This window comes from Macaca nemestrina, chromosome 4 (genome assembly GCF_043159975.1).
Source record: "Macaca nemestrina isolate mMacNem1 chromosome 4, mMacNem.hap1, whole genome shotgun sequence".
In the NCBI taxonomy this organism is placed as follows: domain Eukaryota; kingdom Metazoa; phylum Chordata; class Mammalia; order Primates; family Cercopithecidae; genus Macaca; species Macaca nemestrina.
In genome coordinates this window covers 123,635,890-123,707,978 of record NC_092128.1, presented here as the reverse complement: position 1 = coordinate 123,707,978, position 72,089 = coordinate 123,635,890, and the positions used below count along the sequence as shown (strand labels likewise).

General features: G+C 36.9%; 1 protein-coding gene and 1 pseudogene across 1 annotated transcript; one reads left to right on the top strand and one right to left on the bottom strand.

Annotated features, from left to right (window-relative positions):
- Positions 1-29,927: 29,927 nt before the first annotated feature.
- LOC139362631 (uncharacterized) lies at positions 29,928-67,773 on the bottom strand. The gene is made up of 5 exons (XM_071094142.1): positions 67,337-67,773; positions 38,147-38,221; positions 37,934-38,028; positions 31,573-31,705; positions 29,928-30,051 (listed from the first exon to the last, which is right to left on the bottom strand). Exons 1-5 carry the CDS (start codon positions 67,771-67,773, stop codon positions 29,928-29,930), a joined length of 864 nt encoding a protein of 287 aa, XP_070950243.1.
- Positions 34,167-34,347, top strand: LOC112428723 (U2 spliceosomal RNA; annotated as a pseudogene).
- Positions 67,774-72,089: the final 4,316 nt, after the last annotated feature.

The following is a 72,089-nucleotide window of genomic DNA, read 5'->3' as shown; positions in this document are numbered from 1 at the left end:
TTACTAGAGAAGACAACATTAAAATTTAGGAAATACAAAGAAGCCCTGTGAGATGCTCACAAGATGTCTTCAAGGTACAAATAAGCATTTTTTTTTTCAAAGAAGATATAAAAATGACAAACCATTATATTAAGTTTCTCAATATCATTAATTTTGATTTGAGATGGGTACTAGATTCTCCAAGGTCAAAACGAAAGAAAGACATGTGAAAGGTAGCTAGAGAGAAGGGACAATTTACCTACGAAGCAAACCCCATCGAGCAAAGGGCAGACCTTTCAGCCCAAAGAGATTTGTTGGGCTGGAGTACAGATCAAAAGAAATTACCCAGAATGCACATAGAGGTGTAAGGAGACGATGAATTAGAGAAATAAAGTCCAGTAAACATCTACACAGATCTACAGAAAGAAGGAAGAAAGAAAGTTATGAGAGTAAGCGTTTCAATATATAATGGCTAAGAAAATTCTAGAATGTATGATAGACTGGCCTTGTAGATACAGGGAACACAACATATGCCATTAGAATAAATGAAATATTTGTGTGAAACTAAGAAACAGTGAAATGAAGTGAGAAAGGGTGAGAGAGACTATTTTTAAGGTAGAGAGAAAAATTGCAAAAAATAAGTATGTGAGAGTGTAATCATTAAAAGTTAGAAAGAAGACAGTAAGAAAATATCTTAATTGTATGTTAATGGAAAATAACTTTCAATTAAGAAATGTGTACCAAAGTGTTTTAAAAATAATGACAGGATAAAGATGACTCAATTAAAAATTTAACTGAAAATATTTACTTTCAAAATAATCTCACTAAAGAACTTCAGAAAATATTTTAAGAAGTAACAAAATTCCAGACAAAAGTGTGAAATGGAGGAAGAAATGAAAAATAAAATAATAAACATGTGGCCAAGATAAAGAATTATTGGGCCAAGTGAGATTGCTCATGCTTGCAATCCCAGCAATTTGCTAGGCCAAGGAGGGAGGATTGTTTGAAACCAGGTCTTTGAGACTATCCACTGAAACAAAGCGAGACCTCATCTCTACAAAACTGAAATAAAATCAAATTAAAACTTATTCACGTGAAGTAGAGTGTGCCTGTAGTTTTGGCTACTTGGGAGCCTAAGGCAAGAAGACTGTTTGGTCACAGACTTTCCAGGCTGCAGTGAGCTATGATTAAGCCCCTGCTCTGCAGCCTGGGTGACAGTAAAAAAAAATCTCTAATTAAAAAAATAAATAAACAATTAAAAAGAAAATAAAAATAAATATTCATTTATTGAACAATACATTTAAATCCTAAATCTATAAATTAGGATAAAGATAAAATACAGAGCAATGAGATACTAAACTGTAATGTATACCTTATATAACACTATGCTAATTTTAATCTTTTAATAGAGAAATTAACATTTTAGATTAACCACTAAAATAGCATTCTAAGCTGGTAGGAGGTAAAAATGGAATAAGGTGCAAAACATCTATTAGTATAAAGGGTAGGAAAGAAACAATGAAGCAGAAAGAGAAGAAGGAAGAAAACAAAGTATAATTCCTAAATATATTCAAGAAAAGCAAGAAAGTAGGAAAATAGCTTAAAGCAAACAATAAATAAAACAAAATAAAATGAGATTCAAGTCAAGGCAGCAGATTAGAAGCAGCTCTTGAGCCACTCTCAGGACTAGGAAGCGAGGTGGATAGTGAACACTGGCCCTGAGTGATGACTGTGAGCCAATCACCTAAGAAACACTGCAGGATCCATCAAGGCAGGAAGGGACGCAGAGGACAGAGAAGAGCAAAGCTGGGCAGCAGCCCATCTAGGATCAGTGCAGAGCCAGGAGAAGCTCCCAACACAGGAAAACAGTGAGTGAGTAACAGCCCTCAGGGGATTCACGCTTCCCACAAGGACCTGTGCAAGCCTGTAAACGGGAGGAACGTCCTGAACTCCCCGGGGCTTCTAAACTGATACAGAGAGCGCCCAGAGTTTTTGAAGAGAGAGTATGTAAATTTATGGGGAACTCCACAGGCCTTGGACCTCAGAACAGCCTGACGCCACTTTCACAGACACAATAAGGACAAAGGCACAGGGCCCAGGAGCAGTAAATTTTTCTACTCCCTTCACCACACAAGGCTCAACTGTGCCTGTGGGCAGGCACAGCCCTGTGTTCCCCCGGGAAACAACCAGACAGCATAGCCAGTGATTCCACCCACCCTGCAACCTGTAGCCATGTGGAGCACATCTGCGGAGACGTCCAGCACAACAGTCACACTTCTGCCTGAACTCTGTGGGTATGGGCAGTTCTGTATTCCCCTAGGAAACACCTGCACAGTGGATCGGGTGACCCCACTCACATACGCTCCTCCTAGGTGAGCAAGACACACCAGTGGAGAATTCCAACACTGTGGACTCGCCTCTACCTGAACTCTGTGGGAGGGTGCAGCTTTATGTTGCCCTGGGTAGCACTGAGATGACAGAGCAGGTGACTCCACCCACCACCACTGCTGCTAGCCCAGTTGGATTTGCAAGTTTGGGCATTGCCTAAGCAGGGGGTAGCCCTCACTCTTGAAACACTGAGAGGTATGAGATGCCCAGGTTTGCAGACTGGTTGAGGAATAGAGTGTGCCTCCCTCTACAGGGCTGTCCCAGGAAGCATAGGCTGGTCTACCAACTGTGGACTCTGCCTGCGGGAGTTGCATGAACCAGAACATTTAACAAAGAAAACATGGGTGTGGTGCTCATGACTGGGGGAGACACATCTAAGGCTCAGGAGCAGTTTAACATGAGGGTCGTCTCTCTCTTCCCCACCCACGGAGCACTACTGCCAACTGTGCCAAAACATAAAACAGTCTGTGGCTAAGAGCCTATCTGCCGGCCAACACTGTTAAGCACTACCTACTGGATCACAATCCAGAATACAACACCGAAATATTTTGCCAGTATAAAGTGCATGTGAAGACAAAAGCAAAGTCTCATGCCACAAATCAAGATTCTGTACTGAGTCCGGGCTCTCTAAAAACACTCAGAAATGAGGCCAACTGACTATATTCAACTTATGTCAGTTAAAGGAACACCAGTCTTCACATATAAGAAAGAATGAATGCAAGAACTTTGGCAACTCAAAAAACCAGTATGCCCCCTTACCTACAAATGAGCACACCAGTCTCCCAGAAATGCTTCTTAGCCAGATTGAGACGACTGAAATAATGGACATAGAATTCAGGATCTCAATGGCAAGGAAGCTCATCAGGATTGAGAATAAAATGGAAACCCAATCCAAGAGATCCAAGGAATCTAGTATAATCATCCAGGAACTGCAAGACAAAATAGCCATTTTAAGAGAGAACCAAACTGAACTTCTGGAAATCAGGAAATTATTTCGAGAATTCCACAATGTAATAGGAAACATCAACAGCAGAATAGAACAAGCTAAAGAAAGAATCTAAGAGTTTGAAGACCTGTTCTTCAAATCAAATCCATCAGACAAAAATAAAAAAAATTTTAAAAAGGGATTTTTTTTTAATGAGCAAAACCTCCAGGAAATATGGGATTATCAAAAGAGATGAAATATGTGACCCATGGGCATTCCTGAAAGAGAAGGAGAGAAAGTAAGCAATTCAGAAAACATCTGACGATATAGTCCATGAAAATTTCTCCAGTCTTGCTAGAGAGGAGGACGTACGAATTCAAGAAACAGAGAGAAGTCCTGTGAGATACTACACAAGATGACCATTCCCAATGCACATAGTCATCAGATTCACCAAAGTCACCACAAAAGATAAATCCTGAAGGAAGCTAGAGAGAAAGCTCAGGTCACTTACAAATGGGACCTTATCAGGCTAGCAGATAACTCTCAGCAGAAACCTTACAGGCCAAAAGAAATTGGGGGCCTATATTCAACATTCTTAAACAAAAGAAATTCCAACAACAAATTTCATATCCAGCCAGACTAAGGTTAGTAAGCAGAGGGGAAATAAGATCCTTTTCAGACAAGCACATGCTAAGGGAATTCGTTACCACCAGACCTGACCTGCAAGAAGTTCTTAAGGGTGTGCAAAATAAGGAAAGGAAAGACCATTCCAGCCACCACAAAAACACACTTAACTACATCAAGCATTGACATTATAAAGCAGCCACAAAAACAAATCTGCAAAATAACCAGCTAACAACACAATGACTGGATCAAATCTGTATTATTAATATCAATCTTTTATGGAAAATATTAGCTGTTTATGTAAATATCAACCTTTTATGTAAAATTAACCTTTTATGTAACATTTTAATTGAGGCTAAAGCTCCAATTAAAAGATACGGAGTGGCAAGATGGAGAAAGCAGAAAGACACAACTGTACGCTGTCCAGAGACCCATCTCAAATAGAATTGCATTTGCAAATGCAATAGCATAGGCTAAAAGTAGAAGGATGGAGAAAAATTTACCAAGGAATTGAAAAACAGATAAAAGCAGGGTTAGCTATTCCAATTTTCAGACAAAAACGGACTTTAAACCAACAAAGATAACAAATGATAAAGAAGGGCATCATATAATGGTAAAGGGATCAATACAACAAGAAGACCTAAGGATCATAAATATATACGCACCCACCACAGGCACACTCATATTAATAAAGCCAGTTCTTAGAGATTTAGAAAAAAGAGATTTAGATAACCCTAAACGGGAAACTTCAACACCCCACTCACAGTATCAGAAAGATTATCAAGGCAGAAAACTAACAAAAATATTTGGGACCTGAACTCAACACTTGACCAAATGGACCTAACAGACATCTACAGAATTTCCTACTCCCCAAAGCAGAATATGTATTCTTCTCATTTGCACATAGCACATACTCTAAAATTGACCACAACACTGTCCATAAAGCAATCCTCAGCAATTAAGAAAAAAACTGAAATCATACCAACCACACTTTTGGGACCACAGCACAATAAAAATAAAAGTAAGTAATAATAAACTCATTCAAAAACCATACAATTACATGGAAATTAAACACCCTGTTTCTGAATGACTTTTGGGTAAGAAACGAAATTAAGGTAGAAATCAAGAAATTCTTTGAAACTAATGAGAACAAAGTGACAACATGCCAGAATCTTTGAGACATAGCTAAAGCAGTGTTAAGAGGGAATTTTATAGCACTAAACACTCACATCAAAAAGTTAGAGTAATCTAAAATTAACAACCTAATATCACACCTAAAAGGACTATAAGAACGAGCAAATCAATTCCAAAGCTGGTAGACAACAAAAAATAAACAAAATCAGAGCTGAACTGAACGAAGTCGAGAGGGAAAAAAACCATACAAAAGATGGGTGAATCCAGGAGTTTGTCCTTTGAAGGAATAAATAAGATTAAAAGAATAAATAAGATTTTATGAGTCTAGACACTAGCTAGACTAATAAAAAAGAGAGATCCACATAAACATAATCAGAAATGAAAAATGGGACATTACCACTGACCCAATAGAAATACAAAAATCTCTCAGAGACTAACATGAGCATCTCTATGCACACAAACCAGAAAACCTAGAATTAAAGGATAAATTTCTGTAAGTATATATCCTGTCTAGGAAGAAATACAATCCCTAAACAGACCAATAATAATTCCTAAAATTGAATCAGTAATAAAAAGCCCACTAACCAGAAAAAGCCTATGACCAGATAGATTTACAGCCAAATTCTCCCAGATATATAAAGAAGAGCTGGTGTGATTTCTACTGAAACTATTCCAAAAAAATTGAGAAGGAGAGACTCCTCCCTAATTCATTCTATGAGGACAGCATCATTCTAACACTAAAACCTGGCAGAGACACAACCAAAAAAGAAAAGAAAAAAAAATTTCAGGCCAATAACTGATAAACCTAGATTCAAAAATCCTCAGCAAAATAATAGCAAACTGTGTCTAGCATCACACTAAAATGCAAATTCGCCACAATCAAGTAGACTTTATTCCTGGAGGCAAGGTTAGTTCAACATACACAAATTAATAAATTTAATTCATCACATAAACATAACTCAAAACAAAACTATATGATGATATCATCAATAAATATAGAAAAAGCTTTTTATAAAATTCAACATCCTTTCATGTTAAAGACTGTCAACTCACTAGGCATGGAGGGGAAGATATTTCAAATTAATAAAAGCCATCAGTGATGAACCCACAGCCAACATCATACTGAATGGGCAAAAGCTGGAAGCATTCTGCTTGAGAACCAGAACAAGACACATGTCCACTCTCAGCACTTCTATTCATCATAGCATTGAAAGTCTTAGCCAGGGCAATCAGGCAAGGGAAAGAAATAGAAGACATCCAAGTAGGAAGAAAGGGAGTCAAACTATTTTCTCTGTTTGCATATAAGGTGATTCTATAACTAGAAAATCCCATAGTTTTCTAGGGTTTTCACAGTTTTCAGGAAACCTCATAGTTTTCTCTGGCCAAAACCTGCTAGATCTAATAAGCAACATCAGCAAAGTTTCAATATAAAAAATCAGTGTAGAAATATCTGTAGCATTATTGTACATCCACAATCTTCAAGCTGAGAGCTAAATGAAGAGCATAAACCTTTTCACAACAGCCAAAAATATACTAAAATACCAGGGGATACAGCTAAGCAGGGATGTGAAAGATCTCTACAATGAGAATTACAAAACACTACTCAAAGAAATCATAGGTAATACAGAAAAATGGAAAAACATTCATGCTCATGGACAGGAAGAATCAATATCGTTAACGTGACCATACTGCCCAAAGCAATTTACAAATTCAATGCTATTCCTATCAAACTACCAATGTTAACCTTCACAGAATCAGAAAAAAAAAAAAACAACAAAATTATTTTAAAATTAGTATGGAACAAAAAAAGAACACAAATAGTCAAGGCAATCCTAATCAAAAAAAAAAAAAAAAAAAAAAAAAAAGAATAAGGCTGGAGGCATCACGTTACCCAGTTTTAAACTATACTATAAGGCTACAGTAACCAAAACAACATGGTACTGGTCAAAAAAAAAAAAAAAAAAACACACATAAATCAATGGAACAGAATAAAGAGCCTAGAAATCATGCTGCACATCTACAACCATCTGATCTTCAACAAAGTTGACAAAAACAAGCAATGGGGAAAGGACTTTCTATTCAGTAAATTGTGCTGAAATAATTTGCTAGCCATATGCAGAAGATTAAAGCTGTACCCCTTCCTTACACCATGTACAAAAATCAACTCCAGATGGACTAAAGACTTATCTGTAAGACCTAAAACTATAAATACTGTGGACAAGAACCTAGGCAATACTATTTAGAACATTGCCCCTTGCAAAGATTTTATGATGAAGATACCAAAAGCAATTGCAGCAAAAGCAAAAATTTACAAATGAGACTTAATTCAACTAAAGAGCTTCTGCGCAGAAGCATAAAGTATCAACAGAATAAGCAGACAACCTACAGAATGGGAGAAAATATTCGCAAACTATGCATCTGACACAAGTCTAATATCTACAATTTATAAGAAGTTTAAACAAAGTAACAAGCAAAATCAAACAACCCCATTAAAAATTTGGCAAAGAACACAGATACTTTGCGAAAGAAGACATATATTGACCTATAAGCATATGAACAAATGCTCAATATCACCAATCATCAGAGAAATGGCAATCAAAACTACAATGAGATGCCATCTCACACTAGTCAGAATGGCTATTATTAAAAAGTCAAAAAATAACAAATGCAGGTCATGTTGCAGAGCAAAATGAATGCCTACACACTGCTGGTGGGAATGAAAATTTGTTCAGTCATTGTGGAAAGCAGCTTGGCAAACTCTCAGAGAACTTAGAACAGGACTAACATTCAACCCAGCAATCACATTACTAGGTATGTACCCAAAGGAATATAAATCGTTCTGTCATAAAGACAAATGAATGTGTGTCATCATTACAGCACTATTCACAACCACCAGGTCATGGAATCAAGCTAAATGCCCATCAGTGGTAGACTGGATAAAGAAAATGGGGTACACATACATCATAGAATAGTATGCAGCCATAAGAATGAATGAGTTCATGTTCTTTGCAGAAACATGGATGGAGATGAAGGCCTTTATACCAAGCAAACTGATGCAGGTATAGAAACAAAATACTGTGTTTTCTCACTTATAAGTGAGAGCTAGAGCTAGATGTTGAGTACGCAAAGAGGAGAAAAACAGACACTGGAGCCTCCTTGAGTGTGGAGGCTGGGAGGAGGGTGAGGATCAAAACACTACCTATCAGGTACTGTGCTTATTACCTGGGTGACAAAATAATTTGTGCACCAAACCCCCATGACATTCAATTTATCTATATAACCAACCTGCATATGTACCCCTGAACCTAAAATTGAAGTTAAAAAAAATTAAAAAGTTAGTATGTTTTTGTGTGCTTATTATCTATTTGCATTTTTTTTGGTGTGATCTTTTGTCCAGTTTTTATTAGGTGCATTGTTTTCTTATTGAGTGTTATGAGTTTTCCATGTATCTAAGAAACAAGTCTTTTATCTGAATCATGTTCTGTAGATATATTCTCCCAGTTTGTGCCTTGAATTTAATTATCTTAATGGTGTCTCCACCAACCACAATTTTTTAATGTAAATATAGTCTAATTTATCAGCTTTTTCTTTCATCGGTCATGATCTTAGTATTGCATCCAAAAATTCATTATCAAACATACATTCACATAAGCCTTTTCTTTTAGAATTGTAAAGCATTTAGATTCCATATTTAAAATTATGATCCATTTAGAGAAAACTTATTTGTGAAAGATGAAATGTCTGGGTTTGCTTTTTGTTTATTTGCAGATGGACTTCCAAATATATGCACCATTTGTTAAAAAAAAAAACCAACAACAAAAAACAAACAAACAAAAACCTAAGCTTTCTACACTGGACTGATTCTTTAATAATAAATAAATTGACTCTATTTGTATGGCTCAATTTCTACGCTATCTGTTCTACTAACCTATATGTCCGTTATTTTACCAATACTATGCTATTTTGATTACTATAGCCGTACCATACATATTGAAATCAGGTAATTTATATCATTCTATCATCCTACTTTGTTATTCTTCTTCAGTATTGTATTGGCTATTTTCTCTTCACAGGAAATTTAGAATCAATTTGTCAAATAATTGATAACAATATTATGTCTTAAAATCAGTGAACATATACTATCTGCCTACTTATTTAGACTTTTGATTTTTTTATCAGAGTTCTTAGTTTTCACATATAGATTCTATGCATGTTTTTAGACATACATATGTTTTTTTATATTTTCCAATTTACTTTTGCATAGTAATGCTTTATCGTTTGATGAAGCTGTGCTCATTTTTTAGTTCTAGGAGATTTTGGATATTTTTTGTAATTTTTTTAACTTACAAATTTATGTAATCCATGAAAAGGACAGTTTTAACTCTTCTTTTGCAATGTTTCTATGTTTTCTTTCCTTTAATTTTGTCTTATTATACTAGCTGATATATTTAGTATAATTTTGAATAGGAGTAGGGAAAGAACACACTTTCCATGTTCTCAGATATTAGGGGAAAATTGTCAGATTTCTCACCATTACTTATAAGTTTTCTTTATCTAGTTGAAGAAGTTCCCCTCTTTTCCCAGTTTGATCATTGTCTTGATTATTAATGCATGTTAGAATTGTCAAATACTATTTTTCATGCATCAGTGGTAATGAGTATACAATTTTTGCTTCTTAATATGGTATACCATTGCATAGGTTGATTTTTGAAGGTTGAATGATCCTTGCATTCCAGTACTACATCTCATTTGGGTTTAGTATACAATTATTTTAGACATCATTGGATGCAATTTAGTAATAAGTTCCATCCAATTTATTAATAAATTTATTGAAAATTTTTGCATCTTTGTTCATCTTCAGTCCAGGGAATTCGTCCATTTCATTTAGCTTATCAGTATTTGTCTCTACATTTCCATTCCTGTCATGTCTTTATCATGTTCTGTTTTTAGAAAAATGCTAGTTTCATAAAATAAATTTGGAAGTGTTTCTTCTGATATAATTTCTGGAAAAGATTGTGCAGAATTGATACAATTTATTTCTTAAATGTTTTGTAGAATTCACCAATTCAGGCCTTGTATTATCTGTTTTGGAGTGTTATTAATTATATATGCCATTTATTTAGTTGACATATATCTATTCAAATAATCTATTTTTCCATGTGTGGACTTTGCTAGGTTTTGTGTTACAAGGAAATGGTCCAGAGTTTGTTCTGTGGAAGGGCCATAAACATAAAGCAACCCCCAAATGCCAGAGGAGCCAAGAAACAAAAGAAGGCAGGCAAATCCAGTTTGTTGGTATTGGTTGATTTATTAAGGGAACTTACAGACAGAAGCATGGTTTTGGGCAGCCATCTGGTAGGTAGATCTTTGCACTGTTACTCCCCAGAAAAGACTCATATACCATAGGTAAAAAGTATGTGCTCTAGAGATACAATTAAAGGTGACCCTCCAGAACAGGCAAGAGTGTTATGAGCTTCATAGCCTGTAATTTGTGTGATAACATCAAGGTTGCTTTGTTCTTACACCAGGGACAGTTAATAATGTAGGAATCAGGAGGCATTTATGGAATTAAGTAGAGGTCAACATGGCAGATTAACATCCAAGACAGGGTCACTTTTGTCTCCACAGAGTTCGCAATATATATTTTTCTTATATTCTTAATATCAGCGGGCTCAGTAATGATGACACTCTTTCCTTACTGGTATTATTAACAGTAATGTGTGCTTTCTCTCTTTTTCTTCCTTGGTTAGCGTGGCACAATTACTAATTTCATCAATCTTTTCAAAGAAGCAGCTTTTGGTTTCATTGACTTTCTTGATGTATTTTCTATTTTATTGATTTCTGCTCTCCTTTATATTATTTGATTTCTTCTGCTTGCTTTAGGTTTAAATTGCTCTTCTTTATCTAGTATCCTCAATTGAAAAATTAGCATATAGATTTTATATCTTTGCCTTTTCTAATATATGCGCTCGGTGCTATACATTTCCCTCTAAGCACTGCTTTTAATACATCCCACAATTATATCTTCTGAAACTGCCCTGCAGTTCTTGGAAGTTTTTTTTCTTTTTGTTTGATTTTAATTTTATTTTCCTTTTGCATTTCTATTGGGGTAGATTCTGTGGACTTATTATCAAGCTCACTTATTATTTTATTCAACTCTGTCTAGCCCACTTATGAGCCATTAAAGCATTTCTTTCTGCTCTTAGAACTTTCCTCTGTTACGGACTAAGCGTATGTTCCTTCAAAATTCATAATTTACAACCCTAACTCTTAATATGATAATATTCAGAAACAGGGCTTGTAGGAGATACAGAGTCGGATGAATTCATAAGGGTGAGTCCCTATGCAGGGATTATTACCCTTGTAAGAAGAGACACAAGAGAGCTTATTCGTTCTCTCTCTCTCTCTCTCTCTCTCTCTCCACCATATGATGACACAGCACAGAGGACATTTCCAAGATGCAAATAACCCTCACTAGCAACTTAATCGGCTGCACATTTATCTTAAACTTCCAAGCCACTGGAAGTGTAAGAAATTAAATTCTATTGTGTAAATCACACAGTCTATGGTATTTTATTACGGCAGCCCAAATAGACTAACACAGGTTTTGGTACTGGGAGCGAGTGCTGATGTGTTATAACAAATGCCTAAAGATGTGCAAGTGTTTATGAGAATGCATAATGACTGGAAGCTGAAAGAGTTCTTAGGTACTAAGAATACTGAAAATATGAATGTTAAGGTTGATTCTGCTGAGGTCTCAGATGGAAATAAATAAAATCTTATTGGAAACTTGAGGAAAGGTGATCCTTGTTATAACGTGGCAAAAAAAATGGACTGAACTGGGTTCTAATGTTTTGTGGAAGGTAGAATTTGCAAGTGATGAAATTAGATATTTAGCTAAGAAAATTTATAAGTAAGACGTTGAAGGAGTCGCTTGGTTCCTCCTGTATGGTTATCATAAAGCGTGAGAGTAGTAAGATGGATTGAAGAAAAAATTGCTAAGCAAAAAAAGAACAGGCCTTGAAGATTTCAAAAATTCTCTGCCCATCAATATCATAAGCAAAAAAAAAAAAAAAAGAAAGAAAAAAAGAGAGACAAAGCCTATCCTGAAGATCACCAAAGGAAGTGGCTGCACTATTACTTGATAAATAATTTATGAGATGATACGAGCAGAAACACTGCCAGTCTGAATTGAAGGGGATGGAGACAGAATGAAACAAATGAAGGCTGTTGGACTTCTTGGATTTTACAGGATGTGATGGTAGAGCCATTTGGCTGCAAATTGTGCACTGTTCTTCAAGAGAAAAAAAAAAATGACCTCAAATGTGAGTCAGAGATTACCAGGGCCACTACCTTGCTTTTAACAGGAGGCTTGGTTGTGGGACAACCCTTCGTGGGTTTTTGGAGCTGAGCCACCCAGCATTCTGGGGCCAGGCCTTCACTTCATAGAGCCTTGGGGTTTTCACCCCTGCTTAACAAAGCCATGGAGGCAGGAACATGGTCCCACTGGGTACAGAAGTTGACATCGCCTCTCAGCTGGACTGCAGGACAGAACATCAAGCCAAAATAATTATTCTCATGATATAAGATCTAATGTAATTTGCTTTGCTAGGTTTTGGACTTGCTTGAGTCCTGTCAACCCTTCCTTCCTTCTTATTTCTCCCTTTTGAAATGAGAATGTCTATCCAATGCATATCTCATCATTATATTTTGAAAGCACAAAATTCATCTGGTTTCACTGGTTCACATCTGGAGACAAAATTTATGTCAGGATAAATTCTACCAGGAGCCTCACCCATATCCGATTTAGATGATATTTAAATGAGAATTTGGACTTTAGACTTTAAAGGTGATATTGGAATGAGTTAAGAATTTGGGGGCTGTTGAGATGCAATATACGTATTTTGTATGCAAAAAGGACATGAATTTTGGGTGGCCAGGGGCAGAATGTTAGGGATTAACAATTTGTGTCTCCCAAAATTTCATAAGTTGAAGCCCTAACCCCCCAGTGTGATGTATTTGGAAATTGAGTCTTTGGGAGCTAAATAGGGTTAGACGAGCTCATGAGGATGGGATGCTTATGCTGGGATTAATAACCCAATGAGAAGACAGGCCAGAGTGTGCTCTCCCACAATTGCATTTGCAAGCCAGAAGAAAGCCTTTGCTAGTAACCAAATGGGCCATCCCCTTTGTTTTGGACTCCCCAGGGTCCATATCTCTTTAAAAAAATTAATTTCTGTGGTTCAAGGCACCCAGTGCACGGCATTTTTTTAGAGCAGCCCAAGCTGAAAAACACATCCTCTCTTTGCTTACGTTTTCTGCTTATGCCATTAGCACTGCTAACATATTAATCACAGATTAATTCCCTCTTTGATATTTACAATGTTGGTGTCACACATATGTCTGCTTTTGATTTTTGTTTTCTCTCTTCAGACTGTGTTTTCACTTGCCAGTGGATATCCTTTTAGGATTTTATTGTCAGCTAGACACGTTATGTAGGGTAAGAGAGGTAAAGTGATTTTAGAGTTTGGATTTCTGTAATTCTTCCTAGGAATTGGTCTTTACTCTTTGCTCTTGTTGTAGGTGCCTAAGGCATCAAGTTTTACTACTGTTTTATTTGCTTGTTTTTCCTCTTGACTTTGGGCTACTCTAAGTACTTCCCAGAGAGAGACTGCTTACATTGCTTTTTCAGTTTTAATTTACTATTACTATACTGAAGACCTGCTGGTGTGATAGTAAGGTGTGATGGAGGGGAAGCATTCTATAATATTATTATAAACCTCAGTCTTTTAGTTGGCCTGTGTTTGTGTGCTGTGGCCTTCATAAAAGTTTTTCCAGTGGTATAGCCCACACACATGTAGACTTACCCACACACAGACACATGCACACATACACGTGCATGCATGTGCACACACACCACTCTTTCTTGAGATGTGAAGGCAAAAATGAAAGAATTCCTTTATGAGGAAAGACTCTGGCAAAGAATCTTTCCGGGAAGAGGCTTTTGTATTGCAGAATGTTCTGAGCAAATTTCACAATGATGAAATTTTCATCACTTTTCTTCCCCTGCTTGAGCCAGAAGAATAACTTTCTCAGCTCTTCTTCATGAGAACATGTTGGGGTCTTGGACATAAAACCTATGAATAAGTGATGCTCCTTTTAAGACAACAATCCCAGAAGCCTTTCTCTGTTATGTTAGTCCATACTCAGCCTCCTCCAGCAATTTGCGGAAATTCCCATTTGAGTGCCTCCTCCTGCTAAGGTCCCAATCTCTTACAAGCCACAAAAGCAGCTCAGGATGCCACCCTTTGGAATTGCCTGCCTCTCCAGAGTTTAGAGTGACTGTTGGCTCTGCCAACTCGGGTGTCCGATGGATCCAAGAAAAGCTGCTGATTCTCATCTGTTCAGCATTTACTTATTATAGAAACAGGAGTGCTGACTTCTACACCATTTCCTGTCAGAGCGAAATTCAATTCTCTGTATTACTTTTTAAAAATATTTCCATTTTCTACATATTTTTGCCTCAACTCATCATCTTCAGATTTCATGCAGAAATTCAACCTTCATTTGATTGAATATTAGTGCATCACTTGTTGATACTACTTCATAACCTCATCTGTGTATTGACTTCAAGCCTAAACAAAATGTTTCCAATCAAATAGAGATACATACTTAAGTCTTGCATTGTATACCTTATACCCCTCTTTGAAATAGTAATCAGAAGTCATTCACTAATATAAGGAGACGATACACACAAATATCTCTAGCAAAATTAAAACAACAAAACATATTTACAATCTAATAATCTTGTAGCAGTTTTTAATGTTATCTTTTGCTGCTAGTTTATCGTTTGACAGCTTCTGTACAATTGGAGAAACTGCCTCTCATGCACACTTGAGTGTGTCGTCCCTGTATGCGTCTCTTTTTCCAGGTGTTGCTCTAGTGCTCTTGGTGCTGCTGCTGGCAACCCCCTGCTAGGTTGCCATGCAATTGTAACTGGAGCAAGAGGAAAATGAGAGGTGGGGTGGTGAATAATTTTTTTTCTCCCATTCTTTTCATCCTCATACAAGATCTGAAGATGCCTGTAATGAGGCTTCTCTGCAAATGTTCTGTAGAACAAAAATCGGTTGCACTTAGTTTTGGCCAGCTTGATGATACATTCTAAGACAGCTGTCTCTCCTTTCTGGCTTCACTCTGTCTCTCTCTGCTGTTCCTTGGGTATATTGTTCTCAATATTAGCATCAGTCTATGCTTTCTTGGGAGGCTAGGCTAAGCTAAGTGAAGCACCAGGTGATGTCTTTGCAAAAATAGAAGTAACTGTCCTTGGGTTCTAGTGTCTAACTATTCCTTCCTAAGGCCAAATTTCTGAACTTAAACCAAAGTGAAGTTACCGTGTAAAAATACCAAAGCCAGATGCTGATTAAGGCATGAGATGCATCATTTCCTCAGCTTTAAAATTTAAGAAAAATTCAAGTGCCTTCAATTCTCTTATTTGTTTTATGTAACTCATCATTTCACTGAAACAAACAAACAAACAAAAAAACACACACATGCATAATGAGTGAGAAGAAATGAAAGTCACCTCGTCTCAACTAGTCTTCATAAAACACTTTCTCCCATGTGAAAGTCTGTTTTGCCAAACAGAGGCCTTTAGTTCTCTATAGATATGACCTTAGTAAGCCAAGGAGAAATGCACTCTTAACTGGTCATCTGATTTTTAAAAAATAGAAACCTGCCAGCCTTCTCTCCCAGTTGAACACAGATTATTTTATTCACACTAAAATGTACAGTAGTTTCATTCTTGATAAATTTGCCATGTGAGTGCTGACGTCATAATTATCCACATGGACCAGGAAAATCTGGCATGACTATTCCTTTATAGCTATACATTCTATCACTCTGTGAAGAATCTGTGTGATCAAAATGGACATTCATCACTCAAACTTTAATTCTGTCTGTACAAATCAATAAGAGAGAAGCTGTAGTAAATCTATATGATCTCCTAAATTATCTTCATATAGACAAAGGACTTGTGTCTTAACAAAATGAGTCAAAATACTTGAGTTAATATTTTAACATAATGCATTTTCCCCTACTTTATAATTTTAATTGTATTTATAATATTTTAATGGCCTAAGTCTACTTTAATGACTTAAACCCAGTTTTGAATGAATTTAAATGGTCCTTCTTGCTATTAGGTGGAAAATTGTATGGCTTCTTTCAGCACTATGTATAAAGGTTTTATTTTTGTCTTGTGTAAGTGGACTCAACAGACAATTAGTTCTGCAACCTCATTAATTGCAGAAAGAATGGTACAATGGCACAGTGTCAAATATATTTAAATTGTAATACTTATTTTGGCAGATGTCAGCCAATATTTAATTGGCTTTTTTCCAACAAGTGCATAAAACATATAAAATCTATAAGTTATATGTAGGTGAATGTGTCAAATAATTCATCTTGTAGTTCACCAAGAAGTGAAATTACTTAGCAACATTGTCCATAGGCTTAATTCAGTTTGCGTGTATGTGGGTTTGACTGTAATGTGTAATTTCAATCAGAAGTCACCAACTGTAAAATTAAAAATTCAATAATGCAAAAATTTAGTTCTTCAATTATCATTTGTGAATTGCTAAAGACAATCTAAAATGAAATCATATTTCTTTTCACAGGCCCTTGTTTCATTCCTTGTAGAGGTAAAGTGGCTATTTAAGAATGTGTCTATTTATCTTAATTTTCTTAGGAATGTTCGAAATTTCCATTGTTGATTGGTTGACAATCCATGTTAATCTATCTGAAGTAGCTCTTTAGAGGAAATGTAATCTTAAACCATCTGCTTATTAATCTTTATTAATAATAATTTCAGAGAAATAATATTTGTAGACAATGTTCTGACATAATGTATGGTAAAATATTTTCTCATGTATTCTAAATTTTAGCCTTAGGTTACATCTACAACATTAAAGAATGGTTCCTTTGAACAATAATTTAGTCCTTCATAGATTGTATGCTATTGAAATTTTATTTGGCATTATTCTTTTAACCTATCTTAAGGGACATTACAATAAATAGCTCCATAATCTCTTCATTACATAAATTTTAGCAATCATGTCAAGAAACTTGTCCAATAAATTGTTACTCTTCGCAATGTAGTCTGCACATAAGTTTAGATCTATGAAATTTTGTTACTAGTCCGTGACTAGAGAAGGAAAGAAACTCAAGTAAAGCATTTACCAGTGTTTGTGGAATAAAGTAATTTTATGTCTGTTGATTATAATAATAAAAATAAGACTTTATATATCTTTAACATTTTTACTTTCATCGTCATTGTGTCATGCAAAAATAATCAGCTACAATGTATTGGAACTAAAAAGTAACAACAGAAAGTTCATTCACTCTAGCTAGTTTGAGAAGCACTGCACCACCTCTTGTGGTAGATGCCTCAGCAGAACCCATAGACACTTCTCAGACTTCCCTTGAGGGAAAACTTCCCCAAAATAAAATTTCAACATTATCATCTATTTGTTCATTTCTCTTTCACCTTTGTTGTTTGTGTTAACTTTATGATACTAGACTCTGAAGACCATGTAACTTTTTTATCTTTTTTTTTTTTTCTTTTTTCATTGAGACGGAGTTTTGCTTTTGTTGCCCAGGCTGGAGTGCAATGGTGTGATCTTGGCTCACTGCAACCTCCACCTCCAAGGCTCAAACGATTCTCCTGCCTGGGATTACAGGCATATGCCACCAAGCCTGGCTAATTTTGTATTTTTTGTAGAGACGGAGTTTCTTGACTAGGGTTGCAATTATGCTTATCTTGTGGGATCCTATAAGTACCAAATGAGACTATGAACAGAATTGGTTTTGCTATTAATGCCCTAGCCCAGAAGATGTATTTAACTTTTCACACTTATTATTACACTTTTGCACTATTAACTTCTGGTGGGCAGAGGCAGTATTAAAATCCTCATTTCATCACCAACATAATCAGAACATTGATGCTCTTAGAAGAGATAATGATTCTTGGCCAGCTCTTTGTGGCTTACCATTGCTTGGTGAAAGGAAAGCTGCAGAGTGAAATGGTGAGAATCAGCAGATGAACAGACAGCCAGTGGCTGGGGAATGCAGCAGGTAGCTCTCCTGATTTGCCCATAGTCACGTAAATGTTTATGGGGACATAACTAAAGGCCAGGCACCTACATTCACAGGGGGCAAGAATCAGAGAAACACCCCTGTGCCTTCACAGTTTAACATTTCTTCCTCTTACGTCTACAGTGCCACGTGCATACTTTATCCAGTTCAGGTTTCAATGTTCAGCTCCAAAGAGAACAAGAGAGAAAAGGACTAATTTTACAACACTGAAATTATTCCAGCTAAAACAAAATGTTCTTGTAACAGACGTAATTTGCATAGGCTTTTTTCCTTTTTCCTTTTTTTCCTTGAATTCATTTGTATTCCAATTAGTATTTTTCCACTGAATTCTGTTGAATGAAACCCAAGTAAGTGGATTGTCTCATGACCCTTATGTTCTTTTTTGGTCTTCTAATAAATCTGGATAAATCATTGTACATTCATATCTAGTATGATGGTTAATATAAAAGAACTGTGGTAAGCAAGATGGGTTGTCAGGAAATTTTTCAACTATTCTGAATCTACCATATCTTTGCTTTTTTATTTCTTCAGATGTAGAGACAAATTGAAAAGGGGGATCAGATCATCAGAAAAGTTTGGGCATACATATAAAGCAAATTCCTCTGATATTATATTAAGTTGTCTCTGAAACTAAATTTAATATTTGATAAGTGCAAATTGCATTATAACATGAAGTTCCAAAATTGAGATCTGTAGGCTGTGCTAAGAATATGAGGGAAATATATATGTAAACCTATTTTAACATTTCTGGGTATGTTTAATAGCAATTAGAGCAACTGACTTATTTGTTTGAGTTAAGACTCGCTTCAGGACTTCTTGAATGCTTTCCTTTCTATTTTAAGTAATCTTTAATTCAAAAATATATTATCATTTCCAAAAAATTGATGATTGATTCATTTCAGCCCAATACTTTCTTTTTCATGACTGTTTGTTTATTTGCATTATTCTATATATTCAAGTCATATTGTACGTTGTTTATTTACTGTCATAAGATATACCTTTACTGCTGTGGCAGATGTACCCTCGGGTGACTCCCAGTGATCCATGTGTCATGCCCTCCCATTGAATGATGGTAGTACTGCCACTTATTTCTGACCAACAGAATATTCTAGCCAATAGAATATTCTAATCAATAGAACATAGTAAAGGTGACAAAATAGCACACATAACGTAGCATTTTTATGATTATGATTATTATTTTATTATACTTTATGTTCTAGGGTACATGTGCACAACGTGCAGGTTTGTTAGGGACACAGATGCAGCTGGAAACCACCATTCTTAGCCAAATAACGTAGCAATTTTAGAAAATACCAATCTTGTCTTACCTAGAAAGAGAGACTTTGCTGCTGGACTTGGAGAAGCAATGAAGGTTTATAGTTAGGGCCCCCTGGCTGAATTGTGGGCAGCTTCTGGGACTGAGGAAGGTGCTCACAAGTAAGAAATCAGGGCCAAAGGTATAGATTTGGAAGACAAGACTGGGTTCCAGAAAGAAACACAAACACGGTAACTCCCTTGAGTTCAGCCTCCCAAGACCCTGACCACAGGACCCAATCATGGACAGACTCCGCACCCAGTACCACTAAGACAAATGTGCACGTTTTAAGCCATTAAATGTGATCATTTGTTATGTTGCAATAGAAAAGTAATAAATGATAGTTTTAAAAGAAATCTTCACAACCACTTTTTTAAGGCTATATATTTTCCTGAAATTTTGAAACATGGTAGTTTTCATATTCAGTGTTTGAATGCTGGGCATTGAATTGGTTTTTAATATTTTCTCTAATAAATACTATTATATTAATATTACAGATTATAGATTATACTCATAGAATAAAAACTCAGAAGTATGGTTTTTTAGTAATATTGCATTGATGTTATTAACAAATGTGTTGACACCTATTTTTAAATTGCTTTCCAACATGTTTTTCTAATTAAGAGTATCAAGAAAGTATAAACATGATGTAGCATTTTGTGCATTTTATATATATATGTACACACACACACACATACATACATATAGTTTTAATTATAGCTTTCAAGAATGTGAAACTGTCTAATTATTAGTTATTTACATTATCTTAGTAGACATTTTTAGTATTTTGGTTCAAATTTTGGTTGTTAGCATTTTGTTTTCCATACATAGTTTATTTTCTGTGCTTAGAGATTATGTTATTATTAATGAGTTGTTTTACAAAAATTTTTAATAGTCTACTGAAAAGCAGAAAAAAATACCTTAAGAATGAGTAACTATGTTTTAAAATCATTTAGGTTTAACATTGTTTCCAGAAAAAATGGAGAAGAGGAATGCATAATTTTCATCCTATTTTATTTTACAGCTACTTAATTCCTTACCCAGTGTATGTAATGCTTATTATACACAATAAAATAAATGACAATTAAATGAATTTAATAGAATATATGCAACTATTTTAAAATCAGACAGAAGTATGAATTCAAATTTTCTATTCAACTTCAATGCAGATAAAAAAAATATTCACAGTGTGTAAATTTTTCCCTGACCTTGATCTTGACCCAGCAAATCTACTTGGAAATCATGGCAATCAATTATTCCTTTCATTCACTTGTCTGTGGCTTTTTTTAAATTTTATTTTTTCATATGCTATTGGGGTACAGGTAGTATTTGGTTACATGACTAAGTTCTTTAGTGGTGATTTGTGAGATTTTTGGTGCATCCATCGCCCAAGCAGTATACACTGCACCATATTTGTAGTTTTGTATCCCTCATTTCCCTTCCACTCTTCCCCCTAAGTCCCCAAAGTCCATTGTATCATTCTTATGCCTTTGCATCCTCTAGCTTAGCTCCCACATATCAGTGAGAACATATGATGTTTGGTTTTCCATTCCCGAGTTACATCACTTAGAATAAGTCTCCAATCTCATCCAGGTCACCACAAATGCTATTAATTCATTCCTTTTTTATGGCTGCATAGTATTCCATTGTGTGTATAGATATCACAGTTTCTTCATCCATTCATTGATTGATGGGCATCTGGGTTGCTTCCACGATTGTGCAGTTTTGAATTGTGCTGCTATAAACATGTGTGTGTGTGCAAGTATCTTTTTCAAATAATGACTTCTTTTCCTCTGGGTAGATAGCCAGTAGTGGGATTCCTGGATCAAATGGTAGTTCTGTTTTTAGACCTTTAAGGAATCTCCACATTGTTTTCCATAGCTACTGTACTAGTTTACATTCCCACCAGCAGTGTAAAAGGGTTCCCTGTTCACCACAAATGAAATAAAAACTAAGATATTTATTTATCTAGGACCTAATTAAACTAAAGAGCTTTTGCATGGCAAAAGGAACAGTCAGCAGAGTAAACAGACAACCCACAGAGTGTGAGGCAATCTTCACAATCTATACATCTGTCAAAGGACTAATATCCAGAATCTACAACCAACTCCAACAAATCAGTAAGAAAAAAACAACCCCATCAAAAAGTGGGCTAAGGACTTGAACAGACAATTCTCAAAAGAAGATATACAAATGGCCAGCAAACATGAGAAAATGCTCAACATCAATAATCATCAGGGAAATGCAAATCAAAATCACAATGTGGTATCACCTCACTCTTGCAAGAATGGCCACAACCAAAAAACAGTAGATGTTGGCATCTTTGGCTTTTTCACCCCTGTTGGCTTGTGCCTCAAAGATGGTGAACTTTCTTTTTTACTTTATTTCTTTATTTTGTGTGTGGGCGGGGGGTTGGGGATGGGAAGGGGTGATGGAGTCTTGCTCTGTCGCCTTGGCTGGAGCACCACCTCCCAAATTCAAGTGATTCTTCTGCCTCAGCCTCCTGAGGAGCTGGGATTACAGAAGTCCACCACAATGTCCACCTAATTTTTGTATATTTAGTAGAGACAGCGTTTTGCCATGTTGTCTAGGCTGGTCTAGAACCCATGAGCTCAGGTGATCCACCTGCCTCAGACTCTCAAAGTGCTGGGATTACAGGCATGAGCCACTGTGCCTGGCCTGAGCTTTCTTAATTCTTTCTGATCCAATAACAAAAACAATGTGTTGGTTCCTATTTTCAGCAACAATCTTCATAAGGTTCTGAGAAATGATGCATAATAACTGTGATATCAGTAAGAGATTGCAATTTTCCCATTTTTTAAAAGACTTCATTTTGTAGAGCAATTTTTTTCTCATTTTTTAAAATTTCCAACTTTAAAGTCATGGTTTCATGTGTGGGATGTGCAGGTTCGTTACACAGGTAAATGTGTGCAATGGTAGTTTGCTGCACAGATCATGCCATCACCCAGGTATTAAGCCCAGCATCCCACCCCCCATCCTCCCTGCCCCCATCTTCCCACAGGCCCCAGTGTGTGTTGTTCCCCTCAATATGTCCATGTTTCTCATCATTCATCTCCCACTTATAAGTGAGAATGTGCAATATTTGCTTTTCTGTTGCTGCATTAGTTTGCCAAGAATAATGGCCTCCAGCTCCATTAACATCACTGCAAAGGACATAGTCTCATTCCTTTTTATGGCTGCATAGTATTTTATGGTGTATATGTACCACATTTTCTTTATCCAGTCTATTATTGAGGAGCATTTAGGTTGATTCCATGTCTTTGCTATTGTGAATAGTGCTGCAATGAATATACATGTGCATGTGTCTTTATAATAGAACGATTTATACTCCTTTGGGTATATACCCAGTAACGGGATTTCTGGGTCAAATGGTATTTCTGTCTCCAGTCTTTAAGGAATCACCACACTGTCTTCCACAATGGTTGAACTAACTTACACTTCCACCAAAAGTGTAAAAGTATTTCTTTTTCTTGACAACCTTGCCAGTATCTGTTGTTTTTTGAATTTTTAATAATCGTCATTCTGACTGGTTCATTCTCACTGTGGTTTTGATTTGCAATATTCTAGCGATCAGTGATATTGGGCTTTATTTTATGTTTGTTGGCTGCATGTATGTCTTCATTTGAGAATTATCTGTTCACATCCTTTGTCCACTTTTAGTGAAATTTTAGGTTCACAGCAAAACTGGGCAGAAAGCACATGAATATCTCACATAACCCCTCCCACTACACAGGCGGAGACTCCCTCATTATCAACTCCTTCCCAGGAGAGGTAAATTTTTCCAAATTTATGACTTGCATTGATGCATCATTATCACCCAAAGACCATAGGTTACATTAGGGTTCACTCTTGGTGTTGAACATCCTATGGATTTGGACAAAGGTGTAATGTTGTGTACCCACCATCATAGTATTATACAGAGTATTTACACTGCCCTAAAAATCCACAGTTCTCTTGCCTATCACTTTCTCTCTTCCTTTAACCCCTGGCATCACTAATATTTTTACTGTTTCCATAGTTTCACCTATTTCAGAATGTCATAAATTTGGAGCATAGAGCACCTTGCCTTTTGGACTCTTCCACTGATGCACTTACTTCTCCTCCATGTCTTTTTATGGCTTTCTTAGCTCATTTCTTTTCAGCACTGAATAATATCCCATGGTCTGGATGTTCCACAGTTTATTCATCCATTCATTGACTGAAGGACATCTTGGTTGCTTCCAAGTCTTGGAAATTATGTGTAAAACTTCTGTAAACCTCCATGTGCCTGTTTTTCTGTGGGGACATATATTTTCAGCTCCACTGGGTGAACACCAAGGAGCACCATTGGTAGATGGTGTGGTAAATCCAAGTTCAGCTTTATAAGAAATCTCCAAGCTGCCAAAAGACTGTACCATTTTGCATTCCCATCAGCAATGAGAACTGTTCTACATCCTCAAGATTATTTGGTGCCAGTGTTCTGGATTTTGGTCATTCTAGGAGGTGCACAGTGGTGTCTCATTGTTGTTTTAATTTCACTTCTCTGATGAACATCTGACATAGAGCATCTTTTTATGTGTTTATTTCCTACCTGTCTATCATCTTTGGTGAGGTGTCTTTTAAGGTCTTTGGCCCATTTTTCAACCAAGTTGTTACTTTTCTTATTGTTGAATGTTGAATTATTTGTCTGTTTTGAAACTGAGAGGCAAAATAATGAAAGCAACTCCAGAAGTGGGAATCCAATTAGGGCTCAGAGAGACTCTAGTAGCAACATGAGTGCTCAGCTTCTGATACACATCTACATTCTTGTCTTGGGAGTCCATTGAATATTCCTGTTTCCTTCTAATTAAAGTTTATTCTAAATTTAAAAAAAGGAGTTATTTGTATATTTTAGACAAGAGTCTTTTGTCATATGTTTATTTTGCAAATATTTTTCCTCAGTCTAGTCTTTTCATTCTAGTGACTTATCTTTCACAGAGCAGAAACTTCCATTGTGTTTCTTTCTGTCATAGATTGGGCCATTGGTGTCATAGCTAAAAAGCCATCATTAAACACAAGTCATCTAGAGTTTCTTCTACACTATCGTCTAGGAATTATATAGTTTTGAATTTTACATTGAGTTCTGTGATCTATTTTGAATTAATTTTTGTGAAAGATGTAAGATGTAAGGTCTGTGTCTAGACTCCTTTTTTTGCATGTGAATGTCCAATTGTTCCAGCACTATTTGTTGAAGAGACTATATTTTCTCAACTGAATGGCTTTGCTCTTTCGTAAAAGTTTGGTTAACTATATAAATATGTGGCTTTCTGTTTTGTTCCTTTGATCTATTTTTCTATTCTTTCGCCAGTGCCACAAGGTCTTGATTACTATAGGTTTATGGTAAGTCTTGAAGTCAGATAGTGTCAGTCCTTTAACTTCATTGTTCTCATTCAAAATTGTGTTGGCTATTCCGAGTCTTTTGCTTTTCCACATAAACTTAAGAATCAGTTTCTCAATATTCACAAATGAACTTGCTAGAATATTGACTGGGATTGAACCTACAGATCATGTTGGGGAGAATTAACATCTTGACAATATTGAATCTTCCTATTCATAAACATAGAGTAAGTATCCATTTATTTGATTCTTCTTTGATCCAACTTTTATTGTAAGAAAATCCACATAACTTAAAATATACCATCTTAAGTATTTTACGTGTAAAATTCAGTGGTATTAAGTACACTTGTATTGTTTTGCACCCATCACTTCTATCCATCTCCAGAACTTTCATCATTCCAAACTGAAACTGTATACCCGTTAAACAATGGCTACCTATTCCCTTCTCCCCCAGGCCCTGGTAACCACCATTCTATTCTGTCTCTATGAATGTGGCTACTATAAGTAGTTTGCATAAGTGAAAATATACATATCATATTTGTGTGTGTGTGTGTGTGTGGCTGGTTGTTTCACTTAGATTAATGTCATTGAAGATCACTTCTGTTGTAGCATGTTTTAATATTTCCTTCCTTCTTAAGGCTGAATAATATTCCATTGTATGGATGCATCACATTTTTTTTAATCCAACCTTCTGTCTGTCTACAGGCACTTTGGGTAGTTTTCACCTTTTAGCAATTATGAATAGCTGCTATAAACATAGGTGAACAAATATCTTGTTGAGACACTGCTTTCAGTTCTTTATGGTATATATTCAAAAGTGGAATTGCAGGATCATATGGCAATTCTATCTTTCATTGTTTTGAGAAACTGACAAATTATTTTCACAGTAGCTGCACTATTTTACATTCCCACCATCAGTGCACAAGGGTTCCAATTTTTCCACATTCTTGCTAACAATTTTTTCCCTGATTTTGTCTGTTTGGTTTTGTTGTCATCCCAGTGGGTGCGAGATATTATATTTTAAAAAGTAATATTAGAATAATTAGTAAAATAAAAAGTAATTTTCACAAACCTTTGTCACTTATTCATCATAAAACACCTATACTTTTGGTACATGTTTTTATATCCCCATTTTAAAATTGTGAAAATTCACTTCTCTTATCTAGAAACTTGCAGAACAATTACTGCAATACAAGTCGTGTGACCCGAAATCAAGGATTCTCTCCACCATGCTATTTTACTATGTCCGCTACCAGTACATTTCACAGAAGGACCTAGATAACCAATAATTTGGCTGAGTGGCAGTGTTTTAGTTGTAATTTTGATGAATATCAAATGCTAATGTTTCATTAAACTAGAGAAATGCCTGCTTGAGTAGCATATACAACTTTTCATGTTTCTCTCCACATTTTGAGGGCAGCCAGTCCTTTTCAACCGCTTTTCAGAAAAATGTAGCAGGAAGCAAAAACACATCTTCAGTGTTCTGAGTAACAACTTGACACATTGCTTAAAAAGAATCCCAGCTGTGCTGTTTCATAACTCATATGTTTGAAAGCTTCTGCTGATTTTTCTACATGTGAGGAATGGTTTTGCCTTATTTGCCACTTCAGTTTGCATGATTTCAAACATTCTGCTCAAAGACAAGTTCAAGCACTCAGCTCTTTTCAGAAACAAGGTATGCCTCTCTGCATAGAAAGAAATGTCACCATAAGCAAGTATTTCCTTGGACAAGTTCACCTTCATGACAGCATGTGCTCAACTCTTGCTCACTCCTGGTGCTAGCCACTTACCATCACTCAGCTCTGGGGCCTCTGAGGCATATTCTAGGAATGGTGGGTACCATGATCAGGAACATGTCTTTGTACCACACAAGACACCTCTCTGCCTTGAAAACTACTTGACAAGCAGGGGCAGACCCTCACCACTCTGAGAGGGAATGAAGCTTTATGATTTCAGAAGGAATTTCTGTTTTCTGAGGAGCTACATTCTCTAGCTGCTTTTTAAGCCTCCATTCTCTGATGTGTGCAGATCACAGTACAGAGCTGGCAGCACTTTATTAGGAAAAACAAACTCTTTCAGGCTTCATAGCTCTCCAGTTTAAGCAATCCAATGATATAGTAGCAAATTTAAAAATGCACAGTCCACAAAACGGTGTCTACCATATTATCTTACATTTTCTTAATTGCTTTAAGCTCACCAAACGCATCATTTCTCACCAGATTTAGCAGCAGAATATACTTTGTGTTAGATTAAGTTTTCCAAAGAAATAATCACATGGTATTTATTACTGTCTGATTATGTAATAGATAATCAATTAAAGATAAAATATATGGTTTGAATTACAAAGTTAGTGTTGACAGAAGTAATGCATGACAGTAAATATTCAAATTCAGTCCCACTTATATACTTAGATTATTCACTGGTAAACATGACAGTTGGAAATGCTGCACTTAGCAAAAATTATTCCAAGGTTATTGAACACTTAAAAATATTATTGGAATGTAAATGTAGTTTAAAAAAAGGACTGTGAAATCAAGAAGAATGTCTTAATCTACTTTATTTCCCATGTACACCTCCCATTGTGTCCTTTTTGTTTTGCAATGAGATGAAGTTGAACTGTGGCTGTCCCACTGCTTCCCTGATCCAGGATTTTCCTTTTCTCCCTAATACCAAACTTCTGTTGAAGAAATATTTACTGACAGCAGAATCCATATCTCAATCTCAGACATCTCCCTGAGGTACTGCCCTCAAATATTTAACTTGCTTGAAACTCCCTTTGGGATGTCTACTTGGCACCTCAAACCTCACAGGGGCAAAGAAAAAACCCTGATTTCAGCCCAACACCCCCTCTTCTACCCCCTCACTTGCTCCAGCAGCAGCTTTCCCTGATCTCTTGCATAGAAATTTCTTTCTTACTTGTTCATGCCTGCAACCTCAATGTCAACTTTGACTTGTCAGTTTCTCTTCTTCTCCAAATCCAAATTTAGGATATGCAGTTGCTTCTCCCATCAAAAAAATATCCATAATCTGACTATTTTCCCTGCTCCACCTGTTCTGTGGTCCTGGTTGCCACTACACTCATTGTCATCAATATCTCACCTGTATTACTGACAACCTCCTAGGGATCTCCATTTCCTTCCCCTTCTCTACTTCCATCCACACACAGAGTAGTCTCAAGTATTTTCAAGCATAAATCCGCATTATATCATGCTTGTATTTGTTTGTTTTAACGCTGCTGATAAAACATACCTGAGACTGTGGAATTTACAAAAGAAACAGGTTTAATTGCAGTTCCACATGGCTGGGGAAGCCTCACAATCATGGCAGTAGGCAAGGAGGAGCAATTCACATCTTACATGGATGGCAGCAGGCAAAGAGAGAATGAACGCCAAGCGAAACGAGTTACTCCTTATCAAACCATCAGATCTCGTGAGGCTTATTCACTACCATGACAACGGTATGGGAAAGACTAGCTCTCATAATTCAGTCATCTTCCACTGGGTCCCTCTCACAACATGTGGGAATTATGGGAGCTACAAAGTGAGATTTGGGTGGGGACACAGAGCCAAACCACATCAACAATTTTTACTTTTTACTGAGACAGGATCTTACTCTGTCACCCAGGCTGGAGTGTGGTGGTGATCTCAGCTCACTGCAGCCTCCACTTTCCAGAGCTCAAGTGACCCTCCCACCTCAGCATACTGATTAGCTGAGACTATCTGCATGTACCACCACACCTGGCTAATTTTTGTATTTTTGGTAGAGACGAGGTTTCACCATGTTGCCCAGGCTGGTCTAAAACTCCTGGGCTCAAGTGATCTGCCTGCCTCGGCCTCCCATAATGCTGGGATCATAGGTATGAGCCACTGGACATGGCCATCACTCTTTTTTCAAATCCTGCAATAAATTTCCATTTCACTCAGAGTAGATGCCATATCCTTTCAATGGTTTGTGAAGCCACATGTCATCTGGACCTCATCAGCTCTCCAACATCCTGTGCCATTCTCCTAGCAGCTTAGCTCTCCTCTGCCACCTCCCCTTCCTCATTATTCCTGGCAAGTGCCAGGCACACCTCCACCTATGGCTTCAGCACTGATGGTCCTGCTGGTAATGCACATTCCCCAGATAGTATCTCTGCTTGCCCCTTCACCTTCTTCAAGTGTGTCACCTCCCCTCTCTGTGGGGCCCACCATCCCCACTTCATTTAAGATCTCAGTTGGCCTTCTCATTTCTCTTCCTTGCTCTGCACTTTTATTTTTCATTTCTATGGCATTTATATTGTTCAAATATACCATATAACATTTATTTTATTGTCTGTTGCCCATGTCCCTCTGCTAGAGAGTAAAATCCATAAGAGTAGAGATCTCCTCATGGAAGACAAGTCCCTTTCTAGTGGCTCAATGAACAAGTTCTTAATCAACACAAGTTCTTCTAGGCTTGGTGCTAATCAAAAATGCAAATTAAATCTCACTCTCAGTGAGCCCGCAAATTAATTTTTACTCATGTTTTAATACTCCTCCCTAAAAAAAATTGGAAGAATTTAAAATATCTGCATATATGAGTAATGTCAGGGCTTGTATGACCAGATAAGGATTACATTTGGACTTAACGGTCGCCATGCATGGGAAAGAATGCCAAAGCAGGGCAGACACAGCTGCTCTCTCGGAGAACCCTTTTGGGCGTATCCAGTGATGGTTGAAATCACCGTGATCCCTAATCCTTGTAGCTGTCTTGCTTGCGGTTTCTGTTTTTCTCAGAGTACTTTTTTCAAAAATACCTGGTGGGCTAAAAAAGAAAGCTACCTAATAGTGTTCACTTTGAGCAACAATTCACTGCTACTGGCCAGAGCCAAAGCCAGAAAAAAAAAAAAAAAAAGTCTATCTTTATCTTAAATCACATAGGAAACTTGAAGGGATAATGGAAATATATGTGAATAAAATGTTTGCCTTTCAAACGCTTTTTGCTAAAAGTACTTAGCATTAAAAGTTCAGTGGTCTTTACATGATGGTGTCATCAGGTTCTGTGATAGGACCCAGGTCAGGTCCCAACCTCGGGTGCGGTCAGGAAAAAGCCTGGTTGCAGGGCCTCCTCTCTCCCCAGGCCATCACTTCTGATTTTAAGTGCTTTACCCATGAAGGTGCTAATGGCCTGAACCAGGTTTCTGATGGACATATTGTTTTAATAGTGGGTTTAAATATAATTACTTGCAAATTTATAACTGACATGTGGGGCAAGGGGCACAGTGACAGTTGTGACAATTCCTCCTGCTAGTTTTATTGAGAGGTATCCACATTTCCAGGAGAAATGCCAGATCAGATGACCATATTGTCAGTTAAAACTAGGTACCTTCAAAAACTTTGCCTTGTGGAAAATTGAAGTCAATTAGGGCCTCAGAGATATCCTGTTCAAATTTCTGTTAAAATATGTCTATCCAAACATGAAAATACAGTGATGGCTTGCATATTTAGATGTATCTATATCTATGTATCTATATCTACGTATTTATTTATATCTTTCTCTCTCATATGGTTATCACAGGCATCATATCTATATGTATATCACATAGATAGCATATCTATATATCATAGATATATCAGAGAGAGAGAGAGAGAGAGAGGGAGAGATGGAGATTGTTTCTGTAAGCTGATTTGAGTCTTTCTGATAAACTGGCATGACTTCACTTGACCAATATGATTTTCTCAGGGAATGTATTTTTAACTAACAATTCTCAACAGCAAGAGTTCAGATATTTTACAACCCTATCAAGTTAGAAGTTAATCTATATAAAGACGGATGTCATCCTAGTTTTACAGTCTGCTAGAGAAAATGACCTTAAAGTTAGAGTTTTAGTTCCCTGGAGAACAAGAATCAGTTTTGGAATTTAGATAGTAATGGCATTTTGGCATCCCTTGCCTGCCCCACTCCTTTAATTCTCTTTGAACTTTGTCTTTCCCATGATTAGTTCACAATGAGTTACATAAACCTTTGGCATGTGCTCACAAACACATTTGTTTGCTTCTTGAAGTTCTGCTCTTCACATCCACAGCCCTCAGCATAGCCAGCTGATGGTAGAAAGCTCCCAGTTCTCCTGGGCCTGTAAATGTCCTGAGGAAACAATGTCAGTTTCCTTTTGTTTTGGGGACCTCCAGCCACGGCAAGGGAACCTAGCCTATCCTTGAGATCCTTTCAAGCAGAGAAGAGCCATCCTTCGCCCTGGATCTCGCACTTCACACCACCTTCCTTGAAATATCTGAGAATGTTGTCCTGCTTTCTAGCTTTCTTGATTATAAGCCAAATTTAATGATACACATTTCTTCTTGTGAATAGAAACCTAGAAAAATATTCTTCTGATTTGCCAGTCCTATGCACACCCTGAATGATCTTTTTGCTTTCCCCCAAGAGCCAAGTACCCATTGTTTATAAATGTCTGAGTGATTCCCAACCCTGGAAACAGAATCTTCAGGAGAAAGTAGGTGGAGGCCACAGTATACTTGTAAGAACTGCATGAGAGAAATATCTTTCCCAGCTTTAAAAATATTCCTGCAGTGGGGAAAATTAGTTATGATTATTTTGGAGCAGCTGTTATTCAAGATACCATATTTAACTGTGGCAAGAAAAACAACAAATAAAAGATCATAGATCTCTTTCTCATAGTGACTATATTCCAGCATGAGCCACAAACATGAAGTGAAAATTTCCAAATTCATTCATAAAGGACACTCCACGGCAAGTGCTACACCAGAAGTTGCCAGGAAGAAGAGTAAGAGTCCTTCTTTTGTCTGGTCTGAAGAGTGCTGGAGAGATTCTTTGAAACCCTGGAAATGAGATTTGAAGAATGAGTAGAGCATCACTATTAAGAATGTTCATGAATGGCTTATTTCAGACAATGAGGCAGTATTCTCCACTCCAAGAGGCTACCAAGTGCCTTATGGAAACAGGAGAATATCTTCCTCCCCCGAATGTCCCTCTCCAGCTACAAATCTATGCTTCACTGTTTACAACTGGTACCGTCAGAGGAAAAACCAAGATGCTTCCAAAAGACAGTTTCTAAGGGCAGGCCTTCCTCCACAGGCCTAGACACCGTTAGTGTGGATCTGTCTTGTTTTCTTCTATTGGGGTTTTAGGCAAGTCGTGTGAAGCTCTTACTTGCTTTTCTCTCATTCTATGAAGTTAGAGAGGAACACCTCTTTAAAAGAAAGATTTTCAAGAGGCTATACAAGGACATTTAAACACAAATACAGATTAAAGCAAGTAATCAGTCCCTTTTTTAAAAAAGCAGACAAAAAGCAAAAATGAAATTAACAGCGTAAAAAGGAAATAAGCAAATTAAAAAATTTATTCTGTGCCTTTCCCATGCAGTTAAGCTTCTCATTGACTTCTTACAGTCATTTCATACCAGCCTCCAAGATCGCCCTTCGCTCACTCTCACCACAACGCGGAGACTGCAGGGGTTTTACCATTTCCCTTCATATTAACAACCTGGCTGTTACACAGGCTGGGGGAGGCAGAGGAAAAAAGACAGCTTTCTTTGCATTTCTCACCTCTTCATTGACCAGTCTTCCCTTCATTGGAATTAGTGATAACACAGGTCAGCACTAGTACACTTTCTCTGCATGTAGATATGATAAACTCCACAAGTAACATAGTCAATGAGCAGATGTGAGGTTAGCTGCACAACGTTTGAAAAACTAAAAGGTGATATGGACATTGCTCATTCATATTTCCATACAGTCCATCTTGAATGAAACTGAAAGATGAACCAGGCTGTGGGGGAACTAAGGCCTTAGTCACAATTTTGTGAATTCTAGAGAAAAAAAATCATCAAGAATTAGATTCTGCGTAACTATTCATGTGCTACTATTTGCAAACACTTCATTAAAAAATGTGATACTTTCAAGAAAGGTTGAGCAAATCAAACCATTTTTACCTATGACTGACGTCCCTTAAAAATCACCAAAACAAAAATATATCACTGTGAGTTTTTGTGTCCCTTTCAAAATTCATGTTGCAACTTAACCCCCAGTGCGATGGTATTAAAAGTGAGACCGTTAGAAGGTGCTTAGCCCGTGAAGGCTCTGCACTCGGGATGAGAGTAGTGCTCCTATAAAAGGGTGTGATGGAGCAAGTTTGTCACTTTTTTCCCTCCAGTCACGTGAGGACACAACATTCACTCTTTCTGCCAGGTGAGGACACAGGAACAAGGCACCATCTGTGAAGCAGGGAGCTCTCACTGAGCACCAGATCCGCTGGCACCTTGATCTTGAGCTTCTCAGCCTCCAGAATTATAAGCAATGCATTTCTATTATTTATAATTACCCAATCTAAGGAATTTCGTTAGAGCAGCATGAATCAACTAAGACACTAAAATATATATCTTCAATTAAATAAGGAAACACCCAAAAAAAGCACATTGTAAATAACGTACTTGATAGTGTAAACTTTGGCCTAAAACAAGGGAAGATGTTAGGAGTCATTGTAGATCTCCCTACATATCTAACAATGTGAATATCTCTCCCAAACTTAGCTATAGGATATGAATGAGCCAAATCAGAATGTCATTTATGAAGAAAAGTGAAACAAAAGAATTTAAGCATGTCAACATAGATCTAGATGTGCACTACAGAATATCAGAGACTTGGACAATGACAGATACACATTCAGCTATTCAGACACCCTACCTTTTCCCCCCTGAAACTTAGATATTGTTGTTTTGTTTTGTTTTGTTTCCCACAGAATCATCCTGAAAGTAAAAAAAGAGAAGCAGGAGAGAAAAAAATTTAGAGTTAATTAAGCTATCACTGACTAGAGTCAGTTAAATAAACACAAATAAGCCTTTTCCAGAAAAGAAGGAGTTGGCATTCCAGGTTGAATTTTAGGTATGCAAACCTTTGCAGCAAAATATGCTGTATGCTAACATAGAGAATTTCCAAAAAGCAAAGGGGAATAAGTCCAAAAATGGACATAGATCAGAGCAAATTCATATTACATTTTTTTGGAATACTGAAGTTCCTTTTTTATTCCAGTCCATTGTCTCAAATTCTTAACAAATGATTTTAGAGAGAATTGAATTGATACAATTGATTATTAGAAAAATGAGTTGAAAACAAACTATTTAGAACCTACTTCTCTTTTTCATGCATAAAAAATCGGATCAGAATATAATGAATATAAGGCTAATGAAGAATGCATGTGTAAGGACTTGCTTCAGCAAAGCTAAGGAATGTTAAGACAAAATTTCTCCCACCCAGTCTGAGGAGCAAGAGATTAAAGAAGAGAATCCCTTCTAGGTCTTTTGGTTAAGACCAAGTGTAGGATCTGTTTTTATCAGTTTAATATCTGGTATGTCCTTTATCCCAGGACAATATATGAAGTGGATTTTTGGAGCAGGGAGATGGTTGAAAATAATACACCATGCTTAACTTTGACCATTTGCTCCTGCTAATCAGATGTTCTGTATAAAACTGGCAATTGGGTAATGATTTTCCATAAACTGAAATGAGGAATGTTAGATACACATAACCAGTTAACAGTGAGTGGCACAACAAACACAGAAAAAGGCCACACCTAAAGCAGCAAACTGACATGCTGAGGTGTAACCGACTTTGCGTATGAGCTCCTTTTCACTTACCAACTCACACAGCTGTTACCAGGTGCTTGTTTGCAATAACGTCTCTCCACTTACTACTGTCCTTCCTTCTGGACAGTTTCCTTTAGCATTTGCTCTGCCTTTATGTAACTCATTTTATAATACTGGGCAAAAACAAAGGTTCTATCAGAAAGTCATAGTGGAAGCAGTTTAAGGACGAGTGCAGTAAACAATAGAGAATGGCTCCTAATAAGTGGGCACAGCAAAGCCTCTCCTAATGAAAGTCACTGTCCACACACATTTTCTATTTGCCTGCACTTGGTGCACAAATTTTCTTTCAGTATCTGGGTGAGATTGTGATGTTCTGTGAATCATATTCAGAATATCAATGTAAGTTTTCTGACATTTTCTTTTAGTTTGGTAAAACCACATAAAATTTAGAATCCTAACCATTTTCAAGTGTACAATTCAGTAACACCAAACACACCCACAATGTTGCACAATCACCACCACAATCCATCTCCAGAACACTTTCACATCCCAAACAAAAGCCCCCACCAAGGAATGATACCTCCCCTTTCCCCTTTCCCTTGGCCCCTGCAACCTCCATTCTGCTTCTGTCTCTAGGAATTCACCCAATCTAGGTGCTGATAGAAGTCAAACCGTACAAAACACATGCTTTTGTGTGTAACTTATTTTACCCAGCACAATGTTCTCAAGATTCATCAGTGTTGGAGCATGTATCAGAACATCACTACTTTTAAAAGGAAAAAGTATTCATTGCATGCGTACACCACACTGCATGTATCCATCCAACTGTCTGCTGGAGGAAACCTGGGCTATCTCCACTCTTAGGCTACTGTGAATAATGCTGCTATGAACACGAGTGTACACGTTTGTGTGAGTGCCTGTTTTCAGTTCTTTCCACTGTATACCTAGAAGTGAAACCACTGGATTGCATAGCAATTCTACGTTTAAGTTTTTGAGAAAACACTAAATTGCAGCAGCTGCCCCATTTGACATTGCTACCAGCAATACAGCAGGATTCCAATGTCTCCACTTCCCTACCAAAACTGATTTTCTATATTTTTTAAGTAATAGTCATTCTAGCAGATGTGAAGTAGTCTTTTATTATGGTTTTGATCTCTATTTTTCTAAAGACTAGTGATGTTGAACATATTTTTATGTATTTATTGTCATGTCTATTCAGTCTTTTGCTCATTTTTAAGTTGTGTTTTTTTGTTGTTATTCTTAAGTTGTAGGAGTTCCATCTATATTATATTAATTCCATGTCATTTGTGTATGCTTTACAAATATTTTCTCCTATTTGTGGAATGTCTTTTCACTCTTTTGACAGCATCCCATAATAAGTAGAAGGGTTTTTTTTTTAATTAGAAAGTCCAATTTAATTAATTTTTTGCTTCAGTGTTTTAAGTGTCATATCTAATTTAAAAAAAAGGATTCTGAATCAAATGCCATGAAGATTACCTCCCATATTTTTTCCTAAGAGTTTTATCATTTTAGATCTTAAACTGAGATGTTTGATGCATTTTGAGTTAAATCTTGTATATGGTTGTAAAAGTTTGGGGTCTAGGTTTACTCTTTTGGATGACTACATGTGATTTTTGTATAATGCTTTGAAAAGTGTGTATTGCCTATAGGTCTCCCTGTATCAACACTGGTTGAAAAACATATTTAGAGTTTCTAGCATTCTATCATGTTTGAATTAAGAGTTCAGGAGGCATTCTGAGAAAATCAATAGCTTGGGAGACGTTCTATGAGGCCCCCCTGTTACAAATGGTATTCATTTGATGGCAAGAGTATGTTTTATTCAAAATTACTTACATTGTTTCGTTTTTCTTTTTGCAAAGGCTATGTTAGGTCACTAGGAACACCACAATACATTCCATAAATTATGATGCAAGTGACACTTGTTTTATAACAGTGTAGTAATATTTTTTATAACTACAAAAATAGAAACCAAAATTTAGACCAGGCATGGTAGCTCATGCCTATAATCCCAGCACTGTGGGAGGCTGAGGTGGGTTGATCTCTTGAGGTCAGGAGTTCAAGATCAGCCTGGCCAACATGGTGAAACCCCATCTCTACTAAAAATGCAAAAAATAACCAGATATGGTGATGTGCGCCTGTAGTCCCAGCTACTTGGGAGGCAGAGGTGGAAGAATCACTTGAACCCGGGAGGTAGAGGTTCCAGTGAGCCCAGATCACATCACTGCACTCCAGCCTGGGTGACAGAGCGAGACTCTGTCTCAAAGCAAAACAAAACAACAACAACAACAAACAAACAACAACAAAAAATAAGTGCTTGACAATTCACTGTCATCTTAATTATTTTGTTGCTTTGAAAACAAAATCGATACCCCAAATGCAGCATATCTGGAAAATAATTCAGAAGAAAATAGTGCATATCAGATTTTATAGCATATAAGTTGCCTGGTTCAGAGGACTTCTTCAACAGAAGATGCTTTACTACTCCCAGGATATACAGCCAGACCCTGCACAGTTGAAGTCAACATGTAATGAATCAGCAGCATCCCCAAGAGAGCTGCTTGGGATGTAAGGTTGCACTGGTCACACTTGACTGAGGCCCAGAGAGCAGATCAGAGCAGCCCCGGCCCATAAAGCTCAAGAACTGTGCAAGGACAAGTACACATAAATAGGATGCCCACTGTCCCCCATTTCCATAGAGCAGTTGCCCCAGCACACAAAGAGGAGAGGGTCATTTATGAGAAGAGACAGTCACTTGAAATAGGGTGAGTGAAGTGACTGACATGCCCTCCATATATCTGCTGGCCTTATGTTTCACCACCAAACTCCAATCACATCTTCACTGCCTGTCAGAGTAGGATCAGGACTACCTGTGTCAGGGTGACTCGGGATGCTCTATACAAGACCTACTGAGTCAACATTTCTTTTGGTAGATCTCAACAGTCCACGTTGCTACAAGAGACCTGGACCTGAAAATTAGAGTTTGAGATTCCCAACTCTCTTTTCATTTATGTCTTGCACGCTTGAGATACGAAGGTTACCATGCAATTATTAGTATCATTTTGTTTTCAGTAAGTTTTTCATTATTTATTTTCTAGGCATGCTTTTCAATGTTCTAATATTCACAGCTATTTTGTTTATTTTCTCCATTTTTTATCCAGAATTCCATATTGGCTGCCTCAGGGCTCTTGCTTCTGGTCAACTCACAGCTAAGTGGTATGGCGGGTGGCCCCAGTGATCTATACCTGATGATGGAGACCACGAAGTGTGCAATCTTAGGAGGTAAAATTCTGTCGATGATCAGCAACAACTGATGTAGCTCCTGGAAAACATAGCCCTGTCGCCTTTGACAACTATTCCTCCAAAGTTATAGTATATGGACCAGTGAAAATTAGCTTATGGGATGCAAGGTGGACAAGAAGACTATCCTACCAAGTAGGTGTCTTACCTTGAGAGTCTTTAATGATTTGAAAGTGTCCATGTATTTCAAGGTGTTCCGACATGTCACAACATTGCTTCAACACTCTTGTAATCCCAGGGGGACTAAATTCAAAGTCAGAAATAACAAAGACACAATTTAGAAACCAAAAGAGAAAATGCCGACTCCAATCATTTACGCACAGGATTTAACCCTAGGTAAGAAATCAGTGTTATTAAATACCTGAATATTTGGCTTTCAGCCGTGAAGTCCTCAGCAGTGTTTGAAGAAGTTCCTAGCGTAGTTCTATGCCCATCCCTGTCAAGAAGGAGAAGCAGCAATGTTTGCTGTTGAGAATGCCAGAGTCCTGACCTTCATTACTGAATCCTATCCACCAAATGAGTTTAGCCTTTCTTAGAAATGCTAAGTCCGATGCCCTGACAAGCTTTGTTATAGACTGTTTTTTTTTCACTGAATTATTTTTAACCTCCTAGCAATTTTAAGATTATTTTGATAAAATGGAAGAGTTCATACTTTCATACTGCGTTAAAATGTCTTCCTAAAATGACAACCTTCATGAAGCCTTGTTTTTCAAAAGAAACTACTCTTAAACAGATTGCTAGCCAAATATCTTCCAAACTTGCTTACATTATTGTGCTGTGAGCACTAAGCACTAAGCTGTTTAAAAGACCTTTGTGTTTAAAATGACATACCTTCTGAATTTACGAAATTTTCTAAGTAATTTTCAGACCTGTAAAAAGTACATTCTCTTGTCTAAACATGCCCCCAAAATGCCATAACTAAAAAACTCTAAGCTCACTACAGGGTTGATATGAAACTTCTTCCAGATTCATTTCACCTAGGTTGGACCACAGTACCACTTACAGATCCATAGATCAAGGGAGCTGTTGGCATGGGTGTGGACAGAGCTGGAGTGCCTGTACAGATGAGTCCTAAATTACAACATTGGATAGAGCTGGAGGTAGAAAGATTTAGTGTCCTGGCTGCAGCAATACAGGGAATCCAAAAATGTAAATTGTAACCTAGACCTTAGGTTATTATAGAGATACATTTGTAATACATTACAGATCATACTGTTTCATGTTCTAATTTCTCCTTTCTAGTTAGATATAGTGATAATAAAAGGTTTCTCAGAGGAATTTTGTGAAAATTAAAATAGATATTATGTATACAACAAAGCATAAAGTGTTAAAAAAAACCCTCAAGTGATAGCATGCATTAGTGTTAAATATTATTACATAGAAAATATTACACTCATTCGAAAATGCCAAAACCTGAGAAATCCAGAAATAGCATATAGGTATAAGGGAATCCCTATTGAAAGGGAAGGAAGAAGAGAATTGCAGAAATAAAGCCATGTTTTCAGGAATAAGATTGAAAAAGAATTATTTTGTTTTTAAGGATACAAAAATACCACTTGAGTTTTCTTATTTAGGAAACAAATAAATTTTGGCTTTAAAAATGAAAAGGTTATTTTTGAAGACAGGGATAGCTTTATTTTATAAAGGCTAAGAGTAATAGCACACTGAGTGGTCCTGCAGATAGATTTCTGTTCCACGTAAGGAAAGTTATTTTATTAATTTGAGTCCATGAATTGAAGCAGTGTGTTGTCCGTAACCTAAGAGCCCCTATTTTCCTGGTGGAAGGAGTTCAAACTTTGTAGATAGCAGCTGGCACTGGAAGTGGCTTCACAACTTGAGTGACTCTGATTCTAAGAAAACTCAAGAGAACTGTTCTATGTTAAATCAGTCAATACCTTTGGATCAGGATACATCACTTTTCAATAATAATAAGGGCCCTTTCAGATAAACTCAAGTGAGATTGTGAGACTGAAGGATTTTAAGGAATTAAAGAGAATTTGTAACGTATTAGAATATAAGAAAATAAAAATGGTGATTTTTTTTTAAAGGAAATGTGCTTGCTAGAGATCTATAGATTAGTTAGCTTGAATAATTTTGGGGCAATGTCTGAAGAAATTTTCAATATTTTGAGTACTTCAAGAGAAAATTTCTCATGTGGGAGTAAGTGAAGCAATTTCAATAAAATCTGCACCATGTAGAATATTCTTTTATCAAATAATCACAACATAGTAAAATGAGACCCATAATATATGTAAATATTATTCATGTGTGTATGTTTTCATGTGTGTATGCATATACTTGAAAAAACTGTTCCTAATAATTAAATTGAATCACAGGCTCATATCTTCCCAAAGAAAACGATTTCAATAATAAAATTATTATCAATAACTATTGGGAAAATGTTGGTATGCCATTTCCAGAACTACTGATTCTTTTAATCAGTAGTGACATTGGCAATTTAAAAGCTATAATTTTGTGGCTTCTAAGAAGCCATTGAAATACTTGAAGAGAGGAGTCAGCAAAAAGTCTTTCACAAGGAAGGTGAATCACTATTACTTCTCATAGCAGGGAAGCTGTTCTAAACTTCTCCATTAGATTTTTCTGAGAAAGGCAGGAATCTCATGGCAGTTTTAGAATTAATTTTAATGCACACTAAGAGCAACAAAAATATACATTCTTAGACTCTGAGTGAAAGAAAGGCTTTTTTTTTTTTTTTTTTTTTTTTTTTTTTTTTTTTTTTTTAAGACGGAGTCTTGCTGTGTCACCCAGGCTGGAGTGCAGTGGCACAATCTCGGATCACTGCAACCTCTGCCCCCTGGGTCCAAGCGATTCTCCTCCTCAGCCTCCCGAGTAGCTGCAACTACAGGTGTGTGCCACCACACCCGACTAATTTTTTGTGTTTTCAGTAGAGACGGGTCTCGAACTCCTGACCTTAAGTGATCCACCTACCTCGGCCTCCCAAAGTGTTGGGATTACAGGCATGAGTCACCACGCCCCGCTGAAAGGCAGAATTTTTAAAGAAGGATACAGACTTGTAACATGGAAAGTATTGGTTCAAATAACAGTTCCACCACTTATTAGTCTTGTGAATTGGATAGGGCAGTTAAGTGTTCTCAATATTTTTCTAACCTTGAAGATATGAATATTACCACTCTAAAATGGCTATAATAAGGATTAAGTACAATAAAGTTGATGGGGCACCTGATGAAAAGCTGGGATCACAGTGCTAGTTGCTCTTTTCTCACCTTTCAATTTTATCTGAGAATGAAATAAGAACCTGCATTATGGTCTTGTTCCATAGGGAGCAACCCAGCTTTCCCTCTGCATTTTAAATTTGAGCAAAACTCCAAGATCAAGAGCCTACCTTAAATATTCAAAAAATGTATCATAAATAATGAAAATAAAATGAAATTGACTTGGACTTCAATGAGCAAAGCTCCATGCCTTCCACAAGAGTGTTAAATAGATGGATATCTTCTTTCATGTCAACAAGAAATAGTTTTGAAAGTGGATAACTTATTCTAATATAATGAATTAAAAATTGAAAAAGCATCTGCACCTGTCATTTCATTGTCATTAGAAGGAAAAGTAGATTTTACAGCACCAAAGTCAAAATTACTAGAGAAATGAAGAATATATCCTACACCAACACTAAATAACTCCATCCTGCAGGTTAATTCAGTGTCTTATTTGGAATCATGTTTCATTGATAAAGTATCTTGGCGGACCCCTAAAGTAGTGCAAATTAAAACGAGATATTTCTCCTGGTATAGAAGATAAATGAATAGCACTAATAAAAATAATCCAAAATGAAACCATCTATGATGTCATGGTATAGATTGTGTGGAATTAAAAGTAAACTACATTTTGGGGTATGAATAAAACTGATTGTTTAGTTAAAAAAAGATAATATTTCTGTTCATAGTAACATATAAAGAAGGCCTTTGGGTGGTATTGATTGATCGAGAAGAGATAAAAAATCACTCTATTAAGTCTATTGCCAACTTTGTTCCAGAGTGAAGCATGGTACATCATTTGTAACAAATCTAGTGGTGATGGCTTTCTAGACATTTTACTGTTTAAAACATAATGTAAAGTAAATTCTAGAATGATTGGACTCATTTTAATAGCTATAATCTACCAAAAATTCAGTATAAAAGAGAAAATATTAAGGACCTACGAGGTATTAATCCACTTAAACTAATTTACATAATAAAAAATAAAACGAGAAAAATTCAGGCAACAAGTCTTCCTTAAATAAGGAAGGTTATATAAACTATTAGAAAATAAAATATAATAAAAGATAAAACAGTAAGTTGAAGATTAAAAATAACAATTTCTTCAGTAAGCATTTGAAAAATATATTGTTTTACATATAACCTTTACATATATAGTTGAGATTTAATGTAATACATAAATGTGTGTATCCACACATGTATACTAAAGATTTTTTAAATGAACATTTAAAAACATGCTTGTAAATAATTTATGAATCAAAATATGTCATACTGGAAAACTAAATAATTCTCAGAAATGAATAATAAACAAAACACTACATATCAATTCTAGTAGAATTCTAGCCATTCTGGTAGCAATGCAACTGCTCTTGAAAGAGTAAAGTATATTCTGTAAATTTTTTTTTTATCAGAAAACAATAAAGTCTGAAAATAAGCCCAGAAACGTACTCGAGCACAAAGAAATGAAATTGAGAATATAGGAGCAAGAAAATAAATAAAATATTTGCAGAAATTAGTAAAATAGAATATAAATCTACAATAGAAAGCATGGAAAGTCAGAAGTTGATTATTTGATAACTCTAACTCAAAATGCATATAAATTCTTTAAAAATGAATGAATGAATAAATATAAAGAAATAAGATAACACTGGCAAATTTAATCAGAAACAAAAAGGGAAGAAGGCACCAATAAAAATTAAAAATAAAAATAGGAATGTGGTTAGGGATAAAACAGAGATTATAAAGTTAGTTAGAAAATTTCAATTACAAAATTAATTGATAAACTTGAAAATTTGTATATATTATACTATCTCTATAAAATTAACCATGTAACTTCTCACAATTGATTCAAAAATATCTGAAGAACCCTACATTTTAAAATTTCAATCAGTAATTTAAAAATCTTATAATACCAGACTAAAAAAAGATAATTTACATTCCACCTCTTCCTATGAAGCTAATGTAACCTAAACATATAAACGAGATATGACTCTTGTAAGAAAGGAGCATACAATTCAATTTTCCTCATTAACATAAATGTACTAATCCTAAACATTGTATGATTAAACCAAGTACATTAACATATAAGACAAATCATCACATACATAGCTAATTTTCTGCTGTTAAAAAATGTCTGGATGTAAAACAGAATAAACATTAATCGAATTGATGTAATTCACCACTTACGAATTAATATGATTATTTCAATAATATGCAGAGTAGCTATAAGATGAAAATTAACATTCATTCATTATAAAATTTAAAAATAATTAAGTGGCTAGAAGAGAACTTCCTCAACTTGAAAACGTGTTCTATATATTTGAAAACCTGTCCAACCCTGTAGAACGTGTATTTCTCATAAGTTACCTGTAAAAATAATTATTTAACAGATCAAGGAAAAGACAAGGATGCCAACAATCACAGCTTCCTGAACATGTTATGGAATCTCCCAACCAATGCAGTAACTTTGTCTTAAAGAATGAGGTGAGTTTTAAAAGAAATAAACGTAATGAAAATAGTTGAATATGTAATTGTCTACAATGAAAATTCAAGAGAATCTTTAGAAAATGTATATTTCATTAAAAGATGTATATATAGCAATATATAAAGGTATAGATATAGGATTAATATATAAGAATGAACTTCATTTTTATGTACAATCAGGAGTTAGGCAATTAAACTTTTTAAAATAACAATCATAATAGACATAAGTTACATAATGGGCTAGGAACAAATTTAACCAGGATAATCCAAAATATTTATAGAAAAAAATTGAGCCCTTTTTTCTATGGCTCTATTTTTCTATTGTATAAAGCTAGGCATTTTTTTCCAATAGAAAAAGACAGACACGGAGGAAGAGAATGAGGGCAGTTGAGAGAGAGAAAGAGAGAAATTGGAAGACTTTTGACCTCATGTTACTAAATGCAGAAGATTATTTAATATAGTATTATATCCATTGATAGTAAAAAAAAGATAAATGATATATAGATGACTGATAGAGAGATAGAGACATGATAGATGATAGATAGATGATGATAGATAGATAGACAACTTCCTTAACTTAATAAAAAACATTCACTCTAAACCTCAGAACATGATTACATGGATTTGCAAAGTTAAGGATATGTCATTGCATGTTTTGGCAAAAATTTGAAGAGATGAGCAGTCACTTGCTATTGCACTTGTTCATGGGATATATCTTTGAAAAAAAATTAGAGTTTATTTTACAAATAAACATTGCCTGTTCCTTAGAATCCTGCAGCAATTTGACTTCTCTAGATATAGTTTCTATACAAACCATTACATATAACTGTCAAGGAATGTGCACATGAATGCTTATAGCAATACTGTTTTTACAGCAAAACTTGGAAATAGCCCAAATGCTCATCAGGAAGATTAGGAATACAGAATAGGCATGGAGTATATACAATATACTCATAGTGTAGATGAAACAACATGAATGTATAGTAGAAGCATAATATTGGAAAAATATTTAAGAGATATACATGTATATATACATATATATGCTTTTTTGCATAAATCTCTAGTGTAAGAAAAACTTTTGAAATAGCATATGCATTGGTGTGGTAGCATTATGTTTTTTGACAAAGCAAAACAATGATGAATGCACCCAAGGCAAGGGCAGTGTTTGCGGAGAAGCACTAAAGGTTGTCTCAGTGCTGTTTACGATATGCTTGTACTGAAGTAATATGTTGAAGACCTTGCCTTTCTCTTTTGTATCAACTGCTAGACAACCTAATCACAAAGAAAGAATGTCAGGTTTAAAATACAACTAGAAACATTATACATGTAAATGTGATCATTAAAAGCTCAATGTATAGATTAAACAGTAGATTAGATAGTGGTGAAGAAAGAATTATTGAAATTAATGATTACTGAATTGGAAGATATATTGTGGAGATTACAGAGAATTCAGCAAAGAGAAGAGAGCAAGTCGAAAAAAGCAAGATATGCAGAGGCATGTTGCACATACTCTGAAAACACAAGCCATAATATTCAGGTCTTGTAAATCTAATAATATTTTTTATAATGTATATGTTTTCTAAAAATTATCTATTATGCTGTGGTTTCACATTTGAGCAGTTAAGTGAGTTATGTTTTTACATTTTCTACTATGATTAATACATTTTTATATGTATCTATTTTTTTCTTCATGGTTCCTGTATTTTTTTGTATGTTTGCTTCTTTCCAGAAACTTAAAGTTTGATTTTGCCAGTTTTTTCATTATTTTCCAACATTTTAATTAATGTTTTTTCCTTCATTTAAAGTTATTCTTACTTTTTCTGAATTCCTGTATTGAACACTTAACAAAATTATATATTTCTTCTTTGTTTCTAGGTGAACACCCTGAGGTAAATATATTTCCTCTCTAAGTACCATGTTAAATAAACTCCATAAGTTTGCCTTTGGTTTATTTTTTGGTTAATTTTAAAAATTTGTAATTTTCGTTATTATGTCCTGTTAAACCCATTAGTTATTTAGATTTTTAAAAAATTTCCAGTTTTGCTTGTTTATTTGCTTTACTACCATTTAGATTTAATTCTAAATATGATTGGTTATAGTTAGAAAATATATTCTTTGTATATTCTTAGACATTTGTTGACATGCATTGAGACCTATTCAGGCTCAATTTTTCCAAATAAGTGCTTTAAAAATGTACATTATCACTTTGTTGAGTACTGAATTATATAAGCAGGTAAGCCTTCATATAAAAAGGGTATATTGAGTCCAAGCAAAATTAAAAAAATAAATAAATCCACAACGTGACACCTCCGTATCTCCAAAAAAAAAAAAAAAAGACAATTTTAATATCACCAAAACTATAGATTGCCTAGACAAAAATAACAATTAGACTGACAACATACTCTACAACTCAGCATCCCATTTTTTTATAACTTCATACATATGGCTTGGGTAACTTCATGCTTCCTGAATATCAATATTCATGTCCTTCAACAATTAAAAAATTCTCAGCCATTCTCTCCAAATATTGCTTGTCTTCCAGTCTCTCTACTTTATCTTTCTCAAATTAGGAATATGTTTTACTGTCTCATCCTGTCAGACATGTCTCTTTTCCCTTCTTCTACATATTTTCTTTTTTTTTTTTTTTTTTAATTATACTTTAAGTTCTAGGGTAATGTGCAACATCGTGCAGGTTTGTTACATAGGTATACACGTGACACGGTAGTTTGCTGCCCCCATCAACTCGTTATTTACATTAGGCATTTCTCCCAATACTATCTCTCCCCCAGCCCCCCAGCCCCCAACCAGCCCCAGTGTGTCATGTTCCCTGCCCTGTGTCCATGTGTTCTCATTGTTCAACTCCCACTTATGAGTGAGAACATGTGGTGTTTGGTTTTCTGTCCTTGTGATAGTTTGCTTAGAATGATGGTTTCCAGCTTCATCCATGTCCCTGCAAAGGACATAAACTCATCCTTTTTTATGGCTGCATTGTATTCTGTGGTATGCCACATTTTCTTAATCCAGTCTGTCATTGATGGACATTTGGATTAGTTCCAAGTCTTTGCTATTGTGAATAGTGTGTGTCAATAAACGTACGTGTGCATGTGTCTTTATCATAGAATGATTTATAATTGTTTGGTATATGCCCAGTAATGGGATTGCTGGGTCAAATGGTATTTCTAGTTCTAGATCCTTGAGGAATCGCCACACTGTCTTCCATAATGATTGAACTAATTTACACTCCCACCAACAGTGTAAAAGTGTTTTTATTTCCCCACATCCTCTCCAACATCTGTTGTTTCCTGATTTTTTAATCATCACCATTCTAAATGGCATGAAATGGTATCTCATTGTGGTTTTGATTTGCGTTTCTCTGATGGCCAGTGATGTTGAGCATTTTTTCATATGTCTGTTGGCTGCATAAATGTCTTCTTTTGAGAACTATCTGGTCATATTCTTTTACATATTTTCTATCTTATATTACTGTGGTGCATTCTAGATAGTTCCTGCATCTCTATCTTACAATTTATTAACTCATCTTCAAGTTGTACATGATCTACACTTTTAGGCTATTGGTTTTGACAGACATTTGGCTTCTGTTTGGTTCTTTTTTCAAATATGCCTGCCTCTTATTCACTGTTCATGTCTTTTTATCATTTCCTTTTGTAATGCCTTTAATCATTTCAGATGTTTTTGTAATTTTCACCTGCAGTTTGACTATCTTAAATTATCCAAATTCTAATCTGCTGTTACTTTGCCTGCTCACTCTTTACCCATGACATGCTGGCACTACACCCACGTGCTGTGTGCTTGTGCATTTGATCATTTTTAATGAATGTGTAATTTATATGCGGTAAAAGGAATAGAACTTACATAGTTTTCTGAGTTTTAATAAATCAGCAAACCTGCAACCATCATTATTTAAGAAATTTTATTTATAAACAGCCCCAATAAACTGCTACCTAAAGGTAAGTACTGTTTCGATTTCTTCTACCATACATTAGTTTTGCCTGTATTTGAGATTTACATAAACATACATCTTGAGCATATATTATTTTGTATCTGCTTTGTTTCTGTTCAGCATAACTTTTAGCTTCATTCATGTTGCTCCATGTGTCCATATTTTTTAATCTGAATTTCTATGTATTAATTCAATTGTATGAGTACACTCCAATATGCTTATTCATAACATCCAGATTTGGCTAAAGTGAATAAACTGTGATGATCATTCTAATATAATCCTGTATGTACATTTGCTTTAATTTATTTTTGTAAACACCTATCAGCTGAATTTCTGGATATTTGTGTAGGCCTTTTTAAATGTTATAAGAGACTGCCAAACTGTTTTCCCAAGTAGTTGTACTATTTTCTATTTCACAGACAACGTGCAGGAGTATCAGTTGCTCATGGTTCTCACCAGCATTTGATATTGTTTGGCGGATTTAATTTTCATCATTGTAATGCATGTGTCCCTGTGATTTAATTCCTAATTTTGTATTATGAGCACATCTTTGAAAAAGGTCTTATCACAAAGAATCCTATGTTTGGTGTTGAATATTTCTGTCAGGTATCCCAGTGGCAGAACCAGCCTCCAACTACATTTTACCCAAATATCTGCTTGAAAGTGACTAAGCTGTGCAGGTATTAAAAGCATGAACATTAAATTTCTGAGAAAGATCATCATTTAAGGACTTTCACTGAAGAATATTTTTCTTCCCAAATCCAGACTGAGATAGAAAAGACTCTGCATGATCTCCTTTTGCCAGTGGGTGGATTTATTTTTTCTAGTTCTCATTTATCATGTAGTAATGTACTCATTTTCAAATAACAGGAAAACTGGTCCAAAATGACCTAAACACAGAGGGGTTTATTTGTTCATTGTGTCAAAAATTCAGAGGTTCGAATTCCAGGCTTGGCTGGTTGCATGTTTCATCTGCATGGCTAGCAGACACCTGTGGCTTCTCCAAGTATCACAAAAAACTCCAAGTTGGATGAAGGGGGTTGGGAAAATGATCCAAAACCATTATTATTAGTAAGGTTGTGCTTTTTGTTCTTAAAGAGATACATACATACCTCACCCACAAAACCTCCCTTGATAGATGTATATGACATAGTTACCTTTATTTGCAAGAAAAACTTGGGAAAAGTGGATTGTGATGGGAGTTACATTTCAATTTGTCTGTCATAGCCCAGAAAACAGGGTAACAGTTGCCCATGAACAATCTCAGTTCCTCCACATGGAACATGCTCACATCTTTAAGGAAGAAGTAATATCAAAATTCACCTAGATTACCTTTAGTTTGTAATCTATTATCTGTGATTTGAGCCAGTCTCAAGTTCAATGATAACCTATCTGTCTCTGCAGTGTTGGAGCGCACATAGAAGAGTTACAACCAAATTCCCTTTAAGAATAAAAAATGTAAAACAGGCATCCCTGGCACATGATAATCCTGCTGGTCAGGAAGAAAAAATCTCTAACCCCTAACAGGAGATCCAATGCTTTGTTATTACCATGGGATCCTTAGGGAGTCACTTCACCAGCCAGAAATCTCTCTGGCTGGAGTTGCTTTCTGCCTGAGTATTAATTGCTGGGCTCATTCTACCCACTCAGACTGGCAGCTGCGTTCAGCTCACGCTACTGTCCTGGATCCCACACCTGCCAAGGGCAAGCAAGGTATAGAGCAGCAAGGGGTGTGTGGGGTGACTGAGCACGGGGTCTGTCCACTGCAGACAGCCAGGCACACTAGCTGCTCTGGTGGGGCAGGTAGCTGCAGGTGCCAGCACAGGTGCTAGCTCTATGTGAGGCTGCAGCAGGACCAGATTTACTGCACGTGGCTTCCGCTGCAGCCCTCTGCCTCTGGATGAGGGGAATGCAATGGTATCCAGAAGCTTGGAGATGCCAGGAGCCACAGAATCCCAAAGAGGGTGACATAGCCCTAGCTCAGGGAACCCCTAGGTCTGGAATCCCTGAAAGACTACAGCTCTTCTGACCTTCTCATCACCCGCATTGTGGCAAGTGGCGGGAGCATGTTTCAGCCCTGTTTGTGTTACAACTTTTACATTCCTGCCGTTTGGAGATTCCTAAGTTCTTGTCCCACGTCCAGAAAATGTGAGCTATGTGGACAACTGGAGGGTGAGCAAGGTGGAGAGGAGCTTCGCTGAACAACAGAACAGCTCTCAGGAGACCAAAAGTAGATAGCTGTTTTCCACAGGCAGGTGGTCCCGATGAGGGTCCAGCTCTCAGCAGAGAGGAGAACTGGAGTGAGTAGCTCCTATCTGCAGAGAGGTCATCTCACAGAGTCAAGGAGACCTGAAATGGGTAGCTCCTTTCTGCAGTTGGTAGTCCTGACATCTGTCTGAGTCTGGCTGAGTCCAGGGTTTTTATGGGCTCCGAAGGAGGAAAGTATATGCTGATTGTCCATGGGCAGGCCCAGAAAAAGCACCACAAGTCCTCACTCTGGACTGCAGACTCTACTCATAACTGGCAGCCTGACCCCCAGTCTTCAGGCTGTCCCTGACTTGAAGGTGGGGTTTTACCAGGGACCTGTCCCTTTCCACCCATGAGTCTGTCTACCTCCTGCCACCATCAACATGCCATCTATGGTGCCCAGGTAGTTTGTGCCAAGGGGCATCTGCAGGCCTGAACTGAACCGCTCTCACTCCCCCTCAGCCTCCCTCCTGTGCTTGTTGGCACCCAAAGTCTGGAGAGAGCTGATGCAGCAGGCAGTTGGCATGTCAGTGCCAACCCAAGCATGTGCACAACCAGCTGGGTAGTGACAGCACCCAAGTTTGGCCTTAACTTTGCTCCAGAGCAGGTGCTAAGAGTGAGGAGGAGTGGAAGCAGACATTTCTGAGGCTGCCTGGGCAGGGGGATTCCTGGGCTCCCGAGAATGCAGGGATGCCTGGGTGCAAAACCATGGCTGGGTGGAGGCAGCTGCAGCTGGAAGTGCAGGGCTCCTCACCTGCCAACTCAGAAGAGGGCGGGGATCCCTCCTGTCCCTGGCCCCTGCCTGCTCCGCGGAGTGCACAGTCCCAGCCACGCCTCTGCCACTGCAGCTGGCATCCCCACTGTGGCTGCTCCAGATGGGCTGCTGAGGCCATCAGTATCTATTCTGGGAGACCCAGGCTCTGTGCTCTGTGAGGAGCTCCCTTATCCACTATCAATCATAACTACACCTTCATTGAGCTCTAGGGCAAAATACCCTGTATGAGCTGTTCAGTCTCCACACCAAGTTCTGTGTGCATGGCTTCATTAACAATCAGATTTCTTCAAATTTGAATCATCATTGAAGGCAAGTCTTATTTTTTTAATCCCCTGGTTCATTTTTATAAGAATTTGCCAACATCTAATCTATTTGCTTCTTGTCAATTTCATGTGTGAACTACTAGGACTAAGACCACAGAGAGGCCTAGCTATTTGTTCCTTTGCTACCTCAATTTCCCAGTGATGGGTGTTTCAAGATGAAGGAAATATTAGCAAGACGACACATCATTCCTCTACTGCTTTCTGTAAGACAGACACTTTCTCTCCCACTGATATTCTCGAGGCTGCTTTTTAAAATACATCAAACTTAGCCTTTCTCTCCCTGTGTGTTTGATCGGTGTTCACAAGTATCAAAAGCTTTCGTTCATTTTTTCTCTCATTTTATACCCAAATAAACATCTGAGGTAGACAGGACTGGCATTATTTGTGCAAGTAACAGCTAAAGACTTCAAGGCTGGAGGTATTTAACTCATGCCACAAGGCAACACAGCTGGGTGTGTGCTGGCCCTGGTGCAAAACCACTGGTGTTTTGATTCGTAGTCCAGAATTGGTGTACTGCACCGTGAAGAGTACTAATACTATAGCTTAATGACGGTCGTCACAACTTCCTGTTAGTAGCATATTAAATGTACACATTGAAAACTATCCCTACCACATCTGGCCCCGTGATGTAATGGTTAGCAATCTGGACTCTGAAAATTATCCTTAACAAGTAATAGATGTCTCCACTCCTTGGGCTAATAGGCCATGGAGTTCACCCAGTGCAGATGTGAACTGCAGGAAGCACCCTGAAATAATAACTCTCTTCTCTGAACAGGTAAGTTTCAATGTGAATGAGTAACATCCGAGAGAAGCAGGAGCAATCCTGTTGCCACTGGGTCTTAATCATTAGCTTGCATCAGAATTGCCTGCAATGCTCTTGAAACCACAGTCTGCTGTGCTCCATCCCCAGAGTTTCTGAGGCAGTAGATCTAGGTTAGCACTTCAAAATGTGGATGTCTAGCAATTCCCAGATAGTGTTTATCTGTCAATCCCAGGACCACATTCTGAGAGCCACCTGTGAGAGCTAATTTCATATGTCAACTTGAGTGGGCCATGGGGTGCTCAAATATTTTGTGAAACACTAATCTGGATATTTATCTGGGGATGTTTTTGGATGAGTAGACTGAATAAAGCAGATTGCCTTCCTTAATGTAAGAAGGCCTAATCCAGTCAGGTAAAGGTCCTGAGTAGAACAAAAAGATCAACTCTGCCTAAGTAAGGGAAAATTCCTCCTGTCTGAGTACCTTGAAGCCGGGATAGCAGCTTCTCCCTGCCTTCAGACTAGAACTGAAACATCCAGCTTTTCCTTGGACTGAAACTCATACCATGTTCCACAATGGGCATGTCTATGTAAACCCACTCCCAAAGGCCGAGGAAGCTGAGAGGCTAAAGACAGAGTCTGACATATCGAGTTTCTCAGAAACACTCAACAGGGACTTACAAACAGAACCATGCACTGAACGGCCACCAAGATGAGATGGTGGATTCTATGGAGTTATCCCCAAGACCAAGGGCTTATGTACCATGGAGACAGAATGTCCATGCTTCAGAAGGGATGTGTAGGACAACTGCTTAAAGGCAAGATTTATGGTAAGTACATGTTTACACAAGGAACAGTAGGTAACACAGAAATCTTACAGGCATTCCCGAAACCAGAGTTAGTCAGAAGTCAACATGTTGGATGAGCATCCAGGATAGCATTACTTTAGCCTCCACACACCATCAGCTCTCCTGGGTCTCCAGCTTGCCAGGCCAGCCTGCAGATCTTGGACTTGCCATGCTCCGTAATCCTGTGAGCCAATTCCTATGATCTCTCTCTCTACATATATGTATATAAACACACATCCTATATCCATATAAACACGCACACACTTGTATGATATATGCATATCCTATAAGTTCTGGTTCTTTGGAGAACCCTTACTTATACACCACCACTGCAGGAACTTCACCAGGTGATAATGAATATTGGAAATCTGATGGCTGATGTTCTAAAGAAGCATCACCATTGGATAAAATAATAATTACAATAATAATAATGAAGCCAAGTTAGCAACAGAGCCAAGGCTGAGAAATCCATACGCTTTCCATTTATAAGCAAATAGTCCATTTTTTTTTTTCCTTTAGCTCTTGGTAAAGTAATCAAAATGACCATTCACAAAATGTATTTGTCTACCCAGCTGTATTTGAGGATTTTTTTTTTTTGTCAGAGAATGAATTTCTCTCTTTACACAGGCCTCTTCCCAGTTCCAACCCTCGAATCTTTGAAAAGCATATTGATTACACAGCAAGCAGCTGCAAGCCCAGATTTCCCCACCCGCCTCTCTGGGGATCCAATCCTCTCACGCTGCGCTGCACCTCAGCCTCCCCCTCCCCGTGGCTCTGGCCATGTCAGCCACGTTATGGGTTTTGTATGTCTCCCTCTGAGAAACGAAGGGCAAAATCCATGCTTCTTCATATTTGTGCCCCACTGGCTCTCCACGTGACAATTATTCCTGGTAGATAGCTTGTGAGCAGTGGATACAAGAGAATAGATGTTGGATGAAGAGCAGAGGTGCCCCAATAACTGATCATGCTAAACTTAGTGAGTGAACAAGTAAAAGTCTGAACACAAGAAGAAATTAGTGAGTAAACCAGGACGATGGAAGTGTTACTGTTTAAATTTAAAATTTAAGCCAAGGGAATCACGATGGGATCATGATTGTAATCCTGAGCTTTAGATTAGTCTAAGTGAGAACTTAGAAAAGTTGCATAAACTCTTTCAAACTCAGTGTCCTCAAATATAAAGTTAAGGTCATACCAGTGCTTCCCTCGTAGAAATAGTGTATGTGAGGGGAGGTAAAACACATAAATCCCTGGGACTAGAATCTAACCAAACTTTAAATATTAGCAAGTGTTATTTTATTATTTTGTGTATTTTTTGTGACCTGTAAATTGCTTTGAAAGCCTCTTCTGAGATATAAACTTTCCTTCATACTCTGATCAACAATTAGGTTCGAAGTTTAAAGTAGCAAAATTTATTCTCAGAAGGTGAGACTGTCTTAATGAATTCAGAATATGTTAACTTCTGTGGTAGGCATGCCTGGGCTTTGGAATAAATTTAACATTATCATAGCCAAATATTTTTATAGCTTATAATCCCCTCTTTCTTCCTATGTACAAAACATTCAGTATTAGGTGGGGATGTGACTGGTGGGAACTTTTGGTTTGACTGTGAAAAATGCAGTTCTCAACATATGCTACAGATGAGTTAATAAATTGTGTTAAGCCTCATCAATCGTAAAGACCCTTGCATCCCACAAAACAGGGAATATTAAACAGTGTCACTGCGAGCATCATTTGGAAGATCTTCTCCTTGGCATCTGTGTATCTCCAAGTCAGTGGACAGATCATGGAGAGTAAAGGCCTGGGCATAGCATGGAACTTTAGCTTCCATGCATCCTGATTTCCATCTGGCTGATCAGGAGTCATCCAACCAATTTCATCTCTCCCATATGGCCCAGTGCTTGTCAAAGAGATGTTTCATGATGTAGAATTTCTAACGACCATTCAAGTACCTCACAAAAACCCAGAAAATCTGGTGAGTCAGTTGGTCTGTATAGAAGATTCCTCCATATCACTGAGGAAGCTCAAGATGCTGTGGTTTATTCAGAGGAATAAACAAAGACTTGATAAAACAGAAATAGTTCAGAAGAAAAAGGTAAGCACCAGACTTGAATGTTATGTTTGCGCCCTAGGGACTAGTTGTAGGCATTCAGTGGTAGAATCTGACACTGGGGACAGATAATGAGATTTTTATGTAGTCCTGGGATACATACACTTATTCTTAGCTCCTAGACCAAGCATTGAGAAACACAGGAGTGAATTTTGAAGTGCATTTAACTCTGGATTCCACCGGAAGTGCCATTACTTCATGCCCCTAAAGCCTCATCTCAGCTAAGGGCACTCCATAATGGCAATTAAACATTTGAACATGAACCTTTACTTACTTAGCATAAAAATAAACCAAAATGGAAAGTAAGAAAAACACTTTTAAGGCAATGCACTCAGTATCAGTAATACCATTGCAATACTGATATAAAATGAAGCTCAATCAATCCACTTCAAACTCTCCAAACTCTAGAAGTCTGCACCTGCCATGCTCTTACGCCTAGAACACTGCACAGCACTCCACCACCACTGCTAATATGCTAAAATCTGTTCATCCATCTCATCTTAGGTTATTTCATTCCACCATGGAAAGCCTTATTTGACTTTCAAAAGGTATCAGCTGCCTCTTTATGTTAATCTTCTATTTTCTCTACATCACACAGTGTTTTACTTTCCTATACACTCATTTGTATCTCTGAGTGGGCTGGAAGTTCCTGGAGGACAATGCTCATGTCTTGGTCCCCGTTAGTCTCCAGTTGAATGATGTGCCTGGCAAATAGTAGATTTTTCAATCAGTATTTCTTGACTGGTTGACTGAGTGAATGTCTAACAAACATTTTAGAGAATTACATTGTACTAAACCATATGCTTAATACTGACATGTAAGGTATCTGCTGAGTTTATCTGAAAGTGCTAACTCCTGAATGGCAACTGGTATCTTAAGGTCAGCTGGCTTAGTGAGTTCACTGAAATGTATCTACAACTTCATCAAAATAGTTCTATGTCTCAGAAATTTGTGGCAATGGGTATGTACAACCACAATATAGAGTAGAATCTTCATTGTCAAACAGTCTTTTTGACTCTAGGCCCTTCCGCTGGGTAGACAGGACACCCCTTTTTATGTGCAGGTATATAGGTAAATAAAATGTAAACCTTGTTCACACATATGAGGTACAGAAAGATCTGATTTCCCCAAGGTTACACTAGAATTAGAAAAAACAAGCAAACAAGAATTCGAGAGGTGAAGTGACATAAATCATTAATAAATTAGTAGCTTTAAAACAGAAAACAGCTGATTGAATGTTTTCAAAGATTCTAAATGACAGCAATTAAATCAGAGTAATGACTAAGAAAAAAATTAAATGGTTTGAAGTTGTAGCAAATCAGTGCAAAACTTTCAGAATGTGGTTTTTACATTCCTTTCATATGTTTCTTTAAAATGTCCTCTTTCTGAGGAATGAGGCTAAAGAAATATAAAATATGTATTGGACTTTACTCTTTTGTGAGAACTTCATCCCACAAAAAAAATTTATTAAATCGGACTAAAAATGAAGAGTTTTATATTAACCACTGATTTTCATCCCTAACAACTGCTTTTCCTTGATAACTTGAAAATAAAATGCCCACATAGAATGTTTCAACTGGCTAGAATTTGGAAGTTTTGACATTCCCTATTTTAGCAAGTGTTAGTGAAAACTCAGAAATAAATTTTGTGCAAATGAAATGTACAAGAGAAACACATCCATTTCTCCTTATTCTCCTGAATTCTCCCACAATGTATAGGTAGAATTTTAGTGAGTTCCCTGCAGGACTGAACCTTTGTGTCATGACAAAATTTATATATTGAAATCCTAACCCCCAGTGTGATGGTATTGGGAGGTGGGACCTGTGGGAGGTGATTTGTTCGTAGGATGGAGCCCACGTGAATGGGATTAGCATCTGTGTAAAAAAATCCCAGAGAGCTCATTCCCTGCTTCTGCATGTGGGGATACAGCTAAAAGGAACTGTCTGGGAACCAAGAACATTACCTCACAAGACACCAAATTTGCTAGTGACTTTACCTTGGATTTCCCAACTCCCAAACTGTGAGAAACATATTCCTGTTGTTTCTAAGCCACCTAGTCTATGGTATTTTGTTATAGCAGCCTGATCATATTGGAACCTACCCGTGCCTTTTATTTTCACATGTGAATGAACTTCTTTTGATTGACTTTCAGAGTATGTAGATCTGACCTAATCCCTAATAAGTACAAAACATATCCAATGTTTTGTTATAGAAATACTACTGGCTGGGCACGGTGGCTCACGCCTGTAATCCCAGCACTTTGGGAGGCTGAGGTGGGTCAATCACCTGGGGTCAGGAGTTCGAGACCAGCCTGGCCAACATGGTAAAACCCCCATCCCTACTAAAAATACAAAAATTAGCCAGGCATGGTAGCGGGTGCCTGTTATCTCAGCTACTCAGGAGGCTGAGGCAGGATAATTGCTGGAACCTGGGAGGTGGAGGTTGCAGTGAGCCTAGATCATGCCATTGCACTCCAACCCCAGGCCAACAACAGTGACACTCCGTTTAAAAAAAAAATACTAAAGTTTAGATGGTATGTCTAATTGTTACTAATTTTAGCTATGGATCAAACCAGATTATCTGAAGCATGTATATTTCAACCTTTTGTAATTACTCATAATGAATTAACCATCAGTGGTATGATACAGGCCTTTAAAGAAAATCATCATTAAATAAAAAATAACTTTCACATTGTATTATTTAAGAACGCATTGGGTGCATTAAGGGCATCTCCTCCTGCATCCCACAGGCCACATTCCTTCCCCGACTCCATGCTCTTTAAAGTGAATGAAGGGAAAAACGCACTTTTCATTCCTCAGTTTCTGAAATCACTGTATATTTTATCGAATAGATTCCATATTGTAAGTTGTCTAGTAATGTAATAGACTGGGGCAGTGATTCTTAAATTGTAGTATATATAAGAATCACCTGGATATCTTGTAAACTGTTGATTTCCAACCCTTGTCCTCAAAATTGCTTATCCCAGCAAATCTCATCAAAGGAATTTACATTGCTAATTGGCACTGAAGGTGATTCTGACACAAGTTGTATTTCGCCTTTGATTCTACATTCCCACCCCATACTACAATGCTTTTGACAAGCTTGAAAGAGGATGTTCTTTAAAGTTGACTTTATATTCCTTAATTTCTCGACATCAATCTTAAAATGTGTTTCTGGGGCCTCATTACATTTTTTTAAAGTGTGTACCTATTCTTGTTTTAATATTTCTAGTATGAAATAACTCTATAGGGCTTTATTTGCCAACAATATCCTATTGTTTGCCAGTATAAACGTTGTAGGCAGATATAGCTCCTACACGTATTCATATATATTCTATTTATTTAACGAAGTTTTTAAAATCTAAGTATCTAATATCACATGTCTTTCACTGTGGCTCCATAACTATAGGCAATCAGTCATGCAGCGCATTAGCTACTGTGTAGCCCTAATTTTCTTTCTGAGCAATTCCATTTCCTTTTCATCATCATTGCTCATTTCCCACATTTCTGACCATGATATTTTCTACACTTACTGCATCAATTATAAAAACCTGTAATTGTTAGCCTATAGCTTATTTTTGTCCCAAAATTGCATTTTAAAATTTAAAATATGAAAATATTTTCATCAGATTCCCATTAACTCAATGTTTCTTTCTTTCTTTTGTTTTTTGTTTGTTTGTGTGTTTGTTTTGTTTGTTCGTTTGCTTTTTTGATGGAGTCTCGCTCTGTCACTCAGGTTGGAATGCAGTGGTGAGATCTCAGCTCACTGCAACCTCCGCCTCCCAGGTTCAAGCGATTCTCCTGCCTCAGCCTCCTGAATAGCTGGGATTACAGGCACGGGCCATCAGGCCCAGCTAATTTTTGTATTTTTATTAGAGACAGGGTTTCATTATGTTGGTCACGCGGATCTCGAACCTCTGACCTGGTGATCCGCACTCCTCAGCCTCCCAAAGGATTGGGATTACAGGCGTGAGCCACCATGCCTGGCCAACTCAATGTTTCAAATCACTTAATCAGAAATGAGCACCCCTTGTTATTTTATTTAGCCATGGAATAGTGATTCTTGTAGCAATTCAAGAATTTATAAAACAAGCATATTGTGGTTAAATGCAATATCCCCAAAATGCCAACCCAGTCAAAAACCGCAGCTAATCATCCTATCCTGCCTATCATATCTGTATTTTACCTACAGATTTAAAATAAATGAATATCAATTCGAATAATAGAGTTAAAATAAGAAAAAATAAAACTATTACTGCATACTACATTTCTCCCAAAAATAAATTAAAAATCAATAATCATAAATGCAAGATATTTTATGGCATTAAAAAAAAAACTTATCTGGTACGTTAAAACTCTTCATCACTTAATAGTATCTTCTTTCCCCCACCCAGAGAAGCATTAGGCTTAAATGATCATTTCTAGGGCAATATTCTTTACGTGGTAGAAAAACCAAAAACAATGTTCATTTCACCAGAATGAATACAAAATAACTAAAAAATTATCTATCACATTTCTTCTACTCCTTTTTCTCTTCGTTGTCAACTCCAGAGTTGAAAGAATAGAGAGAAGGTAGGTGTTGTTTTCCTGAACCACATTAAAAAAAAAAATTAAATACCAAGGAACCTGTGATTATTTTACATGAATAACAAATAAGAAGCAGTGTTGATGGGCATTTATATTCAATAGTGATCGTTTTAAGAATACATGAATAAATGCTTGTAAATCTATTTGTAAAAAAATACAAAAAGGCTTCTTCTAGCCATGTTTTATCTTATATCAGCTGATGGGTCATCTGCCTGCTATTCCATTTTCTCTAATTCCTTTCCCTGAAGCTGAGTTCTGAAAATGATTACAAGGGTTTGAATTGTAGTAAAGTATACTCATCTGTAATTACTATCTTTAGACTTGAAGTTTTTATGGATGTTTCAGTTTGTGTGTCACCACAGATTGAAAACAGACAACACAAAAAGGTTTTTGAATGAAGGCATGAGAAACCCTACAGAATCTTTTTCCCAGACAAATGATCATAACCGCTAAAAATTATTTTTTTTAAAAAAGAACTATTTAAAGTCTCTAGAAACTGTCTTATGGGCAAGTAGGAACAGAGAACAAGAAAACTTAAGGAATCTACCAAATCTTAGTATGAACAGGGAAAGTCAGTGGTCAGTGGCATTTGAACCATAGCTTGTTCTGTCTTCCTGCCTTGTGGCTCAGAATGACAGAAGTTTGAATCCTAGTGGCTATGGCCAAGAACGCAGGATTCCCTTTCCCTCTACCTTTTATTCTAGAATACCGTCATTTCTCATCCTCCACCCCTGCTTTGTTTTGCATAAGCTCTATTCCAGACAAGAGTGGCTAAGAAGCACAAGACTTTCTTCTTCCATCCAGGCCTCATTTAGAGAGAAAAAGCCCTAACAAAGGAACAGCAGGCCAGGAACACTGAACCCCTATCAGTCTCACCCCAGATGACTTATAAGTTGTCTGTTCCATGCTGGTCAGGCAGCCCAAGAAGACTAGAAGTGATCACCAGTTGTCATTGCCCTATTCATAAAGCAAGGAAGTAACTCGAATAAGAAAAGCATCTCATGCCTACCCATGCTTTGGAGCAGGGTTCGGAGCTGCTTCTCGGAAGGAGAGGAACAACATAAGAACAGAGAGCTCCATGGGCATCCTTGCCTCTGTTTGGAACAGACTGTGAAGAAGTTCGATCCTAAAGGTGCTTTCAAAAACAGTGGAGACTTTAGTAGTAAACAAAGAGGAAGCTGGTAGCTCCTTATTAGCAACAAGCTAAACATTGGACTAGCTAGAAGTTTATCAGAGAAAATCAGGAAAGAGAAAGATGAGGAGTCCACCTAGCATGTCAGTGAAAGCCTCAAAGACCAACCTTAAAGTCTATAAAAGGGCCCAACATCAATTATATCAGAAGTGGAACAATTTATGCTCCACCCAGGCCTTGTTAAATGCAATAGAATCAGCTGGCAATTAGTGGAGCCTAACTTCTGGGTATGATATCAGAAGATGCTGGCAGCATAACTGAGATATCAAGGAAAGCAACTTTTTGAGTCCACTCTTTCATAGTGAAAGCCCACATGCCAAAGGCTGACCCATCTGAGGGCAAACATTAGATATTTCACACTGTGGTTGAAATATCCTTCACTAGAAGACACTTACAGGCTTTTATTATAAGCCCCAGCCTCTGCTCCACACAAGGTTATCGCACAGATAAATTTTCTATACTAGCACTCTTGTTTCTATTCTTTCTTGCTTGGGCTCACACAATCCTATTAACTCCTATTTAGCAGGTCCAATTAATATAGCTTTAAAGGCAGATTTCCATGTTTCTGTTTTATAACACTACATAGAGGAAATGTCCCCTAGTCAGACACACTAATTATCTCCACAATACATTTAGGTAAATTAAATAAAACTAGTTACACATTCGAACACCAGTTTTTCTCTAAACTTAATTTTTTTTTCCATTTTACATTTTCTTATACACCCAGTAATGCAACTCTCTGGGAGAAGAATCAATCATACCTGAATTTCATTTGTAACCTTTACTTTCAGAAACTGACTACAGCATATCTGCTATTTTAAACCATGGGGAACCTCATGGCCACTTGTAAATCAAGCTTCCCCATCTCCTTCCCTTTCATTACTTCTCTTCTCAAAGCACAGATTTCAATGAGCCAGGGTCATGCTAGTGACTCCCACATCTGACACCAACTATTCTGACACCGACCCTAACTGAGGTAGCACAATTCAATTCTGGCATGAACCACATAGAGTTAACACAGACTCAAGAAGTTAAAGGGCACAGTCCACAAGATTGTCTTCAGTTCATATCAACTGGCTGCAAATTGAAAATATTTCCACCACCCTCCTCAGGTTGGATAATTTCACTAGAACCACTCATAAGACTGATGAAAACACTACACTTAGCATTACAATTTTATTATAAAGGACTCCACTCAGAAATAGCAAAACAAAGAGATACAGAGGGTGAAGTTTCCAGGGGTCTGGTATACAGAATTTACATGCTTTCTTAGGTTGCATCATTCTCCTTGCATGTCAGTGTGTTCACCAATCAGGAAACTCAACTCCACTAAGCATTAGTGTCCAGAGTTTTTGTTGAAATTTAATTACATAGGCATGGTGAATGTAATCCATTGGTCACATAATTTAACTCAATGTACTGCCTCCCTCCCTTCCACAGAGGTTAAGGGTAAGGCTGATATTGTTGGCACAAACCTGCAAGCCTCTAATCGTATGAGTGGCCTTTCTGACATTAGTAGCCCCAATCTTTTTTTTTTATTTTTTTTATTTTTTTAATTTATTTATTATTATTATACTTTAAGTTCTAGGGTACATGTGCATAACGTGCAGGTTTGTTACATATGTATACTTGTGCCATGTTGCTGTGCTGCACCCATCAACTCGTCAGCACCCAACTACTCGTCATTTACATCAGGTATAACTCCCAATGCAATCCCTCCCCACCCCGCTCCCCATAATAGGCCCCGGTGTGTGATGTCCCCCTTCCCGAGTCCTAGTGATCTCATTGTTCAGTTCCCACCTATGAGTGAGAACATGTGGTGTTTGGTTTTCTGTTCTTGTGATAGTTTGCTAAGTAGCCCCAATCTTAAAAGCTATTTAAGGTCTTACCATGAGTCACCTCATAAGTACAATTTCACGTGTATTTCAAGGGCGCGTTGAATAATCAAGATACTTCCATCATTGGAAAGTTCTAAGAGTTTTTAGAATTGTTGTGGTAAGAAAGTGAAAGAAAGGCCAGACAATTTTTAAATTATACAACAGGAACTTTAAAGTTGAAAAGTTTATATTAAAAAAAAAAGAACTGATATGAATAACCAGAACCACCTTCTTAAAACACTGAGAAAAGTAAACAAACACACATACAGAAAGCAGAAAAGGGTAATAAAGGTTAGAGCAGAAAGTAATAAAATAAAGACTGGGAAAATAAGACAGATAATTAATGATATCAAGATTTGATTCTTGGAACAGACCAAAATATTGACAAACCATTAGTTATATTAGTAAAGAAAAAAAAAAAAAAAAACAGAGACAGGATGCAACTTAATATCAAGAGTGGAAGTAGAGGAGACATGGTTACAAATGTTGTAGAATAATAAAGAAGCTTATAAGAAAACACTAAAAACAACTTATGCCAAAAAATTTGATCACTTAGACAAAATGAACAAATTCTGAGAAAGTACCAAAACTGACTCACAAAATTATATCAAATGAGAATAGATCTATAACAAGAAACTGAATTAAAAATTTAAACATTTCTAAAAAAAAACAAAAACAAAAACAAAAAAAAACAAAAAAAACCTCAGTCCTAGCTGGGAAAGGTGACTTACACCTGTAATCCCAGCACTTTAGGTGACCGACGAGGGTGGATTATGATGTCAAAAGATCGAGATCGTCCTGGCCAAGATGGTAAAACCCCATCTCTACTAAAAATACAAAAATTTAGATGACCCGGCATGGTGATATGCACCTGTAGTCCCACCTGCTCATGAAGCTGAGACAGGAGAATCACTTGAATCTGGGAGGCAGAGGTTGCAGTGAGCCAAGATTGTACCACTGCATACCAGCCTGGGCGACAGAAACAAACAAAACCAAAAACAAACAAAAAAACCAAACAGCAAGCAAACAAACAAACAAACTCGGTTCCAAATTGCTTGATGAGTTCTACAAAACATTTAAATAATAAATATAAATTCTTCACTAACTTTTACAAAAATATTAGGAGAGAGCACTTTCCAAGTAATTCTATGAGGCAAGTATTATGCTGTATCAAAACCAGAAAAAGATAGCGAAAAATAAAACTAGAGGCCAATATCTCTTACTAAACTATATGTAAAAAGTGTCAGGAAAATACTAGCAACTGAATCCAGAAACATAAAAAGATTATACACAAAGATCAAGGGCAATTTCTTCCAAGGATGCAAGAGTGCCATAATATCTTAAAGTTAATTGATGTAACACACACAACACACACTATCTCAAAGGACACAGAAAAAGTCATTTGACAACAATTCACACTTCATTTATATCAATTATATAAAATGTCCAGAACAAGCAAATCTATAGAGGCAGAATTTTTATCAGTAGTTGTCTAGAGTTGAGGGTGGGGGTGACTGTAAAAGTAGAGTGACTGCAGCCAGGCACAGTGGCTCACGCCTGTAATCTCAGCACTTTGGGAGGCCAAGGTGGACAGATCACAAGGTCAGGAGTTCGAGACCAGCCTGGCCAATATGGTGAAACCCTGTCTCCACTAAAATTACAAAAATTAGCTGGGTGTGGCGGCGGACACCCGTAGCCCCAGCTACTTGGGAGGCTGAGGCAGGAGAATCACCTGAACCTGGGAGGCAGAGGTTGCAGTGAGCCAAGATCATGCTACTGCACTCCAGCCTAGGCGACAGAGTGAGACACTGTCTCAGAAAAAAAAAGAAAAGAAAAGAAAAAAAAAAATTTACAAGTAGAGTGACTGTTAATGTGGGATGGAGTTTCTTTTACAGGGAATGCTGGTAAAATGCTCTAAAATTGATGGTGGTGATGGCTGTGCAACATTGTTTATATATTAAGATGCAATGAATTGTACACTAAGCAGTTAAATTGTATGATATATTCATTATATTACCATAAAGCTTTTAGAGAGAAAAACTGCAGAAGTGCAAACGTAAAGTCAAGTGGAAATGACACTCCAAGGTATATGAATAGAATAAAAGGAAAGAAAAATATACAAGTATATATAGTAATAAGACCTACTTAATGAGATGCATAGAATTATATGATCTATTTCAGTCACCATATTAAATCTGGCATAATACAAAAGACATGTAAGAAAACTAATAAATCTCTTAGATTCTCATTTGAGCAGACCCCCAAATGAGATGTTTTTTATGTCCCAATTTTAAAGGTTATTTTGCTCCGGAGGATTTAGGATCTATTTTTTTCATTAGTTTTTACAAGAAAAAATCATTTACTTAAATCAGAGCTGGCTTTATTTTAATAACCACAAATTTTATGCAGTCATGTTAATATTTGAGAAAATATACATTTAAACCTAAATATTTCACCCAGGGAAATATTATAAATTATGGTATTTTTACCTTTGGCTTTACAACGATTAAAACAAAAAAAAAGACCTGAATGTTTATTGAAATAAATACTAAATATATTGTTAAGGAAAAAAAAATCTCAGCAGAGTCCTACTTTGCGTTATAATAATGTTACAGCTACTACTTTTTCCTTTTTAATGTTCAATAAAATGAATTATCATCAGAAATCTAAGAATAATTATCTAAAACTGCACTGCTTTCTCACAATGTGTAATTCATACAAATACGAAGAAAAAATAGCTTACAATCATACACCAAAAAATTAGTATCCTCTAAACACTTTCATCTCATATACAATACATATTTTTGCTGTTGTGTACTTATTATCCTGAAAAATAAGTCTCTAGAACTTAACAAATAGAAAGTAGTCAGTAAAAAGTAACCTCATTATAATTAGATTTGCAGTAATAAAGTAGTATGGAGTTTACTAAATTTAAAGAAAGTGAACATATTATATGATGCACTGTACTAATTAGGTTTGTTTTTATTTTATATGTTTTGAATTATGCATTTACTATAATTCTGCAGGGTGAAAGCAAAACAAAATTCACCTTTTATTTTTTGAAAGAGTGAAATGAACCAATCAAGTTCAAGCCACCTAAAATTTATAAATGTTCAACTTTTGTGTCTTCTAACAAAATTAATTCAATCTATCCCTTTGTTATTTTATTGATTTATATATTGCTGATGAACACATTTATTAGCTGCCTAGCTTGGCACTATAAATATGTGTGTGTGTGTGTGTGTGTGGGTGTCTGTATACACACGTTAGAGAGATATGTTTTCTATATATTGGAACAGATGCTGTGACTTAGTCTCCTCAACTAATAAATACAATTTTTCAATGTGCTTTGTTATGGAACAATTTTACCTGTAACATGGCGTACCTTGAATTTAATTTAAACTTCCTTACCATAGTTTTGTAAATAAGACTAAAGGAAATTTGTGCTGGAGGAATAGCAATGTTGCAATTATTGCCAATATTTCCAAATAACTAAAAGAATGAAATTGGAATGTTTCCAAAACAAAGAAATAATAAGTGCTTGAGGTAATGGAACCCCAATTAGCCTGACTTGATCATTTAACATTGCATGTTTGTATCAAAATTTTACATGTGCCCCAGAAATATATACAACTATTATAAATACATAATAATTAAAAATTGTAAATTTATTAATAAATAAAATGTTGGGAATATTAAAGAATGGACCTATAAACTCACTCTTATTACTGTGGTTCCTATTTATTCATTTATTTTTATTTATTTGTTTTTGGAGGTGGAGTCTCCTTTGTCACCCAGGCTAGAGTGCAGGGGCGCAATATTAGCCCACTGCAACTTCCACCTCCCTGGTTCAATTCATTCTCCTGTCTCAGCCTCCCGAGTAGCTGAGATTACAGGTGCCCATCACCTCACCCAGCTAATTTTTTTGCATTTTTTTTAGTAGATTCGGGGTTTCACCATGTTGGCCTGGCTGGTCTTGAATTCCTGACCTCAGGTAATTGGCCTGCCTCAGCCTCCCAAAGCGCTGGGATTACAGGCGTGAGCCACTGCGCCCAATCCCTGTGGTTCCTATTTAAATAAAGACTCTTTTTTTCCCCTTCATTCCCCTCTTTTTGGTTTTATAAATCTAGCACATAGCATAATGTCCTGAAATTACTCACTTATCTTAGGTTTTGAAACGATTGCTTGCTCAAATGTCTTTCCTTCTAAATTGATAGCACAAACTCTGGTTTTTCACCATTAAATCCCAATTCCTTGGCAAAATGTTTGACAGATACTTCGTTTTCAATAATGTTTATTAAAAGAGTAAATTATGAATATGTTTAACACCTATGTTAGGGTTCCAGAGAGACAGAACTATATATATTTTATCTTTTATTTTATACATATTTATGCCATTATATATAATATATATGAGATTATGTATATTATATATAATATTACATAAAATATATAAGGGATTATATATACTATATACAAGAGATTATATAAAATATACATGAGATTATATATTATATATAACAGATTATATATGTGAAACTATATATTATATATAACAGATTATATGTGAAATTATATATTATATAAAACCGATTATATATAATGAGATTATATATTATGTATAATATTTTACCGATTCTTAATTAGCAAGCGATCTCATTTTCTTAATTGCTTAGTTAATGGTGAACTCTGTATTTAGGTTAAATCATTGGTAGCTTGGAAAACATTTTATTGTATCTCTGACAGTTTGTCTAGTTGCTTTTTTTTAATCTTCAAAAAATGCCTATCATTTTAATAAAACAGATATGAAGTCCTGGTAAAAATTTGACTTACTCTTTATAAATCCTTATCAAATTTTGATTCAATTTTGTAAAAAACATTATAAAATTTGTTTAAGTGATGTTTGACTATTCATGACCTTCAGATATCCTGTCACTCTTCAAATAAATATTATGTGGCACAATTATCCATACTTCATAGATGGCAAAACAAAGTTCCCCAAATGGATGATGAGTTTTAAAAATCATAAAACTGGTGTCAGAACTACAACTGAAGCCCAAATTTGGAAGCCAAGGTACCAGTTATGGGCTGCCCACCTTCCCTCTGTACCACAAGCTTAAAGATGTTGTACATAAAATCACATTTATGCACATACCCAAACTGTCTCAGGCAATTCTCGTAATCCATAGGATAAGAATGTTCTTGGAGTGGACTGCTCCATCTCTCCCGTAACACTCTTTCCTCTGTGTGTGAGTTCGAGAGTGGTAGTGAAAGTCCCGCAGAGGGACAGAACCAACAAGCTATCAGGCGTGTGAGCAGGGAGTTTACTTGGGGAACTGGCTGGCGGTTCACCGCGACGCCCGGAACAGGCCGCAGAGAAGCCCCAGGACTCGGCCACGTCCCAGGCCCCCAAACCAGGGAGGCCCACAGTGTGCTCCCAGTCAGTCCTCCCAAGTCCGATAGCCCCAGGGGCCACAAGCTGAAGAACCTGGAGTCTGACTTCCAAGGGCAGCAGGAGAGGAAGCAAGCGCCCAGCACGGGAAGAGAGAGTGAGCCAGAGGATGAGGACCTTGCACACTGCTCATCCCCCATCTTCTGTTGGCCTGGTTCCAACCGCGCTGGCAGCGGATTGGCTGGTCCCCCACACTGAGGGCAAGTTTCTTCTCCCAGTCACCCACTCAGCTGTCAATCTCCTCTGGCGACGCCCTCACAGTCACTTGAGAAAGAACTTCGCCCAGCCTTAGGCACCCTCCTCCAGCCACGCTGACTCCTAGGATTAGCCATCACAGATAGTATTTGTCTGCGTGAATATTTATTTCTTATTGAGCATCACTCTGTCGTCCAGGCTGGGGTGCAGTGGTGTGATTTTGGCTCACTGCAACCTCCGTCCCCATGGTTCAAGTGACTCTTCTGTTGCAGCCTCCCGAGTAGCTGGGATCACCAGCGTGTGCCATCACGCCCGGCTAATTTTTGCATTTTTTGGTAGAGATAGGGTTTCGCCATGTTGGCCAGGCTAGTCTCGAACTACCGACCTCAAGTGATCCGCCTGCCTCCGCCTCCCAAAGTGTTGGGATTACAGGCACCAGCCACTGCGCCCGGCCCCCCTTGAAGATTTCAACTGTGATTTACAGCACATGCTGGTTGACAAAATGGAAGCCTTTTGATTAACTTAATGTGTGTAGACAGATTATGTTTAATTTAAAAATCTTTCTTCAACCATTTGGGTTAGATTTCCCAATACCCGGGGTGTCTTTTAGCATCAATGACCAAAATTTCTGAATCAAAAAAAAAAAAAAAAAATCATTGGTTTGAAATATCTCAAAAGCAATACTCTTTTCTGGGTTGATAAAGGATGGAATATTGTCACAGAATATTAAAATTTATGAGACATCTTGGAAATGATGGGTAAATGTGAAGAAAATACTGTAGAGAAATTTTCTGGAAAACCCAGGATTATGATTTTTTAATATATTTGGGAAGCACTGAAGTATAGTTTAAAAATCACAAAATTTGATTTTGCAATAAGCCTTCTAAAATTCATATTTTCTACTAAATATAATTCAGAAATCCATTTATACCATCCTGACTTTTGCAATGAAATAAAATTGGCTCTAGACTTTCAGCCTGTATTTTGTGTGAAGTCCATCACCTTCCCAAGATTTCTGCGAATAGACCTGACATTGCTGCGGTCTCTGCCGAATTGGAGTTTCTGCTGTCGCTGAATTTATTTATTTCTGACAAGATTGCTATGAAATCAAAACTATGTTGTTTTTTGTTTGTTGGTTTGTTTGTTATGTTTTGTCTGGTCTTTGTATTGTATAAATCAATCTCATCATTTGCAGGAATTTACAGCTCTATAGATAGCAAGGACTGAACATACCGTTTCCTCTAATTTCCTAATTTAGAATGTTTTCCTTGCATCTTTAATATAGATTTCCATGACTACAATCATAATACTGCTCCATTCCTCCATCCTTTTGTGAGTATACCATTTCTTGAAATGCATCTGAAATGTCATATGTAGTGTGCAATATAAGGAAGAGAATCTAATCTACTCTGCTCACAGGTTCAGGGTCTTTTCCAACTTACCACTTCTTTAACTCCACACCTACATCCACCATTGGAAGCCCAAGGAACGTTTATACCCATAAATCTTCAAGAGTGTTACACAGCACTTTGGTATTTGTCTTCATGACATCATAATAACTCATTACCTATTAAAAAGTGACCTTTTTGTTTTTTTCTTTTTAACTATTGAATTACATACAGTTTGTTGCTGTAACAATACCCAAAACACAATGGTTTCATAAAATAAACATTTACATCTTACTCACTGGACAGCCATCTAGGGATCTCACAAATGCTAATGCTTAGAACATAGTGAAAACTTGTATAGGAGACTATAAAAATGTCTTTCGTTGGTCCCTGATTCCACCTGTTATAGCTCCTTTGGGAGCTGAGAATCACCACTGCACCCTAACTTCTTCTGAAGGGATCATTGATAGGCACACTTTCTGCAGAACTCTAAAGCTTTCTCAGCTGTTCTCTTGTTAGAGCTCCTAGATAAAAAGTTATAATGTTGTTTTAAAACCTGAACAAGCAAAGAATTTTTAGTCTAAAACTCTTGCCGTATTTAATTATAGTCAGATATCTATGTTGATTAAAACAACCAAAATTATATCAAGACATAATTACAGTTCCTGATTTTATTTCTTTGTTTTTGTTTTGTTTTGTGACACATGGTTTTGCTCTGTTGCTCAGGCTGAAGTGCAGTAGCACAATCGTGGCTTACTCTAACCTCCACCTACTGGGTTCAAGCGATCCTCCCACCCCAGCCTCTCAAGTAGCTGGGACTACAGGTGTGCACCACCACACCGGGCTAACATTTTTTGTACTTTTTGTAGAGAAAGGATTTCACCATGTTGCCCAGGCTGGCCTGCAACTCCTAGGCTGAATTAATCTGTCTGCCTCAATCTCTCAGAATGCTGGGATAGCAGGTGTGAGCCACCATGCTAGGCCTGTTCCTTTGTTTCCTTACCATGGTGTGCTTGTTGTCTGTTTACCTCTCTTCTACTAACCCCCCACCCACCTTTGCCCTCTCAATTCAAAGGACACTTCCAAAAGTAGGCTTTTTAACACTGCAGCACCATGCATTCCAAACTCAGCTCCCTTTCATTCATACTTTGTGACCTCAGTCAATTCTGTCCTATGTACATATGTTTATTTATAATCTTGTCAAATAAGAATCCAAAAGTTTTCCCAGTATAGCATGAGTCTCCATCGATTCAAACTGGTCTACCTGTTTTCTGGTGCCTGCTGTCCTACCAAATAGGTGGTGTTACATATTTTAGGTGTTTTTGTAAATAATATGATTAATGGGACATTGTGAAAAACACAATGTAGATCTCAGAAATAAGAAAGGGTACAAGTCCAGACACCACTATAATAAAACCAAGAGTTTCCATAGTTTGGAATTTAATGATGAAGAAGGAAGGAAGGAAGGAAGGAAGGAAGGAAGGAAGGAAGGAAGGAAGGAAGGAAGGAAGTCTGAAAGAATCTAAGAATAATCAAATTTATATAATAACATACTAATAATAATGATATTTGTAATTTTGGAGCTCAACTCTGTGCCAATATTATGGTAAGCTCTTAAAATATACTTTCTCACTTCATCCTACATATTTACAGCATGTATACCATTACACTAATTTTACAGTTAGAGAAACTAAACTTCAGAATGTTGCTTGCTGAAGATCATACAATGCTAAATTTTTAATTCTTTGTTTATAATCTTTTCATTAAGCAATGTTGGGTCCCTTCAATTATCATAACAAACTCCTATGAATTTGATTTCAATTTATGGTAGGTAGAATTCTAAGATGACTCCCACGACCTTGTATTAATCACGTTTTTTCCCCTATATTTTAAGATGGTTTCACATCTTGAGAGCCTTCCTGCCTATGGAGAGGTTGCTCATTCCAGTGTAATTCAAGCTAACTCCTAGGATTTTTAGAGATAAAACACAACTTGCCTTTGAACATACTTTTCATATAGATATCGAGTAGTACAGCCCATGCCTCAAATCAGCTTCCTTATCTAACTCTCACACACAATGCCAATTCTTTCCCTACCCTATATCACCCCAGGGCCAGGAGCAAACTAGAGACTACCCTTATGTTCCAGAGCCCATTAAAATTATTCCACCGGTCCCATCTTCCCTTCTTTCCCATAGAAAGCAGAATACAGACTCTGGAGCAGGCTTTCTCTTGCACGTTCTGCCTCCTGGCTGACCATGGTGCTTTGCCAGATGCCCTTGCATGATGCAGCCTGGCTACCTTCTCTTGGACAGTTTCAGTAATATTCTTTCAATGATATTGACCTGTCACCTCTGTAAATTAAAATTCCATGGGTTTTAGAAAGCCTTCTTTCTTTTACAGCCTCCTTCCCCTTGAGTGTGGGTGAAACCCGTGGCTGAGATATTGTTCCCTTGATTATATTACGTATTATGACAATGGGGGAGGTTTTCCTGGGCATGTGGGCTTTAAAGATGCCACTTTTTTCCAGCTTGTTACAAGACATTCTCTGATTAGCCTGGAAAATGACAAATATCATGTCACTCATTACTTAACGGAGTCTAGTGGTAAGAAACTGGTGGCCTCAAAGAGCTGAAAGTTTTCTCAGCCAATAGCAGGAACACAGTGAACTTAGCCTTGCATCCCCAAGATAATGAATTCTGCCAAAAAAAAAAAAAAAAAAATTCAAGACTGGTAAAAGGATCTTGAACCTCCAATAGGAACTGCAGCCCCAGTGGATACCTTTATTTCAAGCCCAGTGAGACTCTGAACAGAGAATCCAATCACCCTGAGGAGGAATTCTGACCACCATATAGAGTGGAGCCTTGAACAACA

Bases quoted from the DNA above. Each gene is read 5' to 3' on its own strand.
- LOC139362631 (XM_071094142.1), bottom strand. From the start codon at position 67,773: ATGGGGGATGAGCAGTGTGCAAGGTCCTCATCCTCTGGCTCACTCTCT. The intron at 38,222-67,336 runs GTATGTGCATAA...CCTTCTTGACAG, and splicing joins AATTGCCTGAGACAGTTTGG to GGATGGGCATAGAACTACGC. The intron at 31,706-37,933 runs GTAAGACACCTA...TCTCATTTCCAG, and splicing joins AATCATTAAAGACTCTCAAG to GGTTTCAAAGAATCTCTCCA.